This window comes from Pseudophryne corroboree, unplaced genomic scaffold (genome assembly GCF_028390025.1).
Source record: "Pseudophryne corroboree isolate aPseCor3 unplaced genomic scaffold, aPseCor3.hap2 scaffold_1017, whole genome shotgun sequence".
In the NCBI taxonomy this organism is placed as follows: Eukaryota; Metazoa; Chordata; class Amphibia; order Anura; family Myobatrachidae; genus Pseudophryne; species Pseudophryne corroboree.
The window spans coordinates 54,558-126,646 of NW_026967644.1; the positions used below are offsets into that span (position 1 = coordinate 54,558).

Sequence of the window (72,089 nt, forward strand, 5' to 3'; positions counted from 1 at the left end):
AAGGGTCTTGGTCTGCGTGTTAGTTCCTGGTATCTTACTGACTTGGCAGGGTTGTGCAATGGAGGCATCTCAGTCTTGGTCTGGGTGTTACTCCCTGGTATGTTACTGACTTGGCAGGGTTGTGCAGTGGAGGGGTCTTGGTCTGGATGTTTCTCCCTGGTATCTTACTGACTTGGCAGGGTTGTGCTGTGCAGTGGTCTCGGTCTGGGTGTTACTCCCTGGTATGTTACTGACTTGGCAGGGTTGTGCAGTGGAGGGGTCTTGGTCTGGGTGTTACACCTTGGTATGTTACTGACTTGGCAGGGTTGTGCAGTGGAGGTGTCTCGGTTTGGGTGTTACTCCCTGGTATATTACTGACTTGGCAGGGTTGTGCAGTGGAGGGGTCTCAGTCTGGGTGTTACTCCCTGGTATGTTACTGACTTGGCAGGGTTGTGCAGTGGAGGGGTCTTGGTCTGGGTGTTACACCCTGGTATGTTACTGACTTGGCAGGGTTGTGCAGTGGAGGGGTCTCGGTCTGGGTGTTACTCCCTGGTATGTTACTGACTTGGCAGGGTTGTGCAGTGGAGGGGTCTCAGTCTGGGTGTTACTCCCTGGTATATTACTGACTTGGCAGGGTTGTGCAGTGGAGGGGTCTTGGTCTGGATGTTACTCCCTGGTATTTTACTCACTTGGCAGGGTTGTGCAGTGGAGGGATCTCAGTCTGGGTGTTACTCCCTGGTATATTACTGACTTGGCAGGGTTGTGCAGTGGAGGGGTCTCGGTCTGGGTGTTACTCCCTGGTATATTACTGACTTGGCAGGGTTGTGCAGTGGTTGGGTCTCGGTCTGGGTGTTACTCCCTGGTATCTTACTGACTTGGCAGGGTTGTACAGTGGAGGGGTCTCAGTCTGGGTGTTACTCCCTGGTTTCTTACTGACTTGGCAGGGTTGTGCAGTGGAGAAGACTCAGTCTGGATGTTACTCCCTGGTTTCTCACTACCTTGGCTGGGTTGTGCAGTGGAGGGGTCTCGGTCTGGGTGTTACTACCTGGTTTCTTACTGACTTGGCAGGGTTGTGCAGTGGAGAAGACTCAGTCTGGATGTTACTCCCTGGTTTCTCACTGCCTTGGCTGGGTTGTGCAGTGGAGGGGTCTCGGTCTTGGCTTTTGGGTCCAGCATGAAAGGATGTGGTGTTATTTGGCAAAGACAGACTCTCTCCACAACACATTGCAAATGGCTTCAACTTTCCAAACATCCAAGTCTCAAGCGGTGAAGTTTGTGCTTTGGGCATAGCGCTTGGCAGTAGCAGTGTTATTTGGCAAAGGTGGGAACCTTCCATACTTTGTCTCTATACACACAGCAACTGGCTTTATTATTCCGACAGTACAATAACACCCGCAGGCTGACTTGGCAGGTTGTGCACGACAAACATCATATGATTGAGGAAGCCATTAAGGAGAATAAACACTAACATTTTAAATTTTGTGAAATAACACAACCAGGTTCTGCCTTTGCATCACCATATTTACCTGGTCTGAAGGTTCTCTAGATATTTATGCATTAGGGTAATTACTGTATGTTCCTTTCTCTTCTCATTATAAGTTTCTGCCAGTAAGTCCTAATATCAGGGGTTAAAGTGAGCCGGAACGGGGCCCAACTGTGTTCCGTCAGTTCCACAACTCACCTCACCCGATGTTAGCCCAGCGCTGCAGGAAGATGCCGGGCGCCCACTGAGATTGTGTTACCAGCGGCGCCCGGTTCTCCCTGCACAGCGTCAGCCAGAGGCAGGAGCTCACTACTGAGCTCCGGCTTCCGGCTCTGTCAGTGCGCACTATGGGAGAGACGTCATGACGTCTCTCCCATAGTGCCGAGGAGCGGACGCCCAGAGGAATGCAGCGGTCGGACGCGGGAGCGGGGCACGGTGAGTATACTGGTGTGTTGTTTTTTTATCCATATGTGTAGCGGCGTGTCTACTGGAGCTAACTACTGGGGGCTAACTACTGGGGCAAGCTAATGGGTGCAACCTACAAGGGGGCATAACTAAAGGGGCAATACTATGTGGGGGCATTACTACATGGGGCATTACTACAACGGGGCTAAACTACAAGGGGGCAAGCTACTGGGGGGCATTATTACTGGGTGCATAACTACAGGGGCATTACTACTAGGGTCATTACTAATGGGGCATTACTACAAGGGGGCTTAACTACAGGGGGGCTAAACTACAGGGGCTTAACTACTGGCGGCATTACTACTTGGGGCATTACTACTGGGGGCTAAACTACAAGGGGGAAAACTACAAGGGGGCATAACTACGGGGGCTAAACTACTGGGGGCATAACTACAGGGGCTAAACTACTGGGGGCATAACTCCAGGGGCTAAACTACTGGGGGCATAACTACAGGGGCTAAACTACTGGGGGCATAACTACAGGGGCTAAACTACTGGGGGCATTACTACAGGGGCTAAACTACTGGCGTCATTACTACTTTTGTGCATTACTACTGGGAGCTAAACTGCAAGGGGGCAAATTACAAGGGGGCATAACTACAGGGGCTAAACTACTAGGGGCATTACTAATGGGGCAAACTACATGGGGGCTAAACTACTGGGGGCATAACTGCAGGGGGCATAACTACAGGGGGCATTACCACTTGGTCTAAACTAAATGGGGCAAACTACATGAGGGCTAAACTGCTGGGGGCATTACCACTGGGACGCTAAACTAAAGGGGGGTTAACTACTGGGGTCATAACTGCTGGGGCATTTCCACTGGGGGATAATAAAGCCAGCCTGGTCCCAGATCCGCTGCAGCCGCCCTCAGCCTCCTTTGCCACCCTCAGACCTCTGCACGCCAACAGCCTCCTCCACAGTATCTCCGAGGCCCACAGCCTCTTCCACCCCACGCCTACCATAGCCTCCTCATCCACCGCACTGCAGACCACCGCCGCTGCTAAACAGGCAATTGTACTCTGCTGCCTTTCTCTCTCCCTAGTCCCTACTGTATGTCCCTGCTGTCCCACTCTCTGTCACTCTCCCTGTCGTCACTTTCCATGTCCCTGCTGTCACTTTCCATGTCCCTGCTGTCACTTTCCATGTCCCTGCTGTCACTCTCCCTGTCCCTGCTGTCTCTTTCCATGTCCCTGCTGTCACTTTCCCTGTCCCTGCTGTCACTCTCCCTGTCCCTGCTGTCACTCTCCCTGTCCCTGCTGTCACTTTCCATGTCCCTGCTGTCACTTTCCATGTCCCTGCTGTCACTCTCCCTGTCCCTGCTGTCTCTTTCCATGTCCCTGCTGTCACTCTCCCTGTCCCTGCTGTCACTCTCCCTGTCCCTGCTGTCACTCTCCCTGTCCCTGCTGTCACTTTCCATGTCCCTGCTGTCACTCTCCCTGTCCCTGCTGTCTCTTTCCATGTCCCTGCTGTCACTCTCCCTGTCCCTGCTGTCACTCTCCCTGTCCCTGCTGTCACTCTCCCTGTCCCTGCTGTCACTTTCCATGTTCCTGCTGTCACTCTCCCTGTCCCTGCTGTCTCTTTCCATGTCCCTGCTGTCACTCTCCCTGTCCCTCTGTCACTCTATAATGTGAATTTAGGCTCATACCTTTTGCTATTATGTGAATTTCGGCTCATACCGTGTGCTATAATGTGAATTTCGGCTCATTCTGTGTGCTATAATGTGAATTTCGGCTCATACTGTGTGCTATAATGTGAATTTCAGCTCATTCTGTTTGCTATAATGTGAATGTCGGCTCATTCTGTGTGTTATAATGTGAATTTCAGCTCATTCTGTTTGCTATAATGTGAATGTCGGCTCATTCTGTGTGTTATAATGTGAATTTAGGCTCATACCGTGTGCTATAATGTGAATTTCGGCTCATACTGTGTGCTATAATGTGAATTTCAGCTCATTCTGTTTGCTATAATGTGAATGTCGGCTCATTCAGTGTGCTATAATGTGAATTTCAGCTCATTCTGTGTGCAATAATGTGAATTTCGGCTCATTCTGTGTGCTATAATGTGAATTTCAGCTCATACTGTGTGCTATAATGTGAATTTCAGCTCATACTGTGTGCTATTATTAGTGATGAGCGGGTTCGGTTTCTCGGAAACCGAACCCCCCCCCGAACTTCACCCATTTTACACGGGTCCGAGGCAGGTTCGAACCTTCCCGCCTTGCTCGGCTAGCCCGAGCGCGCCCGAACGTCATCATCCCGCTGTCGGATTCTCGCGAGATTAGGATTCTATATAAGCAGCCGCGCGTCGCCGCCATTTTCACTCGTGCATTGGAGATGATAGGGAGAGGACGTGGCTGGCGTCCTCTCCGTTTATTGTTGAACTTGATTGCTTTATTGCTTAATTGTGGGGAGGACTGGGGAGCAGCTGTTAGGAGGAGTACAGTGCAGAGTTTTGCTGATCAGTGACCACCAGTTTTATCCGTTCTCTGCCTGAAAAAAACGCTCCATACCATATCTGTGCTCAGTGTGCTGCATATATCTGTGCTCACACTGCTTAATTGTGGGGACTGGGGAGCAGCTGTATTATATAGCAGGAGTACAGTGCAGAGTTTTGCTGACAGTGAACACCAGTATACGTTGTCTGCCTGAAAAACACTCCATATCTGTGCTCAGTGTGCTGCTTTATTGTGGGGACTGGGGACCACCAGTATAATTAATATTATATAGGAGTAGTACAGTGCAGAGTGACCACCAGTATACTATATATAGCAGTACGATACGGAAGGCCACTGCTGTGCCTACCTCTGTGTCGTCATTAAGTATACTATCCATCTACATTCTATACCTGTGGTGCATTTTAGTTTTGCAGTTTGCCGACACAGTGACCACCAGTATACTATATATAGCAGTACGATACGGAAGGCCACTGCTGTGCCTACCTCTGTGTCGTTATTAAGTATACTATCCATCTACATTCTATACCTGTGGTGCATTTTAGTTTTGCAGTTTGCCGACACAGTGACCACCAGTATACTATATATAGCAGTACGATACGGAAGGCCACTGCTGTGCCTACCTCTGTGTCGTCATTAAGTAAACTATCCATCTACATTCTATACCTGTGGTGCATTTTAGTTTTGCAGTTTGCCGACACAGTGACCACCAGTATACTATATATAGCAGTACGATATGGAAGGCCACTGCTGTGCCTACCTCTGTGTCGTCATTAAGTATACTATCCATCTACATTCTATACCTGTGGTGCATTTTAGTTTTGCAGTTTGCCGACACAGTGACCATCAGTATACTATATATAGCAGTACGATACGGAAGGCCACTGCTGTGTCTACCTCTGTGTCGTCATTAAGTAAACTATCCATCTACATTCTATACCTGTGGTGCATTTTAGTTTTGCAGTTTGCCGACACAGTGACCATCAGTATACTATATATAGCAGTACTATACGGAAGGCCACTGCTGTGCCTACCTCTGTGTCGTCATTAAGTATACTATCCATCTACATTCTATACCTGTGGTGCATTTTAGTTTTGCAGTTTGCCGACACAGTGACCACCAGTATACTATATATAGCAGTACGATACGGAAGGCCACTGCTGTGCCTACCTCTGTGTCGTCATTAAGTATACTATCCATCTACATTCTATACCTGTGGTGCATTTTAGTTTTGCAGTTTGCCGACACAGTGACCACCAGTATACTATATACAGCAGTACGATACGGAAGGCCACTGCTGTGCCTACGTCTGTGTCGTCATTAAATATACTATCCATCTACATTCTATACCTGTGGTGCATTTTAGTTTTGCAGTTTGCCGACACAGTGAACACCAGTATACTATATATAGCAGTACGATACGGAAGACCACTGCTGTGCCTACCTCTGTGTCGTCATTAAGTATACTATCCATCTACATTCTATACCTGTGGTGCATTTTACTTTTGCAGTTTGCCGACACAGTGACCACCAGTATACTATATATAGCAGTACGATACGGAAGGCCACTGCTGTGCCTACTTCTGTGTCGTCATTAAGTATACTATCCATCTACATTCTATACCTGTGGTGCATTTTAGTTTTGCAGTTTGCCGACACAGTGACCACCAGTATACTATATATAGCAGTACGATACGGAAAGCCACTGCTGTGCCTACCTCTGTGTCGTCATTAAGTATACTATCCATCTACATTCTATACCTGTGGTGCATTTTAGTTTTGCAGTTTGCCGACACAGTGACCACCAGTATACTATATATAGCAGTACGATACGGAAGGCCACTGCTGTGCCTACTTCTGTGTCGTCATTAAGTATACTATCCATCTACATTCTATACCTGTGGTGCATTTTAGTTTTGCAGTTTGCCGACACAGTGACCACCAGTATACTATATATAGCAGTACGATACGGAAGGCCACTGCTGTGCCTACCTCTGTGTCGTTATTAAGTATACTATCCATCTACATTCTATACCTGTGGTGCATTTTAGTTTTGCAGTTTGCCGACACAGTGACCACCAGTATACTATATATAGCAGTACGATACGGAAGGCCACTGCTGTGCCTACCTCTGTGTCGTCATTAAGTATACTATCCATCTACATTCTATACCTGTGGTGCATTTTAGTTTTGCAGTTTGCCGACACAGTGACCACCAGTATACTATATATAGCAGTACGATACGGAAGGCCACTGCTGTGCCTACCTCTGTGTCGTCATTAAGTATACTATCCATCTACATTCTAAACCTGTGGTGCATTTTTAGTTTTGCAGTTTGCTGACACAGTGACCACCAGTATACTATATATAGCAGTACGATACGGAAGGCCACTGCTGTGCCTACTTCTGTGTCGTCATTAAGTATACTATCCATCTACATTCTATACCTGTGGTGCATTTTAGTTTTGCAGTTTGCCGACACAGTGACCACCAGTATACTATATATAGCAGTACGATACGGAAGGCCACTGCTGTGCCTACCTCTGTGTCGTTATTAAGTATACTATCCATCTACATTCTATACCTGTGGTGCATTTTAGTTTTGCAGTTTGCCGACACAGTGACCACCAGTATACTATATATAGCAGTACGATACGGAAGGCCACTGCTGTGCCTACCTCTGTGTCGTCATTAAGTATACTATCCATCTACATTCTATACCTGTGGTGCATTTTAGTTTTGCAGTTTGCCGACACAGTGACCACCAGTATACTATATATAGCAGTACGATACGGAAGGCCACTGCTGTGCCTACCTCTGTGTCGTCATTAAGTATACTATCCATCTACATTCTAAACCTGTGGTGCATTTTTAGTTTTGCAGTTTGCTGACACAGTGACCACCAGTATACTATATATAGCAGTACGGTACGGAAGGCCACTGCTGTACCTACCTCTGTGTCGTCATTAAGTATACTATCCATCTACATTCTATACCTGTGGTGCGCCTCTTTTTTTCTTTGCATCATGTGCTGTTTGAGGACAATTTTTTTGAAGTGCCATCCTGTCTGACACTGCAGTGCCACTCCTAGATGGGCCAGGTGTTTGTGTCGGCCACTTGTGTCGCTTAGCTTAGTCACACAGCGACCTTGGAACGCCTCTTTTTTTCTTTGCATCATGTGCTTTTTGGGGACAATTTTTTTGATGTGCCATCCTGCCTGACACTGCAGTGCCACTCCGAGATGGGCCAGGTGTTTGTGTCGGCCACTTGTGTCGCTTAGTTTAGCCATCCAGCGACCTCGGTGCAAATTGTAGGACTAAAAATAACATTGTGAGGTGTGAGGTGTTCAGAATAGACTGGAAATGAGTGGAAATTATGGTAATTGAGGTTAATAATACTATGGGATCAAAATGACCCCCAAATTCTATGATTTAAGCTGTTTTTTAGGTTTTTTTTTCAAAAAACACCCGAATCCAAAACACACCTGAATCCGACAAAAAACATTTCGGTGAGGTTTTGCCAAAACGGGTTCGAATCCAAAACACGGCCGCGGAACCGAACCCAAAACCAAAACACAAAACCCTAAAAATGTCCGGTGCACATCACTAGCTATTATGTGAATTTTGGATCATACCATGTGCTATAATGTGAATTTCGGCTCATTCTGTGTGCTATAATGTGAATTTCAGCTCATTCTGTGTGCTATAATGTGAATTTCAGCTCATTCTGTGTGCTATAATGTGAATTTCAGCTCATACTGTGTGCTATAATTTGAATGTTGGCTCATTCTGTGTGCTGTAATGTGAATTTCAGCTCATACTGTGTGCTATAATGTGAATTTCAGCTCATACTGTGTGCTATAACGTGAATTTTGGCTCATACCGTGTGCTATAATGTAAATTTCGTCTCATTCTTTGTGCTATAATGTGAATTTTTTGCACATACTGTGTGGTATAATGTGAATTTTCGGCTCATACTGTGTGGTATAATGTGAAAGGGGCACCAGTACGGGGTCCTACTATTGTGGTACATAATGTGTATATGGCGTATATGGTGTGGTAAAATACACTGAAGGACACGCCCCTTCTTATTGGCCATGCCCCCTTTTCCAGAGCTTGCGCGCCTTCGGCTACGGCACGCACAATAACTTTATTACATAGGTGCCGTGGGGAGGGGGGTGAGTTCCACCACGTCTCTAGGACCACTTTAAGCACTGCCTAATACACAAAAATATTCTGTGATTTTGCGCTATCCACCAGTAACATCATGCAGCACAATACATAACTGAGAGGTCACAAGACTCTCTATAAACAATTTAGATAAAAGGTAGACAAATGTTACCATGTGCAATACCAGCATAAAGAGTCTCAAAAAAATAATCACCCTTCAAATTAAAGTTCCAACTGAATAACCTTTGTAGTGAGGTCATATATTCCACAAGAAGCTTCTTAACATGATCTTTGTGTTCAAAATCTGGTCTCCTCCACAGTTTCTACTCACAGGGTTAGAAGCATTCCATATGAAAGGAGAGGGAACAACTAATAATAGTGCACACCTTATTGATAAAGGGTTAAAAGTTTTTTTTAATACAAATGCACTCACAAAATAAGAAATGTTGAGGCATGTAACAACAAGACGCTCTGGTTAGAGGATGAGCCATACTTATCGACCAGCAGTGGAGGCATCTCAGTCTTGGTGTTACTCCCTGGTATCTTACTGACTTGGCAGGGATGTGCAGTGGAGGGGTCTCAGTCTGGGTGAAACTCCTTGTTATCTTACTGACTTGGCAGGGTTGTGCAGTCGAAGGGTCTCGGTCTGGGTGTTACTCCCTGGTATCTTACTGACTTGGCAGTGTTGTGCAGTGGAGGTGTCTCAGTCTGGGTGTTACTCCTTGGTATCTTACTGACTTGGCAGTGTTGTGCAGTGGAGGGGTCTCGGTCTGGGTGTTACTCCCTGGTATCTTACTGACTTGGCAGTGTTGTGCAGTGGAGGGGTCTCGGTCTGGGTGTTACTCCCTGGTATCTTACTGACTTGGCAGTGTTGTGCAGTGGAGGGGTCTCGGTCTGGGTGTTACTCCCTGGTATATTACTGACTTGGCAGGGTTGTGCAGTGGAGGGGTCTCAGTCTAGGTGCTACTCCCTGGTATCTTACTGACTTGGCAGGGTTGTGCAGTGGAGGGGTCTCGATCTGAGTGTTACTCCCTGGTATCTTATTGACTTTGCAGGGTTGTGCAGTGGAGGGGTCTCGGTCTAGGTGCTACTCCCTGGTATCTTACTCACTTGGCAGGGTTGTGCAGTGGAGGGGTCTCGATCTGAGTGTTACTCCCTGGTATCTTATTGACTTGGTAGGGTTGTACAGTGGAATGGTCTCAGTCTGGGTGTTACCAGAGCCGGCCCTAACCAATATGATGCCCTAGGCAAGATTTTGGCTGGTGCCCCTAGCACCACCGCTGGTTCTGCCTCTGACCTTGCACCTCTTTCCCAGCACCATCACCCCTCACCCATAGCAGTCCTTGTACCCCCTATATTTTAAATAGGAACAGTTCGCACATTTGACGCACAGCCCAAAAAGGGGCATCTTCTTGCTGGGAAGGGGCATGGCCACACAATAGTAACCCCAATTCCAATTACGTCACACAGTACTGCAACGTTATTCACATTTTATCTTGCAATAGTGTCCATAATTCATACTACATCCCACAGTAGTATCACTTTACCTTATAAACATTACTCCTCACAGTAGAGCCCCTTATTCACATTACATCACACTGAATTGCTCCTTATTCACATTACACCACATCCTATCGCTCTTTATTCACATTAGACCACACAGTAGTGCCCTTTCTATATGCAACGCCATATAGTAGAGCACTTTATACACAGAATGCCACACATTAGTAATGCATTTATACACATAATTCCACACAGTAATGCCCCTTACACATGAGACACATTAATGTCCTTATAAACATAATGCACCTTACACATTATGACAACCTTTATTAATGCCCTTTTACACATAATGTCCCTTACACATATGCCGCACATTATTAATGCCCTTATACACATAATGACACACATAGGGCCCCCTACACATTTGCTGCAACATATTAGTGCCCCTATACACATAATGACACACATACAGTAGTACCCTGTTACACATATGCCGCACATTATTAATGCCCTTATACACATAATGACACACATAGTGCTCCCTACACATTTGCTGCACCATATTAGTGCCCCTATACACATAATGACACACATACAGTAGTACCCTGTTACAGATATGCCGCACATTATTAATGCCCTTATACACATAATGACACACATAGTGCCCCTTACACATATGTTGCACATTATTAATGCATTTTTACATGACACACATAAGTCTCCTTACACATATTCTGAACACTACTGCACAACCAACCCACTCACATGCACACAGCACTCACACTGCCACTAACACTGTGACCTCTGCCTCTGCTTGGATACAGATGTGTCCTCATAAATCTTGCCTCAATGCTAACGTCGGGCAACTTTTTCTAATGAAAATGCATCTTATTTGCATTGCTATGTGGCTAGGATGCACAAGCAGCTTCTGCTGATTAAACTGATATGTAGCATGCCTATATACTGTGTGAGACTGTGGCTGTATCTGCATATGAAATGCTACACACAGAATATAGGCATGCCGCATATCATTTTAATCAGCAGAAGCTGATGATGCCCCTAGGCATATCAAATGCCTTAGGCAATTGCCTAGTTTGCCTATGCCTATGGCCGACTCTGGGTGTTACACCCTGGTTTCTTACTGACTTGGCAGGGTTGTGCAGTGGAGGGGTCTCAGTCTGGGTGTTACTCCCTGGTATATTACTGTCTTGGCAGGGTTGTGCAGTGGAGGGGTGTCTGTCTGGTGTTACTTCCTGGTATCTTACTGACTTGGCAGGGTTGTGCTGTGGAGTGGCGTCAGTCTGGGTGTTACTCCCTGGTATATTACTGACTTGGCAGGGTTGTGCAGTGGAGGGGTCTCAGTCTGGGTGTTACTCCATGGTATCTTATTGACTTGGCAGGGTTGTGAAGAGGAGAAGACTTAGTCTGGATGTTACTCCCTGGTTTCTCACTGCCTTGGCTGAGTTGTGCAGTGGAGGGGTCTCGGTCTGGGCTTTCGGGTCCAGCATGAAAGGCTGTGGTGTTATTTGGAAAAGACAGACTCTCTCCACAACACTTTGCAAATGGCTTCAACTTTCCAAAAATCCAAGTCTCTAGCGGTGAAGTTTGTGCTTTGGGCATAGCGCTTGGCAGCAGCAGTGTTATTTGGCAAAGGTGGGAACCTTCCATACTTTGTCTCTATACACACAGCAACTGGCTTTATTATTCCGACCGTACAATAACACCCGTAGGCAGACTTGGCAGGTTGTGCAGAACAAACATCATATGATAGAGGGAAGCCATTAAGGAGAATAAACACACTGACATTTTCAATTCTGTGAAATAACACAACCAGGTTCTGCCTTTGCAGCAGTGGTCGAAGTGGAATTTTTTAAGTGGGGGTATGGAACATTGAAGGTTGTAATTATGCTCGCGCCTTTGGAAAAGGGGGCATGGCCACTGAAAGGGGGTTGTCCTTAAGTGTAGTGTACCACACCATCATACCCCTTATACACATTATGCGCCACAATAGTAGGACCCATTATACTATCTAGTACAGGTGCCCCTTACACATTACGCCAGAGCTGTAACTAGACTTTTTGGTACCCTGTGTCAGAGAGAGAATTGGCGCCCCCATTTTCCAATAGGGTCATGCACATGTCTTGTAGGGAAGGATTATGACAAGATTGATCCCAGAGAAAGCCCACATTTTATATATAAATAATACACCACATTTAGAGAGCACTGCAAGAAAATGGACTTGGACACAAATCCTCTTTATACCACATTCATGCATGTACAGTAACGTGAGATCTTGTTGTTCTTCAGTTACACTACCCTTTATTAAATAACACATTTTATATACTGCCATACCCAGGATTTACACCCTACTCATTCAGCTATTTGAACCTGCATAAAAACTATGGGGGTAATTCAGAGTTGATCGCAGCAGCAAATTTGTTAGCAGTGGGCAAAACCATGGGGGTCATTCTGACCTGATTGCTATTTGATGCGCACACAAGTGGCGTTCACATCGCACGAACGTAAACAAACGCCCACCACGTACAACTGCAAACGAGCGTGCAGCAATACACAAAGTAGATGTTTACTATTAAGCATGGCTGCCAAACACATCGCTAACAACACGAAGACTGTCGTACATGCGCTATTCACTCGTTAGTCTGCAAATTTTCGCAGTGTGGTTTTTTTTTCTCATCCCTTCCCTTTCAAAATTAATAGACCAATTAGCCAAAGGATTTGTTATGTAATTGACCATTTAAGTGTTCAAACTCTGCAAAATGAAGCGTTTGACAATCGAATTGCACAATAACATTCAGCAATTAAGTCATCAAACATATAACTGTAATATATTTGTTATCCTATTTGCCCAATGCCCTGAATGTATAAGGTGGTTTTTAAGATTTTATTAATAAACTGGTTGGATATGTACTTTGTAATGCTATGGAATAAGCACTGAATGTATTCCATACATTATTTACACATTATATACTTGTGCATATATGATTAATATTTTTGAAATAGTTACAAATGGGAGGGCTAAAGTATCAAACAATCAGCTCCTAACTGACCAGTCACCGGCAGTGTTTTAACAAATCTATATAAGGTACTTTAGCACTCTCCATTGAAACACTTCCAAAGTGATGCAACAGCAATACATATATGATATTTACCTTGAAAAAATCTGTTCAGCCACGATCTCGCCTTAAATCTCCACGAAGCCCATATTTATCCACTGATCTGGTCCGATCATGCCCCTATCTCCTGCGATCTCTTAGGTCTGGCCTCACGCCCTCGCCCCACGACGTGGCGCCTTAACGACTCCCTCCTCCACAACCCGGAGATATGTTCCCATCTTCGGGACACGATCTCCGACTATTTTTCCCTGAATGATACCCCCGATATTTCTAGGTCCACTCTCTGGTTGGCACACAAGGCAGTTCTTCGTGGACACGTTATCAGCCTAGCTTCAAAAGCTAAAAAACTATCTCTCACCCAGTTTAACAAACTCTCTATTAAACTCCACTCACTTGAGACCCAGCATAAGGCGTCCTCCGACCAGGCTGTCTTGTCCGAACTTCGTACTGTTAAGGCGGAACTTGATCTCCTTCTCTCTGGACGGGTGGCCAAGCGTCTTAAGTGGCTTCGCCAGTCCTTTTACGTGAAGGGAGACAAGGCGGACAAGATCCTAGCGGCACGACTCCGTTCCACGAGAGCCAAAACTAATATTGTCTCTATCAGAAACTCTTTCAACCAACTTGTCCAAGACCCCACTGCCATTAGAGCTGCCTTTCAATCCTACTACGCTGACCTGTTCAACCTTTCACCCCCTCACCTGGTTCCTCCCCTCTGCCCCACTCCGATCTAGTCTCTCACTTTCTTTCTGCTTCTGACTTACCTAGATTGCCCCAGGACGCCATGGACCATCTTAACAGTGAGATCTCGGTGGAAGAAATTGCTCAGACTATACTCATGCAAAAAAATGGTAAATCCCCGGGCCCGGATGGGTTTACAGCTCTTTACTATAAAAAATTCTCTGCTCTCCTCGCCCCCCACCTTCAGTCCCTGTTCAATAGGATTGTCCATGGCGACCCCTTTCCCCCTGAGATGTTGGAGGCTAGAACTGTGGTGATCCCTAAAGAAGGCAAGGATACTCTTAACTGCGCTAGCTACCGCCCTATATCTCTCTTGAATTTGGACTTGAAAATCTTCGCTAAGATCCTGGCCAACCGCCTTAACCCATACCTCCCCTCCCTTGTCCATTACGAGCAGGTGGGGTTTATCCCGGGCCGTCAGGCGAGAGATAACACCAGATGTGCGGTTGATCTTATACATATCTCGAACTCCAGGAGATCTCCCACTATCATGCTCTCCTTAGATGCTGAAAAGGCATTTGACCGGATCTCCTGGAGTTTTCTGAGAGCCGCCCTGGAGGCCTATGGCTTGTCCGGTGGCTTTCTCACTGGCATCCTGGCACTATACTCCGCCCCCTCTGCTACAGTTCTAATCAATGGTGTCCCGTCAGCCCCATTTAGCATCTCAAATGGTACACGTCAGGGTTGCCCCCTCTCACCATTAATATTTGCCCTCATTATTGAGCCCCTCGCTTCTCAAATTAGAGCCCATCCAGATATACACGGAATACAAGTAGGCCATACCGACCCTAAAATCTCCCTCTTCGCTGACGACATCCTACTTTCCCTGACCCAACCCCTTATCTCACTCCCAAACTTATTCTCAGTCCTGCATTCTTATAGCCTTATATCAGGATATAAGATCAACTACTCCAAATCCGAGGCTATGCTGCTTCACATCCCTCACCGTGAGGCCGAGACCCTTCGCGCTAACTTTAATTTTAAATGGCAGCCCACAAAGATTCAATATTTGGAGATTTATCTGACCTCTCGCTATGATTCTCTTTTCCGGGAAAACTTTCCACCCCTTCTCACCAACACACTCGCTGACCTGACCTCCTGGAACAGTCTTTTTATTTCGTGGCTGGGCAGGATCATAGCGGTTAAAATGACCATAGTTCTCAAATGGCTTTATCTCTTCCAGACCCTCCCAGTGGCAGTCCCGGCCTCCTTTCTTCGCACTATCCAACGAGCCCTTGTGCGCTTTATTTGGAATCACAGGCCCCCCCACATCGCCGCCAATACCTTGAAAAGGCCAACCTCCGCGGGAGGTAGGGGCCTTCCTGATATCAAACTTTACTATCTCGCCTCCCACTTATCCCATATTGTCACTTCTTATGCTCCTCCGGGATCTGTATCTTGGCTGGATATTGAGGCAGCCTTTGTTAGCCTCTCGGACCTGACCCCCTTATGGGGTCTGCCCTCCACCTCCCGACCCCCAACCTCTAAACTTCTCCCCACTATTAAATTTAACCTTAAAATTTGGGACTCCCTCTCTCTGAAGAGGGGTCCCACCACTACCCCCTCGCCCTTGACCCCTATCTGGCAGAACCCTATGTTTACTCCTGGACTCTCAACTGTGAGGTTCCGTCTATGGATAACGTTGGGTTTCAAATTCCCGACCAACTTTGCCGATCGGGGCCAATGGCTGTCTCTTCCTGACCTCCAACAAAAGACCCCTTCGCACCCACTTAATCCCTTCCAATTTTTACAAATCCGCCACTTCCTAGGCTCTTTCTCCTCCTCCGCCTTGCTTCGTGTCCTCACCCCCTTTGAAAGTTTATGCATTAACTCCCACCTCCCCAAAGGCTTAATATCCCAACTCTACTCTCTTTTACTAGATTCTTCCCTTCCCCCCTCCCGGCCCCACGAGCTTGCATGGGAACGTGATCTTGGGCCCCCACCGGAGAGTGAGGATTGGGAGGACATGAGACTGAGGATTGCTAAATGCTCTATTGCTACTGCTCTCAAGGAAACGGCTTACAAAGTTTACTACCGTTGGTACTACACCCCTGACCGACTTAACAAATTCTTTCCGTCTTCCTCCCCTAACTGCTGGAGGAACTGCGGGGCTAGAGGCACTATGCTCCACATATGGTGGACCTGCCCGTCCATTGCTTCCTTCTGGAACCTAGTCCACTCCCTCCTCAATTCACTTATGGATTCTCCTGTGCTGAAAGATCCCTGGATCTTTTTGCTATGTCTCCCTCCCCCGTTGCTCAATACATTTTCCCAAAAGCTGGCCACACATATCCTGACGGCGGCAAAGTCGCTGATAGCTCTTAATTGGAAGAAGCCTTCCCCACCCTCTCTCCCGTCCCTTAAAGCTAAAATTTGGCACATTGCCTCAATAGAAAAGATCTCATACTATCTCCACGACCGGGGCCACATTTTTGAGCAGGTTTGGGCCCCCTGGCTCGCTGCCGAACGTAGATGCCCACCCCCCCTCTTGCTCCTAATCTCCTCCGCAGACTCATGGGCACGGCCTACTGTTCCCCCCTATGCCTCCCTCCTCCTCTTTTCTTCTCTCTCTCTCTCTCTCTCCTCTTCTTTCCCTTTTTCTAATCTTCCCTCGTCTCCCTCTTGATCCCCCTTTCCCTCCTCCTTCTGATCCTACTATCTCCAGGATACACACTGTACACTGTGCACTGATTATACTGTGGTTCCCCCCCTCCCCCCTGTCCCCCTTTCCCTTCCCCCCTCCTCCCCCCCGAATTCCATACTTGAATGTTACTGTTCTTTCTTTTTTGATTAACTTTGTAGTTTATCTGAAAATTTGTGGTTTATGCTGGACGTTGGTCCTGTTGGCCACCTGTCCCTTGTGTCCATGTAATGTTTCCCTACTATGCACGTATAGATAAAGTATTTCAAAAAAGAGAAAAAACTGTTTTGAGATATTTGTTTACTTTTTGTAAAAAATAATAAATTTGTTGTTAACAAAAAACAAAATCAACCAAAAATATTTGGCAGCACATTTATTTCTGCGAGGACGCCCTGTATGTGCTCCTCCGGCCGCTGCAGGCATAAACGGATTGGGCAATTTGGATCTCCAACCTCAGCATCTGTAAAGAATGTTTGAACTATTAGTATAAAAATACCCAACAATGGCGGTCATTCCGAGTTGTTCTCTCGCTAGCTGCTTTTAGCAGCATTGCACACGCTAGGCCGCCGCCCTCTGGGAGTGTATCTTATCTTAGCAGAATTGCGAACGAAAGATTAGCAGAATTGCTAATAAATAATTCCCTGCAGTTTCTGAGTAGCTCCGGACCTGCTCACAGATTGCGATCAGCTCAGTCCGTCTAGTTCCTGGTTTGACATCACAAACACGACCTGCGTTCGGCCAGCCACTCCCTCGTTTCTCCAGATACTCCCACGTTTTTCCCTGACACGCCTGCGTTTTCTAGCCAAAGCCATGAAAACGCTGAGTTGCCGCCCAGAAACACTCACTTCCTGTCAATCACTCACCGATCAGCAGTGCGACTGAAAAGCGCCGCTGAAGCCACAGCAAATCTGCTAAGTTTTTAGTAAAGTAACTAAGCATATGCGTGCTGTGTACCATGCGCATGCGCAGTTAGCAACAAATCGCAGCATAGCGAAAATCGGCAACGAGCGAACAACTCGGAATGACCACCATTATGCAATATAGAAGCAATGCACCAAACACACTTAAACAGTTCACTGTATAGGTCAGGGTTGGTTAATGTTTGTCACTCCAGCTGTTGTTGAACAACACATACCAGCATGCCCTGCAACATTTTTAGCATATACAAATGGAAAAACTGTTGCAGGACATGTTGGGATGTGTAGTTATACAACAACTGCAGGGCCAAAGTTTCCACATCACTGGTCTAGATCCAGGGTCCTCAAACAGCGGATCACAGTCTGTTGTTTAACTACACATCCCAGCATGCCCTGCAACAGTTTACACTTTCCAAAATTGGGCAACTGTTGCAAGGCATGCTGGCCTGTATAGTTCCGCAGCAGCTGAATTGGCAGAGGTATCTCTATCCGTTTAAAGAAACAAAAATCTAATTACATTTGTAATTCTAAGTTTTTGTAAAAAAAAAAACCTACTCTCCTCCATCGCACCACACTCCTCCTCCTCTTCTTCAACCCCAGCGGCTGGTTGAGGAGGAGAGGGTTGTTGAATGGGGGAAGGTGGTTGAAGGGGAGAGGGAGGTTAAATGGGGCAGGTGTTTGAGGGGGAGAGGGAGTTTGAATGGGGGAAGGTGGTTGAGGGGGAGAGGGAGGTTCCATGGGGCAGGTGTTTGAGGGGGAGTTTGAATGGGGTAAGGTGGTTGAGGGGGAGAGGGAGGTTGAATGGGGCAGGTGGTTGAGGGGGAGAGGGTTGTTGAATGGGGCAGGTGTTTGAGGGGGAGAGGGAGGTTGAATGGGGGAAGGTGGTTGAGGGGGAGAGGGAGGTTGAATGGGGGAAGGTGGTTGAGGGGGAGAGGGAGGTTGAATGGGGGAAGGTGGTTGAGGGAGAATGGGAGGTTGAATGGGGGAAGGTGGTTGAGGGGGAGAGGGAATTTGAATGGGTGAAGGTGGTTGAGGGGGAGAGGGAGGTTGAATGGGGGAAGGTGGTTGAGGGGGAGAGGGAGGTTGAATGGGGGAAGGTGGTTGAAGTGGAGAGGGAGGCTGAATGGGGGAAGGTGATTGAAGGGGAGAGGGAGGTTGAATGGGGGAAGGTGGTTGAAGAGGAGAGGGAGGTTGAATGGGGGAAGGTGGTTGAGGGGGAGAGGGAGGTTGAATAAGGGAAGGTGGTTGAGGGGGAGAGGGAGGTTGAATTGGGGAAGGTGGTTGAGGGGGAGAGGGAGGTTGTATGGGGGAAGGTGGTTGAGGGGTAGAGGGAGATTGAATGGGGGAAGGCGGTTGAGGGGGAGAGGGAGGTTGAGAGGGTGATGGAGGTGGTTGAGGGGGAGAGGGAGGTTGAATTGGGGAAGGTGTTTGAAGGGGAGAGGGAGGTTGCATGGGGGCAGGAGGTTGAGGGGGAGAGGGAGGTTGAATGGGGCAGGTGTTTGAGGGGGAGTTTGAATGGGGTAAGGTGGTTGAGGGGGAGAGGGAGGTTGAATGGGGCAGGTGGTTGAGGGGGAGAGGGTTTTTGAATGGGGCAGGTGTTTGAGGGGGAGAGGGAGGTTGAATGGGGGAAGGTGGTTGAGGGGGAGAGGGAGGTTGAATGGGGGAAGGTGGTTGAGGGGGAGAGGGAGGTTGAATGGGGGAAGGTGGTTGAGGGAGAATGGGAGGTTGAATGGGGGAAGGTGGTTGAGGGGGAAAGGGAATTTGAATGGGTGATGGTGGTTGAGGGGGAGAGGGAGGTTGAATGGGGGAAGGTGGTTGAGTGGGAGAGGGAGGTTGAATGGGGAAGGTGGTTGAAGAGGAGAGGGAGGTTGAATGGGGGAAGGTGGTTGAAGGGGAGAGGGAGGTTGAATGGGGGAAGGTGGTTGAAGGGGAGAGGGAGGTTGAATGGGGGAAGGTGGTTGAGGGGGAGAGGGAGGTTGAATAAGGGAAGGTGGTTGAGGGGGAGAGGGAGGTTGAATAAGGGAAGGTGGTTGAGGGGGAGAGGGAGGTTGAATTGGGGTAGGTGGTTGAGGGGGAGAGGGAGGTTGAATGGGGGAAGGTGGTTGAGGGGTAGAGGGAGGTTGAATGGGGAAGGTGGTTGAGGGGGAGAGGGAGGTTGAGAGGGTGATGGAGGTGGTTGAGGGGGAGAGGGAGGTTGAATTGGGGAAGGTGTTTGAGGGGGAGGGGTAGTTTGAATGGGGGAAGGTGGTTGAGGGGGAGAGGGAGGTTGAATGGGGAAAGGTGGTTGAGGGGGAGAGGGAGGTTGAATGAGGGAAGGTGGTTGAAGGGGAGAGGGAGGTTGAATGGGGGAAAGTGGTTGAGGGGGAGAGGGAGGTTGAATGGGGGAAGGTGGTTGAGGGGGAGAGGGAATTTGAATGGGCGAAGGTGGTTGAGGGGGAGAGTGAGGTTGAATGGGGGAAGGTGATTGAGGGGGAGAGGGAGGTTGAATGGGGGAAGGTGGTTGAAGGGGAGAGGGAGGTTGAATGGGGGAAGGTGGTTGAAGGGGAGAGGGAGGTTGAATGGGGGAAGGTGGTTGAAGGGGAGAGGGAGGTTGAATGGGGAAGGTGGTTGAAGGGGAGAGGGAGGTTGAATGGGGGAAGGTGGTTGAAGGGGAGAGGGAGGTTGAATGGGGGAAGGTGGTTGAAGGGGAGAGGGAGGTTGAATGGGGGAAGGTGGTTGAAGGGGAGAGGGAGGTTGAATGGGGGAAGGTGATTGAAGGGGAGAGGGAGGTTGAATGGGGGAAGGTGGTTGAAGAGGAGAGGGAGGTTGAATGGGGGAAGGTGGTTGAGGGGGAGAGGGAGGTTGAATAAGGGAAGGTGGTTGAGGGGGAGAGGGAGGTTGAATTGGGGAAGGTGGTTGAGGGGGAGAGGGAGGTTGAATGGGGGAAGGTGGTTGAGGGGTAGAGGGAGATTGAATGGGGGAAGGCGGTTGAGGGGGAGAGGGAGGTTGAGAGGGTGATGGAGGTGGTTGAGGGGGAGAGGGAGGTTGAATTGGGGAAGGTGTTTGAGGGGGAGAGGGAGGTTGCATTGGGGCAGGAGGTTGAGGGGGAGAGGGAGGTTGAATGGGGTAGGTGTTTGAGGGGGAGTTTGAATGGGGTAAGGTGGTTGAGGGGGAGAGGGAGGTTGAATGGGGCAGGTGGTTGAGGGGGAGAGGGTTTTTGAATGGGGCAGGTGTTTGAGGGGGAGAGGGAGGTTGAATGGGGGAAGGTGGTTGAGGGGGAGAGGGAGGTTGAATGGAGGAAGGTGGTTGGGGGGGAGAGGGAGGTTGAATGGGGGAAGGTGGTTGAGGGAGAATGGGAGGTTGAATGGGGGAAGGTGGTTGAGGGGGAAAGGGAATTTGAATGGGTGATGGTGGTTGAGGGGGAGAGGGAGGTTGAATGGGGGAAGGTGGTTGAGTGGGAGAGGGAGGTTGAATGGGGAAGGTGGTTGAAGGGGAGAGGGAGGTTGAATGGGGGAAGGTGGTTGAAGGGGAGAGGGAGGTTGAATGGGGGAAGGTGGTTGAAGGGGAGAGGGAGGTTGAATGGGGGAAGGTGGTTGAGTGGGAGAGGGAGGTTGAATGGGGAAGGTGGTTGAAGGGGAGAGGGAGGTTGAATGGGGGAAGGTGGTTGAGTGGGAGAGGGAGGTTGAATGGGGAAGGTGGTTGAAGGGGAGAGGGAGGTTGAATGGGGGAAGGTGGTTGAAGGGGAGAGGGAGGTTGAATGGGGGAAGGTGGTTGAAGGGGAGAGGGAGGTTGAATGGGGGAAGGTGGTTGAGGGGAGAGGGAGGTTGAATAAGGGAAGGTGGTTGAGGGGGAGAGGGAGGTTGAATTGGGGTAGGTGGTTGAGGGGGAGAGGGAGGTTGAATGGGGGAAGGTGGTTGAAGGGGAGAGGGAGGTTGAATGGGGGAAGGTGGTTGAAGGGGAGAGGGAGGTTGAATGGGGAAGGTGGTTGAAGGGGAGAGGGAGGTTGAATGGGGGAAGGTGGTTGAAGGGGAGAGGGAGGTTGAATGGGGGAAGGTGGTTGAAGGGGAGAGGGAGGTTGAATGGGGGAAGGTGGTTGAAGGGGAGAGGGAGGTTGAATGGGGGAAGGTGATTGAAGGGGAGAGGGAGGTTGAATGGGGGAAGGTGGTTGAAGAGGAGAGGGAGGTTGAATGGGGGAAGGTGGTTGAGGGGGAGAGGGAGGTTGAATAAGGGAAGGTGGTTGAGGGGGAGAGGGAGGTTGAATGGGGGAAGGTGGTTGGGGGGGAGAGGGAGGTTGAATGGGGGAAGGTGGTTGAGGGGGAGAGGGAATTTGAATGGGCGAAGGTGGTTGAGGGGGAGAGTGAGGTTGAATGGGGGAAGGTGGTTGAGGGGGAGAGGGAGGTTGAATGGGGGAAGGTGGTTGAAGGGGAGAGGGAGGTTGAATGGGGGAAGGTGGTTGAAGGGGAGAGGGAGGTTGAATGGGGGAAGGTGGTTGAAGGGGAGAGGGAGGTTGAATGGGGAAGGTGGTTGAAGGGGAGAGGGAGGTTGAATGGGGGAAGGTGGTTGAAGGGGAGAGGGAGGTTGAATGGGGGAAGGTGGTTGAAGGGGAGAGGGAGGTTGAATGGGGGAAGGTGGTTGAAGGGGAGAGGGAGGTTGAATGGGGGAAGGTGATTGAAGGGGAGAGGGAGGTTGAATGGGGGAAGGTGGTTGAAGAGGAGAGGGAGGTTGAATGGGGGAAGGTGGTTGAGGGGGAGAGGGAGGTTGAATAAGGGATGGTGGTTGAGGGGGAGAGGGAGGTTGAATTGGGGAAGGTGGTTGAGGGGGAGAGGGAGGTTGAATGGGGGAAGGTGGTTGAGGGGTAGAGGGAGATTGAATGGGGGAAGGCGGTTGAGGGGGAGAGGGAGGTTGAGAGGGTGATGGAGGTGGTTGAGGGGGAGAGGGAGGTTGAATTGGGGAAGGTGTTTGAGGGGGAGAGGGAGGTTGCATGGGGGCAGGAGGTTGAGGGGGAGAGGGAGGTTGAATGGGGTAGGTGTTTGAGGGGGAGTTTGAATGGGGTAAGGTGGTTGAGGGGGAGAGGGAGGTTGAATGGGGCAGGTGGTTGAGGGGGAGAGGGTTTTTGAATGGGGCAGGTGTTTGAGGGGGAGAGGGAGGTTGAATGGGGGAAGGTGGTTGAGGGGGAGAGGGAGGTTGAATGGGGGAAGGTGGTTGGGGGGGAGAGGGAGGTTGAATGGGGGAAGGTGGTTGAGGGAGAATGGGAGGTTGAATGGGGGAAGGTGGTTGAGGGGGAAAGGGAATTTGAATGGGTGATGGTGGTTGAGGGGGAGAGGGAGGTTGAATGGGGGAAGGTGGTTGAGTGGGAGAGGGAGGTTGAATGGGGAAGGTGGTTGAAGGGGAGAGGGAGGTTGAATGGGGGAAGGTGGTTGAAGGGGAGAGGGAGGTTGAATGGGGGAAGGTGGTTGAAGGGGAGAGGGAGGTTGAATGGGGGAAGGTGGTTGAGGGGAGAGGGAGGTTGAATAAGGGAAGGTGGTTGAGGGGGAGAGGGAGGTTGAATTGGGGTAGGTGGTTGAGGGGGAGAGGGAGGTTGAATGGGGGAAGGTGGTTGAGGGAGGTTGAATGGGGAAGGTGGTTGAGGGGGAGAGGGAGGTTGAGAGGGTGATGGAGGTGGTTGAGGGGGAGAGGGAGGTTGAATTGGGGAAGGTGTTTGAGGGGGAGGGGTAGTTTGAATGGGGGAAGGTGGTTGAGGGGGAGAGGGAGGTTGAATGGGGAAAGGTGGTTGAGGGGGAGAGGGAGGTTGAATGGGGGAAGGTGGTTGAGGGTGAATGGGAGGTTGAATGGGGGAAGGTGGTTGAGGGGGAGAGGGAATTTGAATGGGTGAAGGTGGTTGAGGGGGAGAGGGAGGTTGAATGGGGGAAGGTGGTTGAAGGGGAGAGGGAGGTTGAATGGGGGAAGGTGATTGAAGGGGAGAGGGAGGTTGAATGGGGGAAGGTGGTTGAAGAGGAGAGGGAGGTTGAATGGGGGAAGGTGGTTGAGGGGGAGAGGGAGGTTGAATAAGGGAAGGTGGTTGAGGGGGAGAGGGAGGTTGAATTGGGGAAGGTGGTTGAGGGGGAGAGGGAGGTTGAATGGGGGAAGGTGGTTGAGGGGTAGAGGGAGATTGAATGGGGGAAGTCGGTTGAGGGGGAGAGGGAGGTTGAGAGGGTGATGGAGGTGGTTGAGGGGGAGAGGGAGGTTGAATTGGGGAAGGTGTTTGAAGGGGAGAGGGAGGTTGCATGGGGGCAGGAGGTTGAGGGGGAGAGGGAGGTTGAATGGGGCAGGTGTTTGAGGGGGAGTTTGAATGGGGTAAGGTGGTTGAGGGGGAGAGGGAGGTTGAATGGGGCAGGTGGTTGAGGGGGAGAGGGTTTTTGAATGGGGCAGGTGTTTGAGGGGGAGAGGGAGGTTGAATGGGGGAAGGTGGTTGAGGGGGAGAGGGAGGTTGAATGGGGGAAGGTGGTTGAGGGGGAGAGGGAGGTTGAATGGGGGAAGGTGGTTGAGGGAGAATGGGAGGTTGAATGGGGGAAGGTGGTTGAGGGGGGAAGGGAATTTGAATGGGTGATGGTGGTTGAGGGGGAGAGGGAGGTTGAATGGGGGAAGGTGGTTGAGTGGGAGAGGGAGGTTGAATGGGGAAGGTGGTTGAAGGGGAGAGGGAGGTTGAATGGGGGAAGGTGGTTGAAGGGGAGAGGGAGGTTGAATGGGGGAAGGTGGTTGAAGGGGAGAGGGAGGTTGAATGGGGGAAGGTGGTTGAGGGGGAGAGGGAGGTTGAATAAGGGAAGGTGGTTGAGGGGGAGAGGGAGGTTGAATAAGGGAAGGTGGTTGAGGGGGAGAGGGAGGTTGAATGGGGGAAGGTGGTTGAGGGGGAGAGGGAATTTGAATGGGCGAAGGTGGTTTAGGGGGAGAGGGAGGTTGAATGGGGGAAGGTGGTTGAGGGGGAGAGGGAGGTTGAATGGGGGAAGGTGGTTGAAGGGGAGAGGGAGGTTGAATGGGGGAAGGTGGTTGAAGGGGAGAGGGAGGTTGAATGGGGGAAGGTGGTTGAAGGGGAGAGGGAGGTTGAATGGGGAAGGTGGTTGAAGGGGAGAGGGAGGTTGAATGGGGGAAGGTGGTTGAAGGGGAGAGGGAGTTTGAATGGGGGAAGGTGGTTGAAGGGGAGAGGGAGGTTGAATGGGGGAAGGTGGTTGAAGGGGAGAGGGAGGTTGAATGGGGGAAGGTGATTGAAGGGGAGAGGGAGGTTGAATGGGGGAAGGTGGTTAAAGAGGAGAGGGAGGTTGAATGGGGGAAGGTGGTTGAGGGGGAGAGGGAGGTTGAATGGGGGAAAGTGGTTGAGGGGGAGAGGGAGGTTGAATGGGGGAAGGTGGTTGAGGGGGAGAGGGAATTTGAATGGGCGAAGGTGGTTGAGGGGGAGAGGGAGGTTGAATGGGGGAAGGTGGTTGAGGGGGAGAGGGAGGTTGAATGGGGGAAGGTGGTTGAAGGGGAGAGGGAGGTTGAATGGGGGAAGGTGGTTGAAGGGGAGAGGGAGGTTGAATGGGGGAAGGTGGTTGAAGGGGAGAGGGAGGTTGAATGGGGAAGGTGGTTGAAGGGGAGAGGGAGGTTGAATGGGGGAAGGTGGTTGAAGGGGAGAGGGAGTTTGAATGGGGGAAGGTGGTTGAAGGGGAGAGGGAGGTTGAATGGGGGAAGGTGGTTGAAGGGGAGAGGGAGGTTGAATGGGGGAAGGTGATTGAAGGGGAGAGGGAGGTTGAATGGGGGAAGGTGGTTAAAGAGGAGAGGGAGGTTGAATGGGGGAAGGTGGTTGAGGGGGAGAGGGAGGTTGAATAAGGGAAGGTGGTTGAGGGGGAGAGGGAGGTTGAATTGGGGAAGGTGGTTGAGGGGGAGAGGGAGGTTGAATGGGGGAAGGTGGTTGAGGGGTAGAGGGAGATTGAATGGGGGAAGGCGGTTGAGGGGGAGAGGGAGGTTGAGAGGGTGATGGAGGTGGTTGAGGGGGAGAGGGAGGTAGAATTGGGGAAGGTGTTTGAGGGGGAGAGGGAGGTTGCATGGGGGCAGGAGGTTGAGGGGGAGAGGGAGGTTTAATGAGGTAGGTGTTTGAGGGGGAGTTTGAATGGGGTAAGGTGGTTGAGGGGGAGAGGGAGGTTGAATGGGGCAGGTGGTTGAGGGGGAGAGGGTTTTTGAATGGGGCAGGTGTTTGAGGGGGAGAGGGAGGTTGAATGGGGGAAGGTGGTTGAGGGGGAGAGGGAGGGTGAATGGGGGAAGGTGGTTGAGGGGGAGAGGGAGGTTGAATGGGGGAAGGTGGTTGAGGGAGAATGGGAGGTTGAATGGGGGAAGGTGGTTGAGGGGGAAAGGGAATTTGAATGGGTGATGGTGGTTGAGGGGGAGAGGGAGGTTGAATGGGGGAAGGTGGTTGAGTGGGAGAGGGAGGTTGAATGGGGAAGGTGGTTGAAGGGGAGAGGGAGGTTGAATGGGGTAAGGTGGTTGAAGGGGAGAGGGAGGTTGAATGGGGGAAGGTGGTTGAAGGGGAGAGGGAGGTTGAATGGGGGAAGGTGGTTGAGGGGGAGAGGGAGGTTGAATAAGGGAAGGTGGTTGAGGGGGAGAGGGAGGTTGAATTGGGGTAGGTGGTTGAGGGGGAGAGGGAGGTTGAATGGGGGAAGGTGGTTGAGGGGTAGAGGGAGGTTGAATGGGGAAGGTGGTTGAGGGGGAGAGGGAGGTTGAGAGGGTGATGGAGGTGGTTGAGGGGGAGAGGGAGGTTGAATTGGGGAAGGTGTTTGAGGGGGAGGGGTAGTTTGAATGGGGGAAGGTGGTTGAGGGGGAGAGGGAGGTTGAATGGGGAAAGGTGGTTGAGGGGGAGAGGGAGGTTGAATGGGGGAAGGTGGTTGAAGGGGAGAGGGAGGTTGAATGGGGGAAAGTGGTTGAGGGGGAGAGGGAGGTTGAATGGGGGAAGGTGGTTGAGGGGGAGAGGGAATTTGAATGGGCGAAGGTGGTTGAGGGGGAGAGGGAGGTTGAATGGGGGAAGGTGGTTGAGGGGGAGAGGGAGGTTGAATGGGGGAAGGTGGTTGAAGGGGAGAGGGAGGTTGAATGGGGGAAGGTGGTTGAAGGGGAGAGGGAGGTTGAATGGGGGAAGGTGGTTGAAGGGGAGAGGGAGGTTGAATGGGGAAGGTGGTTGAAGGGGAGAGGGAGGTTGAATGGGGGAAGGTGGTTGAAGGGGAGAGGGAGGTTGAATGGGGGAAGGTGGTTGAAGGGGAGAGGGAGGTTGAATGGGGGAAGGTGGTTGAAGGGGAGAGGGAGTTTGAATGGGGGAAGGTGGTTGAGGGGTAGAGGGAGGTTGAATGGGGGAAGGTGGTTGAGGGGGAGAGGGAGGTTGAATGGGGGAAGGTGGTTGAGGGGGAGAGGGAGGTTGAGAGGGTGATGGAGGTGGTTGTGTGGGTTGTCTACTTTCTGCTCTTCCTAAGGATAGAGGAACACCGTTTATGTTTTAGAATATGGTATATCTTTTATTCTAAAAATACACAACTCAATATTAATGATGAAGGTTTTTTTTAACAGCAATGAAACAAGCTTTATTAAACTTAAATTAAGCACAACGTTGTTACTGTTATGCTAATGTTGGTGTATTACTCAACATACAACCCACATACATACTCTCTACATCGACACAAACATCCATGCAGAACAATATACATTTCCCAGATGTTCAGCCTAAACATACACCCACTTATGGAAGCAAACTTTAACATATTCAGAGATGCAAACACACTCATGCGCACACAAATGCGACAGTATGCCGTACTTACGTTGTTGTATTTGCTGGCGTAATTCCGCCAGCAAATGGGGCTGTCTGCGGTGGAGGTCAGACTACTGCCGCTCAAGCTGGACTATGCTCCGCTTGCTGCGGAGCTTCATCCTCAACTTTCTACGGACCTCCACATAGGCCACACGCTACCGGGCGCTGGTCACATAAGGGCCGTACAGCCTATGCGGCAGTCCATTATTGATGTGAGTAGCCGCAGCTCCCTCATGCTGAATGCAGCAGCTCGCATGGTGCCAATGGCGTCATCATCATAATAGCAAATATTTATACTGTGCGCCTACTGCTGATTGGTCACCAGGTGTGATGGTCATAAATACAAATAAGCTTTATTGCTATTAATACACATGAACAGTATAGTCCATGCTATCGTTTGCGTATTCAATTGCGAGTGTGTGATACTGTAATCTGTGTTTTAAGGGAAAACTAACCTTTTACTGAAGATCCTGCAGGGTTGATGTGTTAGTTTATGTAGGAAAAAAGTAATAAGAAAAAAATTAAAACACACACATAAAGGCATCACAAACACATATGCATTATCCTTGCTACATTTTTTATGTTAAACTTTCTAATGTGTCAATAAATACATTACATAATTGTTGTTCAAAACTAGATATATGTTGACAACATAACACTACTGGTGTTTAGTAACTCATGACATTGTATTTTTTTAATTTGTCTACATTCCAATATGTTTTATGTGAAACCAGTAACAATTTTTACATTTTTGATGTTTGAATATTCAATAAACCACTAATAATGTTTGTTGGCCACTTTTTCTTTGTGTGTGTTTTTTTTTTTTTTTTAGAAAAACGAAATCTGTTAGACATTGCCTAAATATACATTTACAAACTACACAAAACACTTGTATGACGTGATCAAAACTCAAACATACCTGAAATATTGGTGCACTATTCTTGCCCTAAGGGCATGTCCCCGCTGCGCCTCCGAGCCCCGAATACTTTTTTATGTGTTTGTTCCACACCTTCATTATCATTTTATATTTATTTATGTTTTATTCATACTTTTCATCTAGATTTCACTTTTAGGTGATCTTTCTTTTTAATAATTACACTTATATGTTTACACTGAACATTTAAGGATAATATATATGGTAAATATATAGGCATACATATATGTTTTTAATATGCTTAAGTTATGCACTCAGGTAATAGGATAAGCTATTAATGGTTCATTTATAATGATATCTGAATTTATATTACTTCACTTCTAGTTTTATTTTTCTATGTATGTAATAAGAAAGGTATTTAATTCTTTATTGCAGTTTCACTGTGGAGTTTACATGTGCAATCATATGTGCAATACTAGATTGGCCTAGTTAGATTGGTGTAAGTCAATCCTTGATCACTTCTATTAATACTATTATGTCCACAAGGGCCACTTATGTTTAGTTGCAGATTATGTGTGGAGTTTACTGTATATTTATATAAAAAATATATATAAAAATTTTTTTTGCATAATTATTTTGAAATAAGTTCATTCTGGATCATTATCATTACAATTATACCTGCTTTTCCTTCCGAGTATATTAGTATCAGGTTTTCTGTTGATTATATATTGTTTACTGTGATTAAGGTTATGTGATTTTTTATATTGTTTGACTTGACTATTGTAAAATGTGTATAGTATACAGGTTGAGTCTCCCTTATCCAAAATGCTTGGGACCAGAGGTATTTTGGATATGGGATTTTTCCGTATTTTGGAATAATTGCATACCATAATGAGATATCATGGTGATGGGACCTAAATCTAAGCACAGAATGCATTTATGTTACATATACACCTTATACACACAGCCGGAAGGTAATTTCAGCCAATATTTTGTATAACTTTGTGCATTAAACAAAGTGTGTCTACATTCACACAATTAATTTATGTTTCATATACACCTTATACACACAGCCTGAAGGTCATTTAATACAATATTTGAATAACTTTGTGTATTAAACAAAGTTTGTGTACATTGAGCCATCAAAAAACAAAAGTTTCACTGTCTCACTCTTACTCAAAAAAGTCAGTATTTCGGAATATTCCGTATTTCGGAATATTTGGATATGGGATACTCAACCTGTATTATAAATATTAGTTTAGAAAAAAGTTGTTCACTTTAAAACGGTGTCTGATTATATTTAAACTCTTTTTTAAGAATTAAAATGTATATAAAATTAAGTTGTTTTCCTGGGGTTTGAACCTGGGTACTTGGTTTACTAAATCAAAGCATTAGTCCACTAGTCTACATTGGTGTACAGTAAACATCATTCATTTGTCCTCTTTCTGTACTTGAAACAATTCTGTTCTACAGCAAATGTGTGTTGAAAGCTACATTACGTGATGCTCTGGCCACCCAGTGGTGAAAGTATGATGTGTCATGGCACAACATCATAGCACAACAACACAAGGAATTGATGTCCTGCCAAATTGAGTGCCATGGCACTGTTTTCAGAAAGGTAAATGTGGACACATCTCTACATGTTAGTTAGAGCTCCTTTTACACATAATACCATGGTATAGCCCTTTATACATGAGAGGGTGAGAAGCTGAGGGAGACTGGGAGAAAGGGTCAGGGAAAGGCATAGAGTGATGGGGACAGAGTGTTATAGAGAACGGTAGATGGTGATGGGGAGAGAGTATCTGAGGTCTCTGTATGAGGGAGTATAGGGGGAAATTGGGTTGAGAGGGCTTACTGGAACATGAAGGGAAAGTTTTAGTGAGGAGACAGACAGACAGTCAGACAGAAAAAAAACCCAATTGCTTTTAACATGAGATCTGCGAGTAGAGAGAGGTAGAGGGAAAAGAGATGGAGAGAAGGTTAGAGGCACACTGGGGTAGAGCTAGGGAGAGGGCAGGTGAGAGGCACATGGGGAGAGCTATGGAGAGAGCAAGAGAGAGGCACACAAGGGGGAGATAGGGAGAGAGCAGATGAGAGGTACTACTGTGAAGTACCAAGTATAAGGGGCTTTACTGTGTGGTGTAACGTGTATAAGGGGCTTTACTGTGTGGTGTAACGTGTATAAGGGGCTTTACTGTGTGGTGTAACGTGTATAAGGGGTACAATAACAGACACTACTGTGCAGTATAATGTGAATTGGTACTATTCTGTAGCCATGCCCCTTCCCCATGAAGCCACTCCCCCCTATATTATTTGGTGTGTCTTTGGCGCACACTGTCTCTATTTTAAATATGGGTGGGAGGGGGCACCAATTTTCTTTCTGCCACAGGGCACCAAAATGACTAGCATATTACCTTTTTAATATTCCTACACAAACAGGTATCTTTTGGACGATGTGATATCCTACATGAATAGTGATTACTGACTGAAGATGCTGTCTTACCAGGCAGGATACATTTCTTTGAAGGTTCCACATTGTCAGAAACCACCACATAGGTAAGGTGCATATGGAATGTAAACAGAAAGTGATGAGAAATGGGTAACATGTCATGTTGACACGCCCCGTTATTGGTGCCCAGGTCCATTATGGCATGTGGGCTTGCCCATTTTTCACTGAACACCTTTGCAGGGCTCATAGTTTTGAGAGGGGGGCACTGTTCTTCATATTGCCCTGGGTACCAAAGACCCTAGTTACACCTCTGTCCTTGATAGACTCTGGGAGCCATACGAGCCTGATATGAATTTGCCAAGAGCAATTTTCGATGTCATCAAACATGGGTAGCCCCTTATACCCATTGCATCAAGTAGAGCCTCTTATACACATTGCGCCAGGCAGACCCTTAAACCTATTGCACCAGGTAGAGCCCCTCTAGAGAAAAAAAGTGAATGAGGGTGTGTGTTTGTGTGTCGCCCCTGGCTCTCTTAGCTCACTTCCATCCAGCTTCACATGAGTAACAGGGGGAAGAAGCTGTGTGTGTGCAGCAGAAGGCAGACAGTGGGTGGGTGTTAAGCGGGTGGGCATACTCAATTCATGGCTCTGACAGGGTGACTGCAGCCGCACACTCATTCTGCAGTGCCCCGGGTGCCCTGCTAGCAGAGAAATCCTGGAGCAGTTGAAGGCCTCCCAAAAAGGTCAGAAGACCCATCCAAGATGCCTGGGAGTACATTAATCAAGCCAATCAAAGGAATAGATATGAGCATAAGTTTGAAAGGGTAAAAAACAACATTAAAGAGAGAAGGGTTTACCACTCCGGAACTGACCCAGGGTCATTGGAGGACCAACAAGGGGGGGACAAATGGAGAGAAGGACTCAATATAAAAGTTTTGAGAATAGGGGGATACACACTAGAAGGAAGAAAATAACACATGGAAGAATAAGAGATATCCAGAGGAATGATATCAGGAATACACTTATAGGGGTAAAGAACATAGGGCCCCTAGGGAGGAGACTGGGGATGACACCCCTGGAAGTCAATCTAATTTTTTAGGAATGGGAGCGAGGAGCCACAGAAAGTGGAGGTAAAAAACAAGAAAGTAATAAGGAGACGTGGGTGTAGGGGGGGGGGGGGGGGAATTAAAATTTATGAACTCATGAAGGAGATGTGTAAATTTAAAGAAAACTATCTCTACCCTTATAAATGAGGGTTTAGAAAAAGAAATACTCGGTCCTAGTATTGTGAATGAACACATAACTAAAATTTATAACTTGAGTAATTGTTCATTGACAGACCACGAAACAAAGGTCCTTGAAAAAGGTTTAAAATTTGCACCGTTGTAATAAGTTTGAAGTTTATTTTGATATAGAGAAATTTGTTAGACGCCTTACCTTAAAAAGATATTTTAATGATAATCCGAACAAAACATAAGATATATTGAAGATGAGGTTAAACTTAGACGGAAGTCGACATTTTATCCCAGACATAAGAAAGGTAGCTTTATTGAGGCATTCGATAAAGCCGTAAAAAATGATTTAGATAGTGTTGATTTGAAACCAAATAGGAAAATGAATTTAACTAAAGAAGAATGTAACGCCATTAAAACCTTGAGGGAAAACAACAATAAAGTGATTAAACCCGCTGTTAAGGGGGGGTATTGTGATTAAGAATCTGGAGGAATACAATATGGAGGTTTTTTAGACAATTACAGGAGGGGGAGACATACAAAAAACTTAGAACTAACCTGGGGAGTGATACTGCAGATAGATTATAAACATTTCTAGCATTGAATTTATCCAAAGGGGTTATTGAGGAGAAAGAATACATTTATTACTATTGACAATCCATCTATACGCGTGTTGTATATACTCCCTAAGGTTCATAAGAATAAAGAAAAAACCTCCTGGATGCCCTATAGTTGTGGGTACCAACTCATGTCTGTCTAATTTGTCCCAAGTTTTAGAGAAAATATTATAATTGATAGTACAAGTGACTCATTCTTATCTTAAGGACACTATAAATACAATTAAAAAACTCATGAAAGTTAAGTGACAACCAGGCTTTCTTTTGGTTACAGCTGATGTGAAGTCGCTGTACACCATCATTGAACATGAACATGGTTTAGAAACCACCAGGTTTTTCTTGGAAGCAATTAAAATGGAGGAGAATAGAAGGGAATTTGTTCTGGAGGGCATTTCACTTATCCTCAAGAATAACTTATATTGGTTTCAGGACGCTTTTTACTTATAGCTCACAGGCACGGCGATGGGCACCAGACTGGCGTCCAGCTATGCTAACTTGTTTATGGTCCATTGGGAAGAATTTTCAGTATGGGGGGGCCATCAGCTGGGTGCCATGTCTGGTGTCCTGGCATTGCTATATCGATGACATTATCTTTGTGTGGGGAGGTGATCGGAGATCCCTCGACGCCTTCTGCACACATTTAAATAACAACCATTTAAATATACAATTGACATTCGATATGAGCAAGGTGGAGGTCAACTTTTTGGACCTAAGGAGATATATATATATATATATATATATATTAGTGATGTGCACTGGAAATTTTTCGGGTTTTGGATTCCGTTCCGCGCCGTGTTTTGGATTCGGATGCGTTTTGGCAAAACGTCCCTTAAAAATTTTTGTCGGTTTCGGGTGCGTTTTGGATTTGGGTGTTTTTTTAAAAAAAAAAACCCCTCAAAAACAGCTTAAATCATAGAATTTGGGGCTAATTTTAATCCATAGTATTATTGACCTCAATAACCATAATTTCCACTCATTCCATTCTATTCTAAAACACACCACACCTCACAATATTATTTTTAGGCCGAGGTTGCTGGATGACTAAGCTAAGCGACCCAAGTGGCCAGAACAACACACAATTGTCCTTGGGCCCTCCCACCCACCCCTATGTTGTATAAACAGGACATGCACACTTTAACAAACCCATTATTTCAGCGACAGGGTCTGCCACACGACTGTGGCTGAAATGACTGGTTGGTTTGGGCCCCCACCAAAAAAGAAGTAATAAATCTCTCCTTGCACAAACTGGCTCTACAGAGGCAAGATGTCCACCTCCTCCTCATCATCTGATTCCGCACCCCTTTTACTGTGTACATCCCCATCATCACAGATGCCTCCTTTGCCTGCCAGTATACGTACGGACTGTCTGACATGCCTACAGTGATTGCTGTCACTCATATAATCCTCCACCATTCTTTCAATGGTGACAGGAATCATATGCAGTGACAGTAGATGACATGTCAGTAATCGTTGGCAGATCCTTCAGTACGGACCTGTTGTCCGTTTTCGCTCCTGACTGCCCTGCATAACCACAAGCGGGTGGTTTTGGAAATTTGATCTTTTCCTGGCAGCTCCAGTGGCGGTAGAAAATGAAGGAGGAGCTGTTGGCGTTTCACGTTTCGCTTGACTTGACAAATGTCTCACCAGCAGGTCTTTGAACCTCTGCAGACTTGTGTCTGCTGGAAAGAGAGATACAACGTAGGTTTTAAATCTAGGATCGAGCACGGTGGCCAAAATGTAGTGCTCTGATTTCAACAGATTGACCACCCGTGAATCCTGGTTAAGCGAATGAAGGGCTCCATCCACAAGTCCCACATGCCTAGCGGAATCGCTCCGTTTTAGCTCCCTACTTCAATCTCTCCAGCTTCTTCTGCAAAAGCCTGATGAGGGGAAGGACCTGACTCAGGCTGGCAGTGTCTGAACTGACTTCACGTGTGGCAAGTTCAAAGAGTTGCAGAACCTTGCAGAACCTTGCACAACGTTGAAATCATTCTCCACTGCGCTTGAGTCAGGTGCATTCCCCCTCCTTTGCCTATATCATAGGCAGATGTATAGGCTTGAATGGCCTTTTGCTGCTCCTCCATCCTCTGAAGCATATAGAGTGTTGAATTCCACCTCGTTATCACCTCTTGCTTCAGCTGATGGCGGGGAATGTTCAGAAGTGTTTGCTGGTGCTCCAGTCTTCGGCACGCGGTGGCTGAATGACGAAAGTGGCCCGCAATTCTTCAGGCCACCGACAGCATCTCTTGCACGCCTCTGTCGTTTTTTAAAAAATTCTGCACCACCAAATTCATTGTATGTGCAAAACTTGGGACGTGCTGGAATTTTTCCACATGTAATGCACGCACAATATTGGTGGCATTGTCCGATGTCACAAATCCCAGGAGAGTCCAATTGGGGTAAGCCAATCTGTGATGATGTTTCTCAGTTTCCGTAAGAGATTTTCAGCTGTGTGCCTCTTATAGAAAGTGGTAATTCAAAGCGCAGCCTGCCTAGGAACTAGTTGGCGTTTGTGAGATGCTGCTACTGGTGCCGCTGCTGCTGTTGTTGCTGCGGGAGGCAATACATCTACCCAGTGGGCTGTCACAGTCAAATAGTCCATAGTCTGCCCTGCTCCACTTGTCCACATGTCCGTGGTTAAGTGGACATTGGGTACAACTGCATTTCTTAGGACACTGGTGACTCTTTTTCTGATGTCTGTGTACATTCTCGGTATCGCCTGCCTAGAGAAGTGGAAACTAGATGGGAATTGATACCGGGGACACAGTAACTCAAACAAATCTTTAAGTGACTCTGAACTAATGTTGGATACCGAACGAACCTCTAACACCAACATAGCTGTCAAGGGGGGTAAATTTACTAAGGTGGGAGTTTTTTTAGAACTGGCGATGTTGCCTATAGCAACCAATCAGATTCTATCTATTATCTTCTAGAAGCAGCTTGATAAGTAGAATCTGATTGGTTGCTATGGGCAACATCACTAGTTCTAAAAAACTCCCACCTTAGTAAATTTACCCCAAGGCCTCAGTTATCTTCTTTGCAAAAGGATGACTGCTGTAATATTTCATCTTCCTCACAAAGGACTGTTGGACAGTCAATTGCTTACTGGTAGTACTGTAGAGCATAGTAGGAGGAAACCACTAGGAGGCAAATGCACTGATGAACCGATACCAGGGTTGGCTTCAGGACATCCCGGAACATTGTTTGTATCACCAAAGCTTTCTCCTCTGGCAGAAACACCCTCTGTACTTCCATGACGAGGATCACCCCAGGAAGGTCTTCCGACTTCCCCTCTGGGATGACGATCGACTCCCAGCAGCAACAACAGCAGTGGCAGCAACAGCAGGCATACACTCAAGGATCCTACAGAGGAATACCGGTTAGGAGAGGACTCCTCAGTCCTCTGCAGGACTATGGACATTCCTGACTGAGGAGGAAGTTGACGTTGAGGGAGTTGGTGGTGTGTCTTGCAGGAGCTTGGGTACAAGAGGAAGAAGGGATTTAGGTGTCAGTGGACTGCTTATGCTCTTACCAAAAGTTTCTGAACTTGACACTGACTTCTGATGAATGCGCAGCAGGTGCCGTATAAGGGAGGGTGTTCCTAGATGGTTAACATCCTTACCCCTACTTATTACAGATTGACAGAGGCAACAGATGGCTTGACACCTGTTGTCCGGATTTGAGGAGAAATAATTCCACACCGAAGAGGTGGCTTTTTTGGTAGTTTGCCCAGACATCACAATGGGCTTCTTCATGCCAAGGACAACAGGTGTCTCCCCGGGTGCCTGACTTAAACAAACCACCTCACCATCAGAATCCTCCTTGTCAATTTCCTCCCCAGCGCCAGCAACACCCATATCCTCCTCATCCTGGTGTACTTCAACAGTGACATCTTCAATTTGAATATCAGGAACTGGACTGTGGGTGCTCCTTCCAGCACTTGCAGGGGGCGTGCAAATGGTGGAAGGCGCAAGCTCTTCCTGTCCAGTGTTGGGAAGGTCAGGCATCGCAACCGCCGACACACTTGGACTCTCCTTGTGGATTTGTGATAACATCTCAGAGCACACAGTTCTTTTCTGTGCTTTTGCCAGCTTAACTCTTTTAATTTTTCAAGTGGGAGGATCAGGGCTTCCATCCTCATGTGAAGCTGAACCACTAGCCATGAACATAGGCCAGGGCCTCAGCCGTTCCTTGCCACTCCGTGTCGTAAATGGCATATTGGCAAGTTTACGTTTCTCCTCAGACGATTTAAATTTATTTTTTTGGTTCTTTTTACTGAACTTTGGCTTTTTGGATTTTACACGCCCTCTACTATCACATTGGGCATTGGCCTCGGCAGATGACGTTGATGGCATTTAATTGTCTAAGTCATGGCTAGTGGCAGCAGCTTCAGCACTAGGAGGAAGTGGTTCTTCTTGATCTTTCCCTATTTTCTCCTCAAAATTTTTGCTCTCCATTATTTTTTGGGAGTTATAAGAGACAATATGCGTCACAGGAATGACTGGAATTGCTGATGACACAGGACACTACCTCTGGTCTGATGCAGCCTAACAGGTTGTTATAATTGTTATAGTGCAGCAGTGGATATATAGCAGCAGCGTATATCATCACTGGAATTGCTGATGACACAGGACACTACCACTGATCTGATGCAGCCTAACAGGTTGTTATAATTGTTATAGTGCAGCAGTGGATATATAGCAGCAGCGTATATCATCACTGGAATTGCTGATGACACAGGACACTACCTCTGGTCTGATGCAGCCTAACAGGTTGTTATAATTGTTATAGTGCAGCAGTGGATATATAGCAGCAGCGTATATCATCACTGGAATTACTGATGACACAGGACACTACCACTGGTCTGATGCAGCCTAACAGCTTTTTAATAATAATATAATTAGAGATGTGCAGCAGGCTTTTTTTGTGTTTTGTGTTTTGGTTTTGGATTCGGGTCTGAGGTCGTGTTTTTGGATTCGGACGCGTTTTGGCAAAACCACCCTTTCGGGTTTTGGATTCAGCTGTATTTTGGATTCGGGTGATTTAAAAAACAACAACTCAAAAACAGCTAAAATCATAGAATTTGGGGGTCATTTTGATCCTATAGTATTATTAACCTCAATAACCATAATTTTCACTCATTTCCAGTCTATTCTGAACACCTCACACCTCACAATATTATTTTTAGTCCTAAAATTTGCACCGAGGTCGCTGGATGACTAAGTGGGCGACACAAACACCTGGCCCATCTAGGAGTGGCACTGCAGTGGCTGACAGGATGGCACTTTTAAAAAAATAGTCCCCAAATAGCACACGATGCAAAGAAAAGAGAAAAAGAGGTGCACTGTGGTCGCTGGACGGCTAAGCTAAGCGACACAAACACCTCAATATCACAGGAAATATTAATTCTAATCAATGGTATTATTGGTCCAAATCACTTGAAGAAAATGAAAAATCACTAGAATTACAAGCCAGTATCACGGAAATTATATCAAATGGCAGACACTGAGCAGCACGATGCAGCACAAGACACTGAGCACTGACCAGTGATACTGAGCACTGATGATACTACTGAGAACTGACACTGAGCACTGATGATACTGCAGAGTACTGACACTGAGCAGCACGATGCAGCACAAGACACTGTACTAGTATTAGTAATGTAGTATTACTGAGCATCACAATGCAGCACAAGACAATGAGCAGTGATACTGAGCACTGATGATACTCCTGAGCACTAATACTGAGTGTAGAGATGTGCCCGGTGGGCACATCAGTGTTGCTGTCCCTAGCTGGGGACAGCGCTGGGGCAGCTTGTCTGTCCCCAGCGCTGGGTGCGTGGCGGCGGGTGTCCGGTGCAGGGATTACCCTTTTCCCTGCACCGGACCAGAGGCTGCGGGGGCATTTGAATGTTGGCGCCCTCCGGGAGCCAATCGCGGCTCCCGGAGCGGCAGCCAATTGGAGAGGGGCGCGGTGAGCCAATCGGCGCTCGCCGCGTCATAGGCCCCGCCCCCGGCATCTGACGTCAGACGCCGGGCGGGAGCCTGAAGAAAAGACCGCGCGCGGGGGCGCGAAGTCAGAAGAGGACGCCGGGCGGGAAGAGCAGAGAGAAGACGCCGGGCCGCGCCGAAGAGCGGTGAAGAGGTCCTGAGGCCGCGGAAGAGGCCAGGAGACGCCAGGCCCCTTGAAGAAGATGTCCAGCGGCAGCTGGATGCGGAGAAGAGACGGAGGCGCCGTTGGCCAGGACGGGCCAGCGGCAGAAGAGGGTGCCGGAGACCCCTGGATCAGGTGAGGCCTCAGTGAGGCTACCCTCACCCCCTCCCCTTTTCCTCCCTCGACCACCAGGGACGGGCATTAGGCCCGAGGGCACAATTTGGGCACTAGGCCTGGGCGCAGATAGGATATTGGGGGCCATTATTTGATTAGGTGGTTTGAGCATTAGGCCCAAGCCACCCTCTCCCTGTGGCACCAGTTAGGCGGGCACTAGGCCCGGGGGCATATCAGGCAATAGGCCTGTGGGGCATTAGAGGGCATTAGGCCCTAGGGTATTTTGGCCAGCTAGGGATATCTAAAGGTGACGCTGGGTACTAGGCCCAGGTCACCCCGCGTGTGACAGGTTAGGCGGGCGCTAGGCCCGTGGGTGAAATCAGGCCTCCGGCCTGTGTGCAGCTAGGGGGCGCTAGGCCCAGTGAATAAGACCCCCGAGGTGAGTACAGGTGGCACTGGGCGCTAGGCCCAGGTCACCCTGAGGTATTTAGGTAGGCAAGCCTGAGGCCCACATAAGGGAAGGTACAGGAGGTGGGTTTGCCGTGCGGCGCCCACCCCCTTTCCAGCGGGAGGGATTTAAAGGGACAGCACCGTGTGATCTTGTATTCCGATATTGTGATGTATGTTGTTACCGTGCAGGGCAAAGTGTCTGTTTGTTTAAGTTGTGCATAGTTGTGTTGCACCACCCACACGAGCTAGTTTGAGGGCTCTGTTTATGTAGCTAGTGTAGCGGACGCACACTAGGGTAGTTCTTGGCCCTGCACGGCTGTTTCTCTTTGCCTCCTTACAGGGACCTGTAAGTGGAGAAGATCGGAGTGCAAGACTTGTGACGGTGTGTAGCATCCGTGTACGTTTGTCCCTTGTCTGTCCCCGAGTGCCGGAGTCGGGATTGCTCACGGACGTGAGAATCCTTTTCATCACACTACGTGCGAGAGCGCGAGTGTGTGAAAGCTGGGTGTCTGAGGCCTTGTGCCAGTGATGACCTTTCACCCAACCGGTGAAGGTCGCGGTCACCCCTGGGGTATCCCCTGTTCCAGTGGAAGAAGGGTCGATACCCCCTTTAAGGTAAACTATTCTCTCCTCAGCTCGGTCGTCGGTCAGCTCCGAGAGGGAATCGCCGTGTCCGGATCCGACTGAAGATTTCCAGGTCCGTTGAAGGTTCCGGTACCTGAAGGTGAGAGAGAGAGCGGCGCCTGGTGAGTACAGAGTCTACACCTGCACGGCAGCAGGCACCACCACACCGCAGCCGCACCTCTCACACTGAGCACTGATAATTAGAGATGTGCACCGGAAATTTTTCGGGTTTTGTGTTATGCTTTTGGGTTCGGTTCCGTGGCCGTGTTTTGGGTTCGAACGCGTTTTGGCAAAACCTCACCGAATTTTTTTTGTCGGACTCGGGTGTGTTTTGCATTCGGGTGTTTTTTTCAAAAAACCCTAAAAAACAGCTTAAATCATAGAATTTGGGGGTCATTTTGATCCCAAAGTATTATTAACCTCAATAACCATAATTTCCACTCATTTTCAGTCTATTCTGAACACCTCACACCTCACAATATTATTTTTAGTCCTAAAATTTGCACCGAGGTCGCTGGATGGCTAAGCTAAGCGACACAAGTGGCCGACACAAACACCTGGCCCATCTAGGAGTGGCACTGCAGTGTCACGCAGGATGGCCCTTCCAAAAAAACACTCCCCAAACAGCACATGATGCAAAGAAAAAAAGAGGCGCAATGAGGTAGCTGTGTGAGTAAGATAAGCGACCCTAGTGGCCGACACAAACACCGGGCCCATCTAGGAGTGGCACTGCAGTGTCACGCAGGATGGCCCTTCCAAAAAAACACTCCCCAAACAGCACATGATGCAAAGAAAAAAAGAGGCGCAATGAGGTAGCTGTGTGACTAAGCTCAGCGACCCTAGTGGCCGACACAAACACCTGGCCCATCTAGGAGTGGCACTGCAGTGTCACGCAGGATGGCCCTTCCAAAAAACACTCCCCAAACAGCACATGACGCAAAGAAAAAAAGAGTCGCAATGAGGTAGCTGTGTGAGTAAGCTAAGCGACCCTAGTGGCCGACACAAACACCTGGCCCATCTAGGAGTGGCACTGCAGTGTCACGCAGGATGGCCCTTCCAAAAAACACTCCCCAAACAGCACATGACGCAAAGAAAAATGAAAGAAAAAAGAGGTGCAAGATGGAATTGTCCTTTGGCCCTCCCAATCACCCTTATGTTGTATAAACAGGACATGCACACTTTAACCAATCCATCATTTCAGTGACAGGGTGTCATGACTGAGGTTTTGTGAACCCGGTGTTAGTGAAGTCTGTGCGGGCGACTGGATGATTATACGAATACTACCACTGACCTGGTTTGGGAGTGTTGTGGACTCGGGACCTCCCCTGGCGACTGGGAAGAGGAACCGCAGCAAATATGGCCGAATCTAGGTTCTCCTCATGAAGGATTAGGTCGGCAGACAGGAGGCACGTGTGGATGCTGAAGGTCTCCTGAAAGACAGAACTGGAAAGGCACTGATGAATCAGTGAAGAATACCAGGTACAACTGTGCTAAAGGGCACGGGGTGCTTGGGGACACTGAGGTGCTTGGAGACACTGAGGTGCTTGGAGACACTGAGGTGCTTGGAGGCACTGAAGTGCGTAGAGGCACTGAAGTGCATAGAGGCACTGAAGTGCATAGAGGCACTGGGGTGCGTAGAGACACTGGGGTGCGTAGAGGCACTGGGGTGCGTAGAGACACTGGGGTGCTGAGGCACGGAGGTGCTGGAAGCATGGAGGTGCTGGAAGCACGGAGGTACTGAGGCACGGAGGTACTGAGGCACGGAGGTGCTGGAAGCACGGAGGTACTGAGGCACGGAGGTACTGGAAGCACGGAGGTACTGAGGCACGGATGTACTGGAAGCACGGAGGTACTGGAAGCACTGAGGTACCGAGGCACGGAGGTACTGGAAGCACGGAGGTACTGAGGCACGGAGGTACTGAGGCACGGAGGTACTGAGGCACGGAGGTACTGAGGCACAGATGTGCTGGAAGCACGGAGGTACTGGAAGCACTGAGGTACTGAGGCACGGAGGTACTGAGGCACGAAGGTGCTGAGGGACGGAGGTGCTGGATACGGGAGCTCTGGAGATCACAACTTTAGGGAGCTCAGCTTGAATGCTCATACATAGCTGTGTGTGTCACAAGGAACTGGCCCAGTTTCTAACTCAGCCTCCTGATTTATACTTCCTGGTCCTTGGTGATTGGTGAGCAGGATTAGGTGATGCAGAGAGTCTCAGGCTGGCAGAGGATTGAACAACTCTGGGTCAGGTGAACAGTCACTGTCATGTGACTACTCTAGCCAAGGCTGTGATGTAGAATGAGGCCAAGCAGGCCGAGAGAACACTGAAGCCTGAACTTCTGCAAAATACAGGATGCTTGCTTTTAGACCTAAAGTTCAGATTACTGAATTCAGCCTCACACAGGAGATCACCACAGGTGGAGCTAATTAACTATTACCTCTCAGGCAGAGAACTCAGGAAAACTCATAGTGCTGACAAGCTGTTTAACTCCGTGAGTGAAAAGACACAGGATCCAGGACAGATGGCAGGGGTAAGTCACCAAATATAAAACCTACAGTCAGGATTGTAACACAGGGTCTGCCACACGACTGTGACTGAAATGACGGGTTGGTTTGGACCCCCACCAAAAAAGAAGCAATTAATCTCTCCTTGCACAAATGGCTCTACAGAGGCAAGATGTCCACCTCATCATCATCCTCCGATTCATCACCGTGTACATCCCCCTCCTCACAGATTATCAATTCGTCCCCACTGGAATCCACCATCACAGCTCCCTGTGTACTTTGTGGAGGCAATTGCTGCTGGTGAATGTCTCCATGGAGGAATTGATTATAATTCATTTTAATGAACATCATCTTCTCCACATTTTCTGGAAGTAACCTTGTACGCCGATTGCTGACAAGGTCAGCGGCGGCACTAAACACTCTTTCGGAGTACACACTTGTGGGAGGGCAACTTAGGTAGAATAAAGTCAGTTTGTGCAAGGGCCTCCAAATTGCCTCTTTTTCCTGCCAGTATACGTACGGACTGTCTGACGTGCCTACTTGGATGCGGTCACTCATATAATCCTCCACCATTCTTTCAATGGTGAGAGAATCATATGCAGTGACAGTAGACGACATGTCCGTAATCGTTGTCAGGTCCTTCAGTCCGGACCAGATGTCAGCATCAGCAGTCGCTCCAGACTGCCCAGCATCACCGCCAGCGGGTGGGCTCGGAATTCTGAGCCTTTTCCTCGCACCCCCAGTTGCGGGAGACTGTGAAGGAGGAGATGTTGACAGGTCGCGTTCCGCTTGACTTGACAATTTTCTCACCAGCAGTTCTTTGAACCCCTGCAGACTTGTGTCTGCCGGAAAGAGAGATACAACGTAGGTTTTAAATCTAGGATCGAGCACGGTGGCCAAAATGTAGTGCTCTGATTTCAACAGATTGACCACCCGTGAATCCTTGTTAAGCGAATTAAGGGCTCCATCCACAAGTCCCACATGCCTAGCGGAATCGCTCTGTGTTAGCTCCTCCTTCAATGTCTCCAGCTTCTTCTGCAAAAGCCTGATGAGGGGAATGACCTGACTCAGGCTGGCTGTGTCTGAACTGACTTCACGTGTGGCAAGTTCAAAAGGTTGCAGAACCTTGCACAACGTTGAAATCATTCTCCACTGCGCTTGAGACAGGTGCATTCCACCTCCTATATCGTGGTCAGTTGTATAGGCTTGAATGGCCTTTTGCTGCTCCTCCAACCTCTGAAGCATATAGAGGGTTGAATTCCACCTCGTTACCACTTCTTGCTTCAGATGATGGCAGGGCAGGTTCAGGCGTTTTTGGTGTTGCTCCAGTCTTCTGTACGTGGTGCCTGTACGCAGAAAGTGTCCCGCAATTCTTCTGGCCACCGACAGCATCTCTTGCATGCCCCTCTCGTTTTTTAAATAATTCTGCACCACCAAATTCAAGGTATGTGCAAAACATGGGACGTGCTGGAATTTGCCCATATTTAATGCACACACAATATTGCTGGCGTTGTCCGATGCCACAAATCCACAGGAGAGTCCAATTGGGGTAAGCCATTCTGCGATGATCTTCCTCAGTTGCCGTAAGAGGTTTTTAGCTGTGTGCGTATTCTGGAAAGCGGTGATACAAAGCGTAGCCTGCCTAGGAAAGAGTTGGCGTTTGCGAGATGCTGCTACTGGTGCCGCCGCTGCTGTTCTTGCGGCGGGAGTCAATACATCTACCCAGTGGGCTGTCACAGTCATATAGTCCTCAGTCTGCCCTGCTCCACTTGTCCACATGTCCGTGGTTAAGTGGACATTGGGTACAACTGCATTTTTTAGGACACTGGTGAGTCTTTTTCTGAGGTCTGTGTACATTTTCGGTATCGCCTGCCTAGAGAAATGGAACCTAGATGGTATTTGGTACCGGGGACACAGTACCTCAATCAAGTCTATAGTTGGCTCTGCAGTAATGATGGATACCGGAACCACGTTTCTCACCGCCCAGGATGCCAAGGCCTCAGTTATCCGCTTTGCAGCAGGATGACTGCTGTGATATTTCATCTTCCTCGCAAAGGACTGTTGGACAGTCAATTGCTTGGTGGAAGTAGTAAAAGTGGTCTTACGACTTCCCCTCTGGGATGACCATCGACTCCAAGCAGCAACAACAGCAGCGCCAGCAGCAGTAGGCGTTACACGCAAGGATGCATCGGAGGAATCCCAGGCAGGAGAGGACTCGTCAGAATTGCCAGTGACATGGCCTGCAGGACTATTGGCATTCCTGGGGAAGGAGGAAATTGACACTGAGGGAGTTGGTGGGGTGGTTTGCGTGAGCTTGGTTACAAGAGGAAGGGATTTACTGGTCAGTGGACTGCTTCCGCTGTCGCCCAAAGTTTTTGAACTTGTCACTGACTTATGATGAATGCGCTGCAGGTGACGTCTAAGGGAGGATGTTCCGAGGTGGTTAACGTCCTTACCCCTACTTATTACAGCTTGACAAAGGCAACACACGGCTTGACACCTGTTGTCCGCATTTCTGTTGAAATACTTCCACACCAAAGAGCTGATTTTTTTGGTATTTTCACCAGGCATGTCAATGGCCATATTCCTCCCACGGACAACAGGTGTTTCCCCGGGTGCCTGACTTAAACAAACCACCTCACCATCAGAATCCTCCTTGTCAATTTCCTCCCCAGCACCAGCAACACCCATATCCTCCTCATCCTGGTGTACTTCAACACTGACATCTTCAATCTGACTATCAGGAACTGGACTGCGGGTGCTCCTTCCAGCACTTGCAGGGGGCGTGCAAATGGTGGAAGGCGCATGCTCTTCACGTCCAGTGTTGGGAAGGTCAGGCATCGCAACCGACACAATTGGACTCTCCTTGTGGATTTGTGATTTCGAAGAACGCACAGTTCTTTGCTGTGCTTTTGCCAGCTTAAGTCTTTTCATTTTTCTAGCGAGAGGCTGAGTGCTTCCATCCTCATGTGAAGCTGAACCACTAGCCATGAACATAGGCCAGGGCCTCAGCCGTTCCTTGCCACTCCGTGTGGTAAATGGCATATTGGCAAGTTTACGCTTCTACTCCGACGATTTTATTTTAGATTTTTGAGTCCTTTTTTTACTGATATTTTGTGTTTTGGATTTTACATGCTCTGTACTATGACATTGGGCATCGGCCTTGGCAGACGACGTTGATGGAATTTCATCGTCTCGGCCATGAATAGTGGCAGCAGCTTCAGCACGAGGTGGAAGTGGATCTTGATCTTTCCCTATTTTTGGAACCTCAACATTTTTGTTCTCCATATTTTAATAGGCACAACTAAAAGGCACCTCAGGTAAACAATGGAGATGGATGGATACTAGTATACTTATGGATGACGAGTGACTGACGACACAGAGGTAGCTACAGCCGTGGACTACCGTACTGCGTCTGCTAGTATAGAGATGATAATGATATAAAAAATATATATATATCACTACTGCAGGTATATATAATATAATGACGGACCTGCTGGACACTGTCAGCAGACTCCTAAACTACTAGTATGAAGAAGATAGAAAAAAAAAACCACCACAGGTAGGTATACAATTATGGACGAGCACTGACGACACAGAGGTAGCTACAGCCGTGGACTACCGTACTGCGTCTGCTAGTATAGAGATGATAATGATATAAAAAATATATATATATATCACTACTGCAGGTATATATAATATAATGACGGACCTGCTGGACACTGTCAGCAGACTCCTAAACTACTAGTATGAAGAAGATAGAAAAAAAAACCCCACCACAGGTAGGTATACAAGTATGGACGAGCACTGACGACACAGAGTTAGCTACAGCCGTGGACTACCGTACTGCGTCTGCTAGTATAGAGATGATAATGATTTAAAAAATATATATATATATCACTACTGCAGGTATATATAATATAATGACGGATCTGCTGGACACTGTCAGCAGACTCCTAAACTACTAGTATGAAGAAGATAGAAAAAAAAAAACCACCACAGGTAGGTATACAATTATGGACGAGCACTGACGACACAGAGGTAGCTACAGCCGTGGACTACCGTACTGCGTCTGCTAGTATAGAGATGATAATGATATAAAAAATATATATATATATATCACTACTGCAGGTATATATAATATAATGACGGACCTGCTGGACACTGTCAGCAGACTCCTAAACTACTAGTATGAAGAAGATAGAAAAAAACCCCCACCACAGGTAGGTATACAATTATGGACGAGCACTGACGACACAGAGGTAGCTACAGCCGTGGACTACCGTACTGCGTCTGCTAGTATAGAGATGATAATGATATAAAAAATATATATATATCACTACTGCAGGTATATATAATATAATGACGGACCTGCTGGACACTGTCAGCAGACTCCTAAACTACTAGTATGAAGAAGATAGAAAAAAAAACCCCACCACAGGTAGGTATACAATTATGGACGAGCACTGACGACACAGAGGTAGCTACAGCCGTGGACTACCGTACTGCGTCTGCTAGTATAGAGATGATAATGATATAAAAAAAATATATATATCACTACTGCAGGTATATATAATATAATGACGGACCTGCTGGACACTGTCAGCAGACTCCTAAACTACTAGTATGAAGAAGATAGAAAAAAAAAACCCACCACAGGTAAGTATACAATTATGGACGAGCACTGACGACACAGAGGTAGCCACAGCCGTGGACTACCGTACTGCGTCTGCTAATATAGAGATGATAAAGATGATAGAGATGAACAAAAAAAATATAACACTACTGCAGGTAAATATTTATATAATATAATGAATGACGGACCTGCTGGACACTGTCAGCAGAATGCGTTTATAGAATAAAAAAAAAAAACACCACAGGAGTGTTTAACTTTTTCAGGCAAACAATATACTGGTGGTCACTGGTCAGTCACACTGGCAGCAAAAGTGTGCACTGTACTCCTGCTATAACTGCACCCCAGTCTCCCCCACAATTCAGCTGTGTGAGCAGTGAGCACTCAGCACAGTCAGATATACATAGATATATCATGCAGCACACTGAGGCTGAGCACAGATATGGTATGGAGCGTTTTTTTCAGGCAGAGAACGGATAAAAAAAAACTAGCAAAACTCTGCACTGACTGTACTCCTCCTAACAGCTCTCCCCAATCCTCCCCACAATAAGCTAAGCAGCAATCAGATCAACTAACTACTAACAGTAACTATAAACGGAGAGGACGCCAGCCACGTCCTCTCCCTATCAATCTCAATGCACGTGTGAAAATGGCGGCGACGCGCGGCTCCTTATATAGAATCCGAGTCTCGCGATAGAATACGAGCCTCGCGAGAATCCGACAGCGGGATGATGACGTTAGGGCGCGCTCGGGTTAGCCGAGCAAGGCGGGAAGATCCGAGTCTGCCTCGGACCCGTGTAAAAAGGCTGAAGTTCGGGGGGTTCGGATTCCGAGGAACCGAACCCGCTCATCTCTACTGATAATACTACTAAGAACTGACACTGAGCAGCAGGATGCAGCACAAGACACTGTACTAGTATTAGTAATGTAGTATTACTGAGCACCACAATGCAGCACAAGACAATGAGCAGTGTTACTGAGCAATGATGACACTACTGAGCAGTGATACTGAGCACTGATGATACTACTGAGAACTGACACTGAGCAGCACAATGCAGCACAAGACACTGTACTAGTATTAGTAATGTAGTATTACTAAGCACCACAATGTATTACAAGACAATGAGCAGTGTTACTGAGCACTGATGATACTACTGAGCACTGATACTGAGCACTGATGATACTACTGAGAACTGACACTGAGCAGCAGGATGCAGCACAAGGCACAGTACTAGTATTAGTAATGTAGTATTACTGAGCACCACGATGCAGCACAAGACAATGAGCAGTGTTACTGAGCACTGATACTACTGAGCACTGATACTGAGCACTGATACTACTGAGAACTGATACTGAGCACTGATACTGAGAACTGACACTGAGAACTGACACTGAGAGAATGTAGCCATGCCCTCTCTGTACTCTCTACAATGCGCAAGTGAAATGGCGGCGACGCGCGACTCTCTATACGGAATCCGAATTTTGCGAGAATCCGACAGCGGGATGATGACGTGTTGCCTTGTTCGGGTTCTCCGAGTCAGGCGGGAATAACCGAGCCGGGCTCGGACCCGTGTTTGACACGTGGAGTTCGGGGGGTTCGGTTCTCGGCGAACCAAACATGCTCATCTCTACATATAATTGTAATTTGTTATACTACAGCAGTGGATATATATAGCAGCAGCGTATATCGTCGCTGAAATTACTGATGACACAGGACACTGGATATATGGCAGCAGAGAACACCAACACTGTGACTGGCTGGACTGATACAGCACAATACACTGACTACACTGGACTGGTCTGCACAACACAGCCCCACTTTACAGCTACACTGGATATATGGCAGCAGAGAACACCAACACTGTGACTGCCTGGACTGATGCAGCACAATACACTGACTACACTGGACTGGTCTGCACAACACAGCCCCACTTTACAGCTACACTGGATATATGGCAGCAGAGAACACCAACACTGTGACTGCCTGGACTGATGCAGCACAATACACTGACTACACTGGACTGGTCTGCACAACACAGCCCCACTTTACAGCTACACTGGATATATGGCAGCAGAGAACACCAACACTGTGACTGCCTGGACTGATGCAGCACAATACACTGACTACACTGGACTGGTCTGCACAACACAGCCCCACTTTACAGCTACACTGGATATATGGCAGCAGAGAACACCAACACTGTGACTGCCTGGACTGATGCAGCACAATACACTGACTACACTGGACTGGTCTGCACAACACAGCCCCACTTTACAGCTACACTGGATATATGGCAGCAGAGAACACCAACACTGTGACTGCCTGGACTGATGCAGCACAATACACTGACTACACTGGACTGGTCTGTACAACACAGCACCACTTTACTGCTACACTGGATATATGGCAGCAGAGGACACCAACACTGTGACTGCCTGGACTGATGCAGCACAATACACTGACTACACTGGACTGGTCTGCACAACACAGCCCCACTTTACAGCTACACTGGATATATGGCAGCAGAGAACACCAACACTGCGACTGCCTGGACAGATGCAGCACAATACACTGACTACACTGGACTGGTCTGCACAACACAGCACCACTTTACAGCTACACTGGATATATGGCAGCAGAGAACACCAACACTGTGACTGCCTGGACTGATGCAGCACAATACACTGACTACACTGGACTGGTCTGCACAACACAGCCCCACTTTACAGCTACACTGGATATATGGCAGCAGAGAACACCAACACTGTGACTGCCTGGACTGATGCAGCACAATACACTGACTACACTGGACTGGTCTGCACAACACAGCCCCACTTTACAGCTACACTGGATATATGGCAGCAGAGAACACCAACACTGTGACTGCCTGGACTGATGCAGCACAATACACTGACTACACTGGACTAGTCTGCACAACACAGCACCACTTTACTGCTACACTGGATATATGGCAGCAGAGGACACCAACACTGTGACTGCCTGGACTGATGCAGCACAATACACTGACTACACTGGACTGGTCTGCACAACACAGCCCCACTTTACAGCTACACTGGATATATGGCAGCAGAGAACACCAACACTGCGACTGCCTGGACAGATGCAGCACAATACACTGACTACACTGGACTGGTCTGCACAACACAGCACCACTTTACAGCTACACTGGATATATGGCAGCAGAGAACACCAACACTGTGACTGCCTGGACTGATGCAGCACAATACACTGACTACACTGGACTGGTCTGTACAACACAGCACCACTTTACAGCTACACTGGATATATGGCAGCAGAGAACACCAACACTGTGACTGCCTGGACTGATGCAGCACAAAAGAATTCGAGGGACGAATAGGCCCGAGAATAAATAAGCGTCCTGGGTTTTTTAAAAGAAGGAAGCCTGGGACAGGGAATGGGAGAAAGGGGGAGGGGAGGGGGAGGGGGGGGGGGGATAGAGCAGGTAGCATAGCAGCATCCTATAGGAAAAAGGGGAGGAGAGTTACCTGGGAGGTACAAAAGACCAGGAATGCCAGGCAGGCTCCCTCTTTTCATGCTGATCAAGGATCCAAGAAGGCAGCTCCTGGAATCAAGGAAGGAATAAGTACACTTTGATTATTAATCCTCCCCGCGCTCCCCCTCGCCTGAACTGCAGGTAGAACCACACTGCAGGCGCACCCCGCAATCCACATCAAATACCCTCCATACACTGTTTACACTAACGCTGTATAACAGCCAGCGTCCACCCCGCAGCATGCCAAGGCTTAAGAGGAACCCCCCCCCCCCGGCGTCTCATACAAACGGACGCAATCACGGCTCCAAGGGCCCCGGCCGGTGACGGCGGGACCACCGCCCGCTTCACCCCTCCATAAGTGGCTAGCACGCGGCGGGCCCGAGGCGGGCTCCGGGGCGCCAGCCCATAGCCCGTCGCAGGGCACGCCCCCCCCACTTCCGGCGCCGAGCGATCGCGTCATGCTCGGCGCTGCCCAGCAACCGCACATCCCGGCTCCAACGGGTCAGGCCGCACTGCCGGAGCCCGCGATTTCACCCCCGCGACCGCCGCCCGCTTCACCCCTCATTCCTGGGTGGCGCGCGGCGGGCCCAAAACAGGCTCCGGCGCGCCAGCCCACAACCAGCCGCAGGACACCCCCCCACCCCTGCAGGCGCCGAGCGATCGCGTCACACTCGGCGCCGCCCAGCCGCCGCAGCAGCAGCCGGATGTCCCAGCTCCGGCGGAACAGGCCCCGCCGCCGGAGCTCACGCGCACACCCCCCGCGTCACGGCACACTAACAGCACGTACCCACACACGATGGGACGTGCGCAGCAGCAGCAGTATAGCACGGCTCCGGCGGGACAGACCCCACCGCCGGAGCCCGTGAGCACACCCCCCGCGTCGCTGCACATGAGCAGCACGTATCCACACATGATGGGACGTGCCCAGCAGCAGCCGCAGCAGCAGCCACAAACCCCGGCTCCAGCAGGGCAGGCCCCACCGCCGGAGCCCACACTTACACCCCCAGCGACGCTGCACAGTAGCGGCGCGTACCCACGCACGCTGGTACGCGCCCAGCAGCGGCAGCAGCCACAGATAACGGCTCCGGCGGGACAGACACCACCGCCGGAGCCCGTGCACATCCCCCCCCCCCCCCCAGCGCTGCAATTAACCCACCCGTACCCTCCAATACTGTCTCGGGGCACCCTCACGCCGCAAGCGCAGGCGGGGCAAGCTGCGTACAGCCAACCGCAATACGCAGTGACGCAACAGCTGGGGTGGGGGCAGCAGCCCACAGCGCTCCCCCCCTCCCCCTGGTGGCAGGCAGGCCTGCACCTTCCTCCGGCCCATTACCCGTCAGGTACTGTGTTGGCTCACTGGGTTAATAGCTGGGACTGTTCTGAATAGTGATGTGGATTCCCTGGTTCAATACCCACTGCTGCCTTTCTTCAGCCCACAGCAGCAAGACAGCACGCTTAAATATTAATTATTTATTTCCATAAATTTTCCCCTTTTCTGTCATGTTACTTTGTAGCATGGTACTTTTCCCTTTCACTTACTGTACTTACTTACAGATGATCAGACTACTCGTCTCGTTTCTCCTTACGGCTTAGCTTTGGGGGGAGCCCACGCGAAACTTGGCAATCTAATGATTCCTTAGGATGCACGCAGAGGGACCACCCAGATAAGTATCATGTATTTACAGGCTAGGGGTATGGCTTCTGCGCTGTGGCTTAGTGGGTTAAAGCGACTGTCTGGTAAGCAGGCCTCAATGGTCAATGAACATAATGAGTGAAAAGTCCAGCACTGTCCATCAGTATAATCGTGACGTTAGGGCAGGAACCTTACTATACGTTCTCCAGTAAACTGCGAATAAATTGTATGTGGAAGCATAAGATAATCACTCCAGCCTTGGAGTTTGTTTTAAAAGACAAACGCATGGGAAGCGGATCATATAATAGCAGGATGGGACATTCAGCTGCTGCAGGGATAGCAAAACCCACATCTAAGCAGCCCTCCCTTCCCCGTTGCTAAGGCTTCCCGCATAAAATCTTTGCTCTCACAGTAATACAATAGCTTCCCCCCTTCTTAATTACTGATAGCATGTCCAGCAGACGCTATCTGGCTGGGGGTTATCTTATCTCCCCTTCTCCAACAATGGTGGTGGTTCCCTTTCATCTTCTCCCTTGCACATAACCCCTCCCAGCAGTGTGACCAGTGTACGGTATACGAGGGAGGGGGTGTAAAAATAAAAATACAGAAATAAATGAAATAAAAGGGCAGGGGGTGCTGGGTAGAATTACAGGGTTGTGGGAGTTATTGCAGCGCATAGTGTGTAATAGTGTCATAGTAGACAGTATAACATGGGTCAGTGGTTACATTGCAGAGTCAGTATTAAATTACAGCGTATAAAGTATGATAGGGTTATAGTATGCGATTGATGCAAGGATCGCAGAAGTGCAACGGCATGTATATATTGCAGGGTAGAACAGGTACTAGTAATGCTGCTTTCACATCGCAAAACCTGCTTTTGAAATGGTATTTGAAACGGTTCTTAAAACGGAGAAATAGCTGTGGCCTAGCGGTTAGAGTAAGGCGCTTCCAGTGCGTGCTCCCTGGGTTCGTTCCCCAGTGCGGGCACATTTATTTATGTCTGAGCAGTTAAACCCATTTCACATCTCATGTTGTAACCAGTAAATTACCATTTCATTACCTTTTTTGGTACCTTTCACACTGAACCCGTTTCACCCATAGAAAACAGTGGTTGTCATTATAAATTGACTTTTCTAGCCCACACATTATTAATAAGTATTTAATTGAATTAATTATTAATAATTTTGGATAGTAGTACGATGGAACCCAGCAGCTTGAAGCATTGTGCTATGTTTTATATATGAGGGTATCCTTGACGGTCCCAGTAATTTGGCAGCAGATTTCCTCATCCCCTCTGATCCTAAAGCAGCTCCCTCACCTCTTCATCACTCCAATTAGACATTTTATAATGGCTTTGCAGTCTAAAAGTTTATAAAGCCACTCTCACATGTGTCTCCTGTGTTTTCCAAGCTGTTTCCTGGTTGTGGAGGCTGACATCACACATGGAGACAGCCTATGACCTCCTGGGGCTTGCAAATACCGTTTCAGACCCTTTCACACTGCAAGAACAGTCATCGCATTGCCGTGAACATGTATTATTACATTGATAGTAGGTATATAAGAACAGTATAATACAGATCAGTGTGGGACAGTCACGCGCCATATCGTTCATATTAGCAAATTTTTCGGTATTACCCGTGGCCTTAGCTCCATTATTATTGTATTGCAGTTAGTCGGAAGGCGTCACAGGCGATTTGCAATGCCTTGCACAGTGCATACATTAGAAAAATGCCGGGGGACACAGAGCGTAACGATGCAGTAACAAAAACCAAAAATAATAATAATAATAATAATAATAAATAAAAAAATAAAAATAAAAAAATAGACAGGCCATGATTTGCATAGCGCGGTACAGCCCAGCGTTACACAGTACAACTTCCACTGTGCTAAGCGCAGGGTTTAATCCCCTGGCATTGTATTATGTGGTATAGAGTTATAATGATAACCGCTTAGTACAAAGTAGCTTGTTATATAACCTAAGTGTCATACAAAAGGCAGGCCTGGGAGACAAAGCAAGTAGCGATAGCGATCTCAATAGAAAAACCATCAAAGCTGCTTTGGGGAGTGCGCAGTATTATGTTCACTTAGGTAGCAGAATAGCAGAAACGCACCATTTATGGGGCAATGGTTAGCATTACGGCTTCGCAGCACTGAGGTCATGGGTTCAATCCCAGTTCTTAATTCATATTACATTTACTAGCTATGTCTTTAAGCGCTGAATAAGTTTGTTCCATAACCAAACGGTCATACAAAATGCAACAAGTAGCGGTAGCGATCACAGTAAAAACCCATCAAAGCTACTTTAGTGAACGTGCAAAATGATGGTCACTTATGGTATCATAATAAGGTAGACAGGACAGAAGGAAAAGGAAAGCCAAAGGTCCGGGCGCAAAGCGAAGGTTTAAGGGCTGAATAGTAGAGATGAGCGCCTGAAATTTTTCGGGTTTTGTGATTTGGTTTTGGGTTCGGTTCCGCGGCCGTGTTTTGGGTTCGACCGCGTTTTGGCAAAACCTCACCGATTTTTTTTTGTCGGATTCGGGTGTGTTTTGGATTCGGGTGTTTTTTTCAAAAAACCCTAAAAAACAGCTTAAATCATAGAATTTGGGGGTCATTTTGATCCCAAAGTATTATTAACCTCAAAAACCATAATTTCCACTCATTTTCAGTCTATTCTGAATACCTCACACCTCACAATATTATTTTTAGTCCTAAAATTTGCACCGAGGTCGCTGTGTGAGTAAGATAAGCGACCCTAGTGGCCGACACAAACACCGGCCCATCTAGGAGTGGCACTGCAGTGTCACGCAGGATGTCCCTTCCAAAAAACCCTCCCCAAACAGCACATGACGCAAAGAAAAAAAGAGGCGCAATGAGGTAGCTGTGTGAGTAAGATTAGCGACCCTAGTGGCCGACACAAACACCGGGCCCATCTAGGAGTGGCACTGCAGTGTCACGCAGGATGTCCCTTCCAAAAAACCCTCCCCAAACAGCACATGACGCAAAGAAAAAAAGAGGCGCAATGAGGTAGCTGACTGTGTGAGTAAGATAAGCGACCCTAGTGGCCGACACAAACACCGGGCCCATCTAGGAGTGTCACTGCAGTGTCATGCAGGATGTCCCTTCCAAAAAACCCTCCCCAAACAGCACATGACGCAAAGAAAAAAAGAGGCGGAATGAGGTAGCTGACTGTGTGAGTAAGATAAGCGACCCTAGTGGCCGACACAAACACCGGGCCCATCTAGGAGTGGCACTGCAGTGTCACGCAGGATGTCCCTTCCAAAAAACCCTCCCCAAACAGCACATGACGCAAAGAAAAAAAGAGGCGCAATGAGGTAGCTGACTGTGTGAGTAAGATAAGCGACCCTAGTGGCCGACACAAACACCGGGCCCATCTAGGAGTGGCACTGCAGTGTCACGCAGGATGGCCCTTCCAAAAAACCCTCCCCAAACAGCACATGACGCAAAGAAAAAAAGAGGTGCAATGAGGTAGCTGACTGTGTGAGTAAGATAAGCGACCCTAGTGGCCGACACAAACACCGGGCCCATCTAGGAGTGGCACTGCAGTGTCACGCAGGATGTCCCTTCCAAAAAACACTCCCCAAACAGCACATGACGCAAAGAAAAAAAGAGGCGCAATGAGGTAGCTGACTGTGTGAGTAAGATAAGCGACCCTAGTGGCCGACACAAACACCGGGCCCATCTAGGAGTGGCACTGCAGTGTCACGCAGGATGTCCCTTCCAAAAAACCCTCCCCAAACAGCACATGACGCAAAGAAAAAAAGAGGCGTAATGAGGTAGCTGACTGTGTGAGTAAGATAAGCGACCCTAGTGGCCGACACAAACACCGGGCCCATCTAGGAGTGGCACTGCAGTGTCACGCAGGATGGCCCTTCCAAAAAACCCTCCCCAAACAGCACATGACGCAAAGAAAAAAAGAGGCGCAATGAGGTAGCTGACTGTGTGAGTAAGATAAGCGACCCTAGTGGCCGACACAAACACCGGGCCCATCTAGGAGTGGCACTGCAGTGTCACGCAGGATGTCCCTTCCAAAAAACCCTCCCCAAACAGCACATGACGCAAAGAAAAAAAGAGGCGCAATGAGGTAGCTGACTGTGTGAGTAAGATAAGCGACCCTAGTGGCCGACACAAACACCGGGCCCATCTAGGAGTGGCACTGCAGTGTCACGCAGGATGGCCCTTCCAAAAAACCCTCCCCAAACAGCACATGACGCAAAGAAAAAGAAAAGAAAAAAGAGGTGCAAGATGGAATTGTCCTTGGGCCCTCCCACCCACCCTTATGTTGTATAAACAGGACATGCACACTTTAACCAACCCATCATTTCAGTGACAGGGTCTGCCACACGACTGTGACTGATATGACGGGTTGGTTTGGACCCCCCCCAAAAAAGAAGCAATTAATCTCTCCTTGCACAAACTGGCTCTACAGAGGCAAGATGTCCACCTCATCATCATCCTCCGATATATCACCGTGTACATCCCCCTCCTCACAGATTATCAATTCGTCCCCACTGGAATCCACCATCTCAGCTCCCTGTGTACTTTGTGGAGGCAATTGCTGCTGGTCAATGTCTCCGCGGAGGAATTGATTATAATTAATTTTAATGAACATCATCTTCTCCACATTTTCTGGATGTAACCTCGTACGCCGATTGCTGACAAGGTGAGCGGCGGCACTAAACACTCTTTCGGAGTACACACTTGTGGGAGGGCAACTTAGGTAGAATAAAGCCAGTTTGTGCAAGGGCCTCCAAATTGCCTCTTTTTCCTGCCAGTATAAGTACGGACTGTGTGACATGCCTACTTGGATGCGGTCACTCATATAATCCTCCACCATTCTTTCAATGTTGAGAGAATCATATGCAGTGACAGTAGACGACATGTCCGTAATCGTTGTCAGGTCCTTCAGTCCGGACCAGATGTCAGCATCAGCAGTCGCTCCAGACTGCCCTGCATCACCGCCAGCGGGTGGGCTCGGAATTCTGAGCCTTTTCCTCGCACCCCCAGTTGCGGGAGAATGTGAAGGAGGAGATGTTGACAGGTCGCGTTCCGCTTGACTTGACAATTTTCTCACCAGCAGGTCTTTCAACCCCAGCAGACTTGTGTCTGCCGGAAAGAGAGATCCAAGGTAGGCTTTAAATCTAGGATCGAGCACGGTGGCCAAAATGTAGTGCTCTGATTTCAACAGATTGACCACCCGTGAATCCTTGTTAAGCGAATTAAGGGCTCCATCCACAAGTCCCACATGCCTAGCGGAATCGCTCCGTGTTAGCTCCTCCTTCAATGTCTCCAGCTTCTTCTGCAAAAGCCTGATGAGGGGAATGACCTGACTCAGGCTGGCAGTGTCTGAACTGACTTCACGTGTGGCAAGTTCAAAGGGCATCAGAACCTTGCACAACGTTGAAATCATTCTCCACTGCGCTTGAGACAGGTGCATTCCACCTCCTATATCGTGCTCAATTGTATAGGCTTGAATGGCCTTTTGCTGCTCCTCCAACCTCTGAAGCATATAGAGGGTTGAATTCCACCTCGTTACCACTTCTTGCTTCAGATGATGGCAGGGCAGGTTCAGTAGTTTTTGGTGGTGCTCCAGTCTTCTGTACGTGGTGCCTGTACGCCGAAAGTGTCCCGCAATTTTTCTGGCCACCGACAGCATCTCTTGCACGCCCCTGTCGTTTTTTAAATAATTCTGCACCACCAAATTCAAGGTATGTGCAAAACATGGGACGTGCTGGAATTTGCCCATATTTAATGCACACACAATATTGCTGGCGTTGTCCGATGCCACAAATCCACAGGAGAGTCCAATTGGGGTAAGCCATTCCACGATGATCTTCCTCAGTTGCCGTAAGAGGTTTTTAGCTGTGTGCGTATTCTGGAAAGCGGTGATACAAAGCGTAGCCTGCCTAGGAAAGAGTTGGCGTTTGCGAGATGCTGCTACTGGTGCCGCCGCTGCTGTTCTTGCGGCGGGAGTTCATACATCTACCCAGTGGGCTGTCACAGTCATATAGTCCTGACCCTGCCCTGCTCCACTTGTCCACATGTCCGTGGTTAAGTGGACATTGGGTCCAGCTGCATTTTTTAGGACACTGGTGAGTCTTTTTCTGAGGTCCGTGTACATTTTCGGTATCGCCTGCCTAGAGAAGTGGAACCTAGATGGTATTTGGTAACGGGGGCACACTGCCTCAATAAATTGTCTAGTTCCCTGTGAACTAACGGCGGATACCGGACGCACGTCTAACACCAACATAGTTGTCAAGGCCTCAGTTATCCGCTTTGCAGCAGGATGACTGCTGTGATATTTCATCTTCCTCGCAAAGGACTGTTGAACAGTCAATTGCTTACTGGAAGTAGTACAAGTGGGCTTACGACTTCCCCTCTGGGATGACCATCGACTCCCAGCAGCAACAACAGCAGCGCCAGCAGCAGTAGGCGTTACACGCAAGGATGCATCGGAGGAATCCCAGGCAGGAGAGGACTCGTCAGAATTGCCAGTGACATGGCCTGCAGGACTATTGGCATTCCTGGGGAAGGAGGAAATTGACACTGAGGGAGTTGGTGGGGTGGTTTGCGTGAGCTTGGTTACAAGAGGAAGGGATTTACTGGTCAGTGGACTGCTTCCGCTGTCACCCAAAGTTTTTGAACTTGTCACTGACTTATTATGAATGCGCTGCAGGTGACGTATAAGGGAGGATGTTCCGAGGTGGTTAACGTCCTTACCCCTACTTATTACAGCTTGACAAAGGGAACACACGGCTTGACACCTGTTGTCCGCATTTCTGTTGAAATAGTTCCACACCGAAGAGCTGATTTTTTTGGTATTTTCACCAGGCATGTCAACGGCCATATTCCTCCCACGGACAGCAGGTGTCTCCCCGGGTGCCTGACTTAAACAAACTACCTCACCATCAGAATCCTCCTGGTCAATTTCCTCCCCAGCGCCAGCAACACCCATATCCTCCTCATCCTGGTGTACTTCAACACTGACATCTTCAATCTGACTATCAGGAACTGGACTGCGGGTGCTCCTTCCGGCACTTGCAGGGGGCGTGCAAATGGTGGAAGGCGCATGCTCTTCACGTCCAGTGTTGGGAAGGTCAGGCATCGCAACCGACACAATTGGACTCTCCTTGTGGATTTGGGATTTCGAAGAACGCACAGTTCTTTGCGGTGCTACTGCTTTTGCCAGCTTGAGTCTTTTCATTTTTCTAGCGAGAGGCTGAGTGCCTCCATCCTCATGTGAAGCTGAACCACTAGCCATGAACATAGGCCAGGGCCTCAGCCGTTCCTTGCCACTCCGTGTGGTAAATGGCATATTGGCAAGTTTACGCTTCTCCTCCGACAATTTTATTTTAGGTTTTGGAGTCCTTTTTTTACTGATATTTGGTGTTTTGGATTTGACATGCTCTGTACTATGACATTGGGCATCGGCCTTGGCAGACGACGTTGCTGGCATTTCATCGTCTCGGCCATGACTAGTGGCAGCAGCTTCAGCACGAGGTGGAAGTGGATCTTGATCTTTCCCTAATATTGGAACCTCAACATTTTTGTTCTCCATATTTTAATAGGCACAACTAAAAGGCACCTCAGGTAAACAATGGAGATGGATGGATACTAGTATACAATTATGAATGGACTGCCGAGTGCCGACACAGAGGTAGCTACAGCCGTGGACTACCGTACTGTACTGTGTCTGCTGCTAATATAGACTGGATGATAATGAGATGTAGTATGTATGTATAAAGAAGAAAGAAAAAAAAACCACGGGTAGGTGGTATACAATTATGGACGGACTGCCGAGTGCCGACACAGAGGTAGCTACAGCCGTGGACTACCGTACTGTACTGTGTCTGCTGCTAATATAGACTGGATGATAATGAGATGTAGTATGTATAAAGAAGAAAGAAAAAAAAACCACGGGTAGGTGGTATACAATTATGGACGGACTGCCGAGTGCCGACACAGAGGTAGCTACAGCCGTGGACTACCGTACTGTACTGTGTCTGCTGCTAATATAGACTGGATGATAATGAGATGTAGTATGTATAAAGAAGAAAGAAAAAAAAACCACGGGTAGGTGGTATACAATTATGGATGGACTGCCGAGTGCCGACACAGAGGTAGCTACAGCCGTGGACTACCGTACTGTACTGTGTCTGCTGCTAATATAGACTGGTTGATAATGAGATGTAGTATGTATGTATAAAGAAGAAAGAAAAAAAAACCACGGGTAGGTGGTATACAATTATGGACGGACTGCCGAGTGCCAACACAGAGGTAGCTACAGCCGTGGACTACCGTACTGTACTGTGTCTGCTGCTAATATAGACTGGATGATAATGAGATGTAGTATGTATAAAGAAGAAAGAAAAAAAAAACCACGGGTAGGTGGTATACAATTATGGATGGACTGCCGAGTGCCGACACAGAGGTAGCTACAGCCGTGGACTACCGTACTGTACTGTGTCTGCTGCTAATATAGACTGGATGATAATGAGATGTAGTATGTATAAAGAAGAAAGAAAAAAAATACCACGGGTTGGTGGTATACAATTATGGATGGACTGCCGAGTGCCGACACAGAGGTAGCTACAGCCGTGAACTACCGTACTGTGTCTGCTGCGACTGGATGATAAATAATGATATAAAAAATATATATATATCACTACTGCAGCCGGACAGGTATATATTATATAATGACGGACCTGCTGGACACTGTCTGTCAGCAGAATGAGTTTTTTATAGAATAAAAAAAAAAACACCACACAAGTCACACGACGAGTGTTTAACTTTTTCAGGCAATCACAATATAGTATACTATACTGGTGGTCAGTGTGGTCAGGTCACTGGTCAGTCACACTGGCAGTGGCACTCCTGCCTGCAGCAAAAGTGTGCACTGTTTAATTTTAATAATATGTATGTACTCCTGGCTCCTGCTATAACCTATAACTGCTCCCCAGTCTCCCCCACAATTAAGCTGTGTGAGCACAGTCAGATATTATACATAGATGATGCAGCACACTGGGCTGAGCACAGATATGGTATGTGACTGAGTCACTGTGTATCATTTTTTTCAGGCAGAGAACGGATTATATTAAATAAAACTGCACTGGTGGTCACTGGTCAGTGGTCAGTCACTAGTAAACTCTGCACTCTCTAGTACTCCTAAGCTCCAGTAAATCAAGTGTCTCTGTCTCAATCTCACTCTCTCTCTTCTAATCTAAATGGAGAGGACGCCAGCCACGTCCTCTCCCTATCAATCTCAATGCACGTGTGAAAATGGCGGCGACGCGCGGCTCCTTATATAGAATCCGAGTCTCGCGATAGAATCCGAGCCTCGCGAGAATCCGACAGCGTCATGATGACGTTCGGGCGCGCTCGGGTTAACCGAGCAAGGCGGGAAGATCCGAGTCGCTCGGACCCGTGTAAAAAAAACATGAAGTTCGGGCGGGTTCGGATTCCGAGGAACCGAACCCGCTCATCTCTACTGAATAGTACCTCGTCTCTGCATAAAGTAGGGGTCAAGGCTGCATGTGCCTTAGCGGTATACGCGATAACGTAGGACAACTATAGTCTGGCGCAAGGCATGAATATCAATTCAGCGTAAACGCACCAGTTATGTGGCAATGGGTAGTATTACGGCCTCACAGTGATTAGGTCATGGGTTCAATCCAGTTAAGAGCATTCTTTGTGGAGTTTATATGCACTCTCGGGTGTCTTATTTCATATGATAGTTGCTAGGTATAGATCATAGTGCGCTATATGATGAGTATACCTAACCGGATTGAACCCGTTAGGATGTAGAATTTTTCCTTTGTTATTTTCGGTGGAGGCACCATCAGGATGTAGAAATTTTTTATTTTCGGTGGTGGCACCGTTAGGATGTAGACATTTTTTATTTTCGGTGGTGGCACCGTTAGGATGTAGAAATTTTTTATTTTCGGTGGTGGCACCGTTAGGATGTAGAAATTTTTTATTTTCGGTGGTGGCACCGTTAGGATGTAGAAATTTTTTATTTTCGGTGGTGGCACCGTTAGGATGTAGAAATTTTTTATTTTCGGTGGAGGCACCGTCAGGATGTAGAAAATTTTTATTTTCGGTGGTGGCACCGTTAGGATGTAGAAATTTTTTATTTTCGGTGGAGGCACCGTCAGGCCATCTGAAAGTGTCGGCCATTTGAAAGTGTAATTATCAACTGACAAGACATGGCAGTATTGGCACGTAAGGGGTTGCCAGCGGGCGAGATCAAAAAACTGGGCAGGTGGAAATCAGGAGCGTACAAGGTATACTTACGCGCGGAAAAGCAAGACTAGAAGGCAGCTCGGCGTCTTTCGCGAAACCCAAGGCCTTAAGCTGCCCGCCATAAATGGGGGAATGAAGGACTTTTTCCAATTTTGCCCTCAAACAAAAAGAGGTTTTGTGGTTTTCACCTTCATATGGGTCGCGCGAAAGTTCGCACCATAGGTCCGCATACAACAGGGGGTAATGATTATGTGTAATGCTACTTTTCAGGAGTGCAAAAGGTCTAGGGGGCAACGATCTAGGAAAAAGCAAGGGGAGCGAGCTGATTACGGCAATTCAAGCCGACATACAATGGCTGAAGGGCCGGTGGCCTAATACACGGATCACATGGTCCGATATAGTCCCAAGGGCACAGGGGGGCCCGGGGTTACACAGGGTCAGAAGAAAGGTGAACAAGGTAGCCCGTCTCTTAACGGGAGAAGGCGATACGATCGCCAGGCACCCGTTGTTGAGGTACGGAGAGGAAGGGCTGTTCAGGCAAGACGGGGTACACCTGACAGAGAAGGGTTTAGCTTTATTCTTGGGCGACATAGCAGAAAGCGTCAGTGGGAGGCAGGAGGTAGCAGCGGGTGGCGGGCCTGGGTTCTAGGAACCAGGCTATGGCGGCAAGCAGTGCTCCTCGGCAGTCTGTAGTAGCGCAACGTCGGTTGGCCGGCACTTCCCCCAGATACTCGGCGAGTTTGTCGTGGCCTCAAGGGCCGACACGGTCGTCATCTTAAGGGTGGACCGGTGCTATGCCAATGGTGGGAAGTGGTACCGCTCAGCTAACTTGCGCAAGGGCGGGACTTAGGTTCCGCCCCGTTGTTTAATTTAGGAGAAATTTAACATGTAGGCTGTAGCCGGGGGTACGCACTGCTTTCTCGCCACCCACTTATAGAGTTCCAATTCTAATTCGATCAATAAATTTGGCTGTGACCTTTTAAATCGCAATTCAGTTGTCTGAGTGTTTATTGGGGAGAAAAGGGGGTAGGGGGTGGACGGCGAGGCCGTTAATAAAATCAATGGACGGCTTATACACTGAGTGACTACACTGGACTGGTCTGCACAACACAGCCCCACTTTACAGCTACACTGGATATATGGCAGCAGAGAACACCAACACTGTGACTGCCTGGACTGATGCAGCACAATACACTGACTACACTGGACTGGTCTGCACAACACAGCCCCACTTTACAGCTACACTGGATATATGGCAGCAGAGAACACCAACACTGTGACTGCCTGGACTGATGCAGCACAATACACTGAGTGACTACACTGGACTGGTCAGCACAACACAGCACCACTTTACAGCTACACTGGATATATGGCAGCAGAGAACACCAGCACTGCGACTGCCTGGACTGATGCAGCACAATACACTGACTACACTGGACTGGTCTGCACAACACAGCACCACTTTACAGCTACACTGGATATATGGCAGCAGAGAACACCTACACTGTGACTGCCTGGACTGATGCAGCACAATACACTGACTACACTGGACTGGACTGCACAACACAGCCCCACTTTACAGCTACACTGGATATATGGCAGCAGAGAACACCAACACTGTGACTGCCTGGACTGATGCAGCACAATACACTGACTACACTGGACTGGTCTGCACAACAGAGCACCACTTTACAGCTACACTGGATATATGGCAGCAGAGAACACCAACACTGTGACTGCCTGGACTGATGCAGCACAATACACTGACTACACTGGACTGGTCTGCACAACACAGCACCACTTTACAGCTACACTGGATATATGGCAGCAGAGAACACCTACACTGTGACTGCCTGGACTGATGCAGCACAATACACTGACTACACTGGACTGGACTGCACAACACAGCCCCACTTTACAGCTACACTGGATATATGGCAGCAGAGAACACCAACACTGTGACTGCCTGGACTGATGCAGCACAATACACTGACTACACTGGACTGGTCTGCACAACACAGCACCACTTTACAGCTACACTGGATATATGGCAGCAGAGAACACCAACACTGTGACTGCCTGGACTGATGCAGCACAATACACTGACTACACTGGACTGGTCTGCACAACACAGCCCCACTTTACAGCTACACTGGATATATGGCAGCAGAGAACACCAACACTGTGACTGCCTGGACTGATGCAGCACAATACACTGACTACACTGGACTGGTCTGCACAACAGAGCACCACTTTACAGCTACACTGGATATATGGCAGCAGAGAACACCAACACTGTGACTGCCTGGACTGATGCAGCACAATACACTGACTACACTGGACTGGTCTGCACAACACAGCCCCACTTTACAGCTACACTGGATATATGGCAGCAGAGAACACCAACACTGTGACTGCCTGGACTGATGCAGCACAATACACTGACTACACTGGACTGGTCTGCACAACACAGCCCCACTTTACAGCTACACTGGATATATGGCAGCAGAGAACACCAACACTGTGACTGCCTGGACTGATGCAGCACAATACACTGACTACACTGTACTGGTCTGCACAACACAGCACCACTTTACAGCTACACTGGATATATGGCAGCAGAGAACACCAACACTGTGACTGCCTGGACTGATACAGCACAATACACTGACTACACTGGACTGGTCTGCACAACAAGGCACCACTTTACAGCTACACTGGATATATGGCAGCAGAGAACACCAACACTGTGACTGCCTGGACTGATGCAGCACAATACACTGAGTGACTACACTGGACTGGTCTGCACAACACAGCACCACTTTACAGCTACACTGGATATATAGCAGCAGAGAACACCAACACTGTGACTGCCTGGACTGATGCAGCACAATACACTGACTACACTGGTCTGGTCTGCACAACACAGCCCCACTTTACAGCTACACTGGATATATGGCAGCAGAGAACACCAGCACTGTGACTGCCTGGACTGATGCAGCACAATACACTGACTACACTGGACTGGTCTGCACAACACAGCACCACTTTACAGCTACACTGGATATATGGCAGCAGAGAACACCAACACTGTGACTGCCTGGACTGATGCAGCACAATACACTGACTACACTGGACTGGTCTGCACAACACAGCCCCACTTTACAGCTACACTGGATATATGGCAGCAGAGAACACCAACACTGTGACTGCCTGGACTGATGCAGCACAATACACTGACTACACTGGACTGGTCTGCACAACACAGCCCCACTTTACAGCTACACTGGATATATGGCAGCAGAGAACACCAACACTGCGACTGCCTGGACTGATGCAGCACAATACACTGAGTGACTACACTGGACTGGTCTGCACAACACAGCCCCACTTTACAGCTACACTGGATATATGGCAGCAGAGAACACCAACACTGTGACTGCCTGGACTGATGCAGCACAATACACTGACTACACTGGACTGGTCTGCACAACACAGCACCACTTTACAGCTACACTGGATATATGGCAGCAGAGAACACCAACACTGTGACTGCCTGGACAGATGCAGCACAATACACTGACTACACTGGACTGGTCTGCACAACACTGCCCTACTTTACAGCTACACTGGATATATGGCAGCAGAGAACACCAACACTGTGACTGCCTGGACTGATGCAGCACAATACACTGACTACACTGGACTGGTCTGCACAACACAGCACCACTTTACAGCTACACTGGATATATGGCAGCAGAGAACACCAACACTGTGACTGCCTGGACTGATGCAGCACAATACACTGAGTGACTACACTGGACTGGTCTGCACAACACAGCCCCACTTTACAGCTACACTGGATATATGGCAGCAGAGAACACCAACACTGTGACTGCCTGGACTGATGCAGCACAATACACTGAGTGACTACACTGGACTGGTCTGCACAACACAGCACCACTTTACAGCTACACTGGATATATGGCAGCAGAGAACACCAACACTGCGACTGCCTGGACTGATGCAGCACAATACACTGACTACACTGGACTGATCTGCACAACACAGCCCCACTTTACAGCTACACTGGATATATGGCAGCAGAGAACACCAACACTGTGACTGCCTGGACTGATGCAGCACAATACACTGACTACACTGGACTGGTCTGCACAACACAGCCCCACTTTACAGCTATACTGGATATATGGACTGGACTGATGCAGCACAATACACTGACTTTACTGGACTGGTCTGCACAACACAGCACCACTTTAAAGCTACACTGGATATATGGCAGCAGAGAACACCAACACTGTGACTGCCTGGACTGATGCAGCACAATACACTGAGTGACTACACTGGACTGGTCTGCACAACACAGCACCACTTTACAGTTACACTGGATATATGGCAGCAGAGAACACCAACACTGTGACTGCCTGGACTGATGCAGCACAATACACTGACTACACTGGACTGGTCTGCACAACACAGCACCACTTTACAGTTACACTGAATATATGGCAGCAGAGAACACCAACACTGTGACTGCCTGGACTGATGCAGCACAATACACTGACTACACTGGACTGGTCTGCACAACACAGCACCACTTTACAGCTACACTGGATATATGGCAGCAGAGAACACCAACACTGTGACTGCCTGGACTGATGCAGCACAATACACTGACTACACTGGACTGGTCTGCACAACACAGCACCACTTTACAGCTACACTGGATATATGGCAGCAGAGAACACCAACACTGTGACTGCCTGGACTGATGCAGCACAATACACTGACTACACTGGACTGGTCTGCACAACACAGCCCCACTTTACAGCTACACTGGATATATGGCAGCAGAGAACACCAACACTGTGACTGCCTGGACTGATCCAGCACAATACACTGACTACACTGGACTGGTCTGCACAACACAGCACCACATTACAGCTACACTGGATATATGGCAGCAGAGAACACCAACACTGTGACTGCCTGGACTGATGCAGCACAATACACTGAGTGACTACACTGGACTGGTCTGCACAACACAGCACCACTTTACAGCTACACTGGATATATGGCAGCAGAGAACACCAACACTGCGACTGCCTGGACTGATGCAGCACAATACATTGACTACACTGGACTGATCTGCACAACACAGCCCCACTTTACAGCTACACTGGATATATGGCAGCAGAGAACACCAACACTGTGACTGCCTGGACTGATGCAGCACAATACACTGACTACACTGGACTGGTCTGCACAACACAGCACCACTTTACAGCTACACTGGATATATGGCAGCAGAGAACACCAGCACTGTGACTGCCTGGACTGATGCAGCACAATACACTGACTACACTGGACTGGTCTGCACAACACAGCACCACTTTACAGCTACACTGGATATATGGCAGCAGAGAACACCAACACTGTGACTGCCTGGACTGATGCAGCACAATACACTGAGTGACTACACTGGACTGGTCTGCACAACACAGCACCACTTTACAGCTACACTGGATATATAGCAGCAGAGAACACCAACACTGTGACTGCCTGGACTGATGCAGCTCAATACACTGACTACACTGGTCTGGTCTGCACAACACAGCCCCACTTTACAGCTACACTGGATATATGGCAGCAGAGAACACCAGCACTGTGACTGCCTGGACTGATGCAGCACAATACACTGACTACACTGGACTGGTCTGCACAACACAGCACCACTTTACAGCTACACTGGATATATGGCAGCAGAGAACACCAACACTGTGACTGCCTGGACTGATGCAGCACAATACACTGACTACACTGGACTGGTCTGCACAACACAGCCCCACTTTACAGCTACACTGGATATATGGCAGCAGAGAACACCAACACTGTGACTGCCTGGACTGATGCAGCACAATACACTGACTACACTGGACTGGTCTGCACAACACAGCCCCACTTTACAGCTACACTGGATATATGGCAGCAGAGAACACCAACACTGCGACTGCCTGGACTGATGCAGCACAATACACTGAGTGACTACACTGGACTGGTCTGCACAACACAGCCCCACTTTACAGCTACACTGGATATATGGCAGCAGAGAACACCAACACTGTGACTGCCTGGACTGATGCAGCACAATACACTGACTACACTGGACTGGTCTGCACAACACAGCACCACTTTACAGCTACACTGGATATATGGCAGCAGAGAACACCAACACTGTGACTGCCTGGACAGATGCAGCACAATACACTGACTACACTGGACTGGTCTGCACAACACTGCCCTACTTTACAGCTACACTGGATATATGGCAGCAGAGAACACCAACACTGTGACTGCCTGGACTGATGCAGCACAATACACTGACTACACTGGACTGGTCTGCACAACACAGCACCACTTTACAGCTACACTGGATATATGGCAGCAGAGAACACCAACACTGTGACTGCCTGGACTGATGCAGCACAATACACTGAGTGACTACACTGGACTGGTCTGCACAACACAGCCCCACTTTACAGCTACACTGGATATATGGCAGCAGAGAACACCAACACTGTGACTGCCTGGACTGATGCAGCACAATACACTGAGTGACTACACTGGACTGGTCTGCACAACACAGCACCACTTTACAGCTACACTGGATATATGGCAGCAGAGAACACCAACACTGCGACTGCCTGGACTGATGCAGCACAATACACTGACTACACTGGACTGATCTGCACAACACAGCCCCACTTTACAGCTACACTGGATATATGGCAGCAGAGAACACCAACACTGTGACTGCCTGGACTGATGCAGCACAATACACTGACTACACTGGACTGGTCTGCACAACACAGCCCCACTTTACAGCTATACTGGATATATGGACTGGACTGATGCAGCACAATACACTGACTTTACTGGACTGGTCTGCACAACACAGCACCACTTTACAGCTACACTGGATATATGGCAGCAGAGAACACCAACACTGTGACTGCCTGGACTGATGCAGCACAATACACTGAGTGACTACACTGGACTGGTCTGCACAACACAGCACCACTTTACAGTTACACTGGATATATGGCAGCAGAGAACACCAACACTGTGACTGCCTGGACTGATGCAGCACAATACACTGACTACACTGGACTGGTCTGCACAACACAGCACCACTTTACAGCTACACTGGATATATGGCAGCAGAGAACACCAACACTGCGACTGCCTGGACTGATGCTGCACAATACACTGACTACACTGGACTGGTCTGCACAACACTGCACCACTTTACAGCTACACTGGATATATGGCAGCAGAGAACACCAACACTGTGACTGCCTGGACTGATGCAGCACAATACACTGACTACACTGGACTGGTCTGCACAACACAGCACCACATTACAGCTACACTGGATATATGGCAGCAGAGAACACCAACACTGTGACTGCCTGGACTGATGCAGCACAATACACTGAGTGACTACACTGGACTGGTCTGCACAACACAGCACCACTTTACAGCTACACTGGATATATGGCAGCAGAGAACACCAACACTGTGACTGCCTGGACTGATGCAGCACAATACACTGACTACACTGGACTGATCTGCACAACACAGCCCCACTTTACAGCTACACTGGATATATGGCAGCAGAGAACACCAACACTGTGACTGCCTGGACTGATGCAGCACAATACACTGACTACACTGGACTGGTCTGCACAACACAGCACCACTTTACAGCTACACTGGATATATGGCAGCAGAGAACACCAGCACTGTGACTGCCTGGACTGATGCAGCACAATACACTGACTACACTGGACTGGTCTGCACAACACAGCACCACTTTACAGCTACACTGGATATATGGCAGCAGAGAACACCAACACTGTGACTGCCTGGACTGATGCAGCACAATACACTGAGTGACTACACTGGACTGGTCTGCACAACACAGCCCCACTTTACAGCTACACTGGATATATGGCAGCAGAGAATACCAACACTGTGACTGCCTGGACTGATGCAGCACAATACACTGAGTGACTCCAATGGACTGGACTGCACAACACAGCACCACTTTACAGCTACACTGGATTTATGGCAGCAGAGAACACCAACACTGTGACTGCCTGGACTGATGCAGCACAATACACTGACTACACTGGACTGGTCTGCACAACACAGCACCACTTTACAGCTACACTGGATATATGGCAGCAGAGAACACCAACACTGTGACTGCCTGGACTGATGCAGCACAATACACTGACTACACTGGACTGGTCTGCACAACACAGCCCCACTTTACAGCTACACTGGATATATGGCAGCAGAGAACACCAACACTGTGACTGCCTGGACTGATCCAGCACAATACACTGACTACACTGGACTGGTCTGCACAACACAGCACCACATTACAGCTACACTGGATATATGGCAGCAGAGAACACCAACACTGTGACTGCCTGGACTGATGCAGCACAATACACTGAGTGACTACACTGGACTGGTCTGCACAACACAGCACCACTTTACAGCTACACTGGATATATGGCAGCAGAGAACACCAACACTGCGACTGCCTGGACTGATGCAGCACAATACACTGACTACACTGGACTGATCTGCACAACACAGCCCCACTTTACAGCTACACTGGATATATGGCAGCAGAGAACACCAACACTGTGACTGCCTGGACTGATGCAGCACAATACACTGACTACACTGGACTGGTCTGCACAACACAGCACCACTTTACAGCTACACTGGATATATGGCAGCAGAGAACACCAGCACTGTGACTGCCTGGACTGATGCAGCACAATACACTGACTACACTGGACTGGTCTGCACAACACAGCACCACTTTACAGCTACACTGGATATATGGCAGCAGAGAACACCAACACTGTGACTGCCTGGACTGATGCAGCACAATACACTGACTACACTGGACTGGTCTGCACAACACAACCCCACTTTACAGCTACACTGGATATATGGCAGCAGAGAACACCAACACTGTGACTGCCTGGACTGATGCAGCACAATACACTGACTACACTGGACTGGTCTGCACAACACAGCACCACTTTACAGCTACACTGGATATATGGCAGCAGAGAACACCAACACTGTGACTGCCTGGACTGATGCAGCACAATACACTGACTACACTGGACTGGTCTGCACAACACAGCACCACTTTACAGCTACACTGGATATATGGCAGCAGAGAACACCAACACTGTGACTGCCTGGACTGATGCAGCACAATACACTAAGTGACTACACTGGACTGGTCTGCACAACACAGCCCCACTTTACAGCTACACTGGATATATGGCAGCAGAGAACACCAACACTGTGACTGCCTGGATTGATGCAGCACAATACACTGAGTGACTACAATGGACTGGACTGCACAACACAGCACCACTTTACAGCTACACTGGATATATGGCAGCAGAGAACACCAACACTGTGACTGCCTGGACTGATGCAGCACAATACACTGACTACACTGGACTGGTCTGCACAACACAGCACCACTTTACAGCTACACTGGATATATGGCAGCAGAGAACACCAACACTGTGACTGCCTGGACTGATGCAGCACAATACACTGACTACACTGGACTGGTCTGCACAACACAGCACCACATTACAGCTACACTGGATATATGG

General features: G+C 48.5%; 1 long non-coding RNA gene across 1 annotated transcript; it reads right to left on the bottom strand.

Moving 5' to 3' along the window:
* Nucleotides 1-16,851: 16,851 nt before the first annotated feature.
* On the bottom strand, nt 16,852-50,541 carry LOC134987655 (uncharacterized). The gene is made up of 3 exons (XR_010193247.1): nt 50,440-50,541; nt 27,716-27,730; nt 16,852-17,028 (listed from the first exon to the last, which is right to left on the bottom strand). It is a non-coding gene; the product is annotated as an uncharacterized LOC134987655 (long non-coding RNA).
* Nucleotides 50,542-72,089: the final 21,548 nt, after the last annotated feature.